Consider the following 72,089-nt stretch of genomic DNA (forward strand, 5'->3'; position numbering starts at 1 on the left):
ATAATTATTTTAAGTCTTAAGATGGGGAACAGTTAATAATAGGGGTCTTTTTTAAGTACTTAAGTCAGCATCGATTTTCTACATTGCAGCCAGTGAATCAAGCCTTATGTTAAACTTCTCCTCTAACTACAGGAGGTTTGAATAGAACCTAGTAATGGATAGAAGACACAAATTACCTTCAGCATTTTAGAGGCACAGTGGAGGTTTTAAGCACTGGGGGATGAATGACTAATACATCCTGAGAAATCCTGTCTCAAAAATGAGCACAGGTTTTCTGGTAAAATGTAATGCTAAACAATATTCTTAGAAGCATAATGACATGAGGCACTGCTTGTATATGTCACTCCTGAAAGAAAACAATCACATTTTATATAGACATTCCAAATCAGACATAAAAAGAAGAAAGAAGCATTTGCAAACAAAAAACAATTGAATTTATATGGCCCCTTCCTTCCCCATCCTACAACTGGTCTTTTCGTTAGTTCACTGAATAACCATTTGTCAAAGGCTTTACTGTACCATGAAGTTATGATTAATATTATGGCTTGAGTACAGAGGGTTGAAAGACCACATTCATTTTCAAAGTCACGTTGCATTGATTAGAATTCACTGCAGGTTATTCAAATAACGATCCTCTCTTTTCCCAGGAGAATCTCTGTCTGATTTTTCTTTATCCTCATTAAAGATCCCAGGTGCAGACAAAGCTTTACATACTTCTAATTTGCATTATCCTTGGAAAGGAGGTAATTCACATGCCTTCAGTATATAGCACTTGTTTTTGTAGTTTGCTCTTTCCTATCTGTCTATTTAAATAAATCAAGAAATTTAGCCTTTATAAACCCCAGACAATAGAAAATGCCAAATTTTATTATGCTTAGTAATGAGCACATGTATTCTGATATATCAGTTATAATTCAGATAAAGTGAAATGATTTTTTTCTTCAGCTTTTCACTGTTTTGCTTAAAATACAATATCAGCTCTCACTCCGGGGGGGGGAGATTAATTTTTTGAGCAAAATGATAGATGATCAAGAAACATCTCTCAGTAAACAGCCCACAATGAGCCAGCAGTCACTGGCAGGACTTTATATTCTGTTTGCTTGGTCTATATAGAACTCTGCAAAAGAGCATAAAAACCATAATCAACTGATGCAATATAATGGTATTACTAACCCCCCAAAATGCAGGGTTTGCATGGATTCGCATTTCTGAGGCATAATGTTTGTGGACCTATGAATTGTGACAAAATAGTCAGTCTTGGACTATTTTTATCTTGAGTTTTTGTGTAATGAGTTTAGCCTGAAGCAGACTGACAGCATTGTTGACATTTCATTGAGTTTCCGTTTCTCAAGAGAGAGGAAATTTTAGCTAATTAAATAATGTTATAGTGTCTTAGAAACTACAAAGGCAGTGGGAAACCACACAGCAGTCTTACTGTATTTGTTAAGATCACTTGTGTATTCCTGAGGTTTTATTATGCAGAAATCGTTCATCTACAAATCTTAAAAGCAAACCATATATTAGGTAAGCGTTTGGTAGCACAATCTTGATAAGTTGTTGAAAACAGGTTTATGTATATGTGAAATAAACCAAACAGGGAAAAAGCTATTGGAGAAATACTGAAGCAATCATTAGTTTTCTTCATTTCTCCATAAATGGCTAGCTTGTGCTACTCCTGCTTATGTGTGCACGTGGTAGGAGAGAGTGCAAGGAGCCTTCCTTCTTCCATCCTCTTGCAACCTTGTGCAGGGGCCAGTCATGCAGTATCTAAACAGCAGAGCTACTTCTCTCCCCTAGCCCCCCCAAAGGAATGGAAAGGAATAATGTGAGAATGGGGCCCTGTCTGGGTGCAGGGAGGAGCACTTACTGCACCCATTTTAAGGCTGGTAGGGCTTTGTGGGAGTTCTTAGAAGGAATTCCAGTGGAGAATCCTATGTCTCAGGGCAATGTGATTCCCTCTACAGCATCCCTCACCAAAACCTGGGTTGTACCTTTAAAACATAGTTTCACTGGTGAAAAGAGATGGGCCCCAGGGCCAACAGTATGCTGGTGAGACCAAGGTGTGTGTCTCATTTTCCACAAACACATCCAGTACCTAAAAGGAGCACAGCACCTGGATGGAGACCAACTGGCTCAAATTATACCTAAGCATAAAGTGATACTGGTCAGAAATGCTTCTAAGAACTAGCTAAGACAGTCCCCTCACCTTACGTAAAAGGCATTTATTCCATCCCTGGCCCTCCAACCCTTTTCCGTTACAATAGTTCAAAGCCACAGTGTTCTTCTGGACTCCTAGGTAAGGCCCTCATCTTGCAATTGATGGTGCATGGGCAGATTGCTGCACCAGCACAGATCCCCATATGAATTGCAGAGCCTGAATTGCATGCTACAGACAGGTGGCATGGTGAGGAAAAGGGCCTTCTTCCCATGCACAGCTTCCTGTTATCAGGAAAAGGAAAAGAGAAAAAGGGGAGAATCTCTATGCACCTTATTTGGAGATCCAATTTACCTGTGCCGTGCTTAGATACTATGATAAGCACTATAGAAAACTAATAAAATAGCCCAAAAGAGGCAGGAATGAGGGAGCAGTCTGGCTGACTGATTAATGCTCTATCTCGTGTGTGTATGGGACAACAGTCACAGGACTCCTGACTGTTTACGCTTGCTTTTTCCTTGGAAAAAAGTAGTTTTACTATTTGCTGTGCGCAATAGCACAATAAAGCGACTGCCTTGTTTTAAATAACTGCACTTCTCGGGTGTGGAGGCACCTAGCTTTCAGTCTCTTGTCTCTCTGAGCACCCAAGATATGTGATTATCTTGGTGGGTGTTGCATTGATGGGTGCTATAGAAGTGTGTATGTATAATAATGCTCTCAAACTGCATGCCCTGTCAAGAAGAAAACAATATATTCTATATTAATTATTTGATTTCTTTATTATGGTGTCAGTATTTCTCTGATAAGCTACTATTTATATATCTTGTTTCATGACTCTTTCAGTGTCTAATGACATTATGGACTACAGTATAATAGCTAGGAAATAATGTCTTCTAACAAATGGGTGTACTTTTGGTTTTATTTTGAGACACAGGCTGCTATTTGCCAGTGATTTAAACTCTGGTGGCCATTACAATTTGTCCTTCTGACTTTGGAGTTTATAATAATAATGAGATTTCCGTATATGCAGAACACCTTTCATCCCAGAGCCTCAAAGCACTTTAAAAATATTAATTTGGCGTCACTATCCCCCAGTGGTTGTGATTCACCCATCAAGCTCGCAGTGAAGAGTGAGTCTGAAATTGTCCCTCTGAATCGGATCCCAGCTGGTTGTTCAATACTCCAAACACAGGAGCTAGCAGCACTGCTGAGACTCATGGTAATCTTCAGAGTGAGACGATCACTGTGTCATTATCTCACTCTGAATGGACTTTGGATCTTTTTCTGTACAAGGATACAAGCTGAGGCTTCAGCTCTACTGAGACAGAGGGGCAAGCACTAGAGCATACCTCCCAAAATCTTTATTTTCCCATTAAGTCTCAGGAAGTCTGAGAGATTTTATTGACCTTAATTAAGCCTTCCCTAGAATCATGAGGTCGGTGGGCTTGGTGGGCTTTTGTTTTTTAAAAACCAAACTTGCTTGCCAGGCGAGTTTTCCCAAGCTCTCGTTTTATTTAGTTTCCAGCAGGGGATCTTGTTTCAAGGGATATGATCAAAGTAAAGGACATTTCTTCTGGGACTTATTTTACATAGATTAGATCTCATTATGCAACTTGCTTTTTAGTCTATATTCTTTTTATAAGCTTCTGGCTATATGAATGAATTTTACATAGTAAAGTGTGAATTTATTATAATGAATACACTTTCTGAGTGAAAGGGAGCCAAAATACAGCACAGTGTAATACTTTTAAGCTTCCTTATCAACAATAAATTTCAGCATTGCAGCTGTTTAATCTTATCTCAAACAAGGTTGCTGCACACTAATTTCCATGCAAATTTTTGCCAGTCTTTTATTTCAGTTTTAAATTTTAAACAACTTATTTGGTAGAAATGTTGTCATATTTTACATATCCTTCCTTTGTGTGTATTTTTCATCTTTATTTCAAAGAGATGTATGATTTATTTATTTTTTTAGACCTGTTCTCTAGTCAGTTACTATAAGTTAACACATCTAGATTCTCAGGAATAATGGAAATTCAGAATCATCTCCAGAAGTTTATGTTGAGGATGAGACTGGGTCTTAGTCTCTGGGTGTTGGACAATTTCTAATGGCATTATCAAATTGCAGTACTTATGAGTCAACACAGAACAGAAGCTCAGTGTACAATGAAATTTCTTTCCAATATTGCTGAGCTTTAGGGACAGTCAGAGGTGAGATTCATTATTAAAAGCTCACTTCTGTGAGCATAAAAATAAGCGCAAAATGTTGAAGTACATACTGCTGTACAGCTCAATTTTTAGATTAGTCTAAAATTCAACTTAAGCTAAAGTTGAATTTAAACATGAAAAGCAAATACACAGTCACCCAGTATTTATTTAAATAACTTGATTTCACTTACTGCTTTTTATTGAGTGCGCATGTGTACTTATTATTCAATAATGTCCATTGGGATTAGAATTCTAGAGAGTGGATGAAAAATTAATTTTAAACTGGAAGAGTTGTGTGGCTGCTGTAGTCAATAGAGTTTTAAGTTAAACTGCTTGACCGGGTTTCTTCCACTACTACAGAGGAAGGGGTGTTCTCAAGACTAAATTCTGCTCTCACTTCAGTTGCTCTGGATGGAATTATTTACACCAGTGTAATGAGTTTTGCTCTTCACTCTTCAGGTGAGACAGTGTTGGCTAACTTCTCCCCTCACTTACTCCCATGCAACCCACAGAAATTAGTGACTGAGATTGAAAAGGTGTTAATGATCTCAGACTATGACCCTGAAGATTTAGTGTTAAATTCGCTACCGCGCAAAGATTCACTCCATCTCCGCTGGAGGTCAGAGGACCATTGAGGGCACAGCAGAGCAGGCCAAGAAAGGAGCTAGGGGATCTGCACTTATACAGATCTAATAGTCAAGAACCTTTGCACTGAGGGGGTGGGATTCTCACAAGCACTCAGCACTGGCCTAACTCTGCCCCTACTGAAGTCAGTGGGAATTACGTCAATGAGTTCATTTGAAAATCCCAGGCAGAGTTTATATGGCCATGGCCACTATAGCAAGGACCTGCTCTGTAGATATGTGCCCTGCCTTTAGGTTAGGGGGCATCTGTTACTTATTCCCAAACCCTGTTTAATGCCTTTCATAAAGCCCACTTATTACGCTTGAGAGGGAAAGAGATGAACTTCATATTAATTTATAATCCTATTTACAGTCCAAAAGGTTGTTCTGCAGCCTTTTTATATTTTTTCCTAGTATGTGGTTCAGAAGTTTGTACATGTTTATCAAAAGATAAGGGGAATTCTTATGAAGGGAACATTTGTCAATTAAATGGTTAATCAAGACTTGGGGGTGGGGAATTCTCATCAATGCAAGTCAAATTTTCAGTGCAAGTAGTTGTATCGTCTTCAGAACTCTGATCGTAATTAAACCACAATGAGGCTGTTATGATTAAACATGGAAGCTGGAAATATGTGAACCATAACAAAGGATCTGAATTAACTTCAAGCTTTGCACAGAATGCAGTTTCAGATTTTTGATCTTTAGCGTAAAAAGCTTTTTCTTCTCTTTTGGAGAATTTCTCCCACATTCAGTTGAGTTTCTTTTAAAGCTTTGTTCATAACCAACATCATACACACAATTGTTAGCTGGCTTTCTTAATTTATATATATGTCATAGGTCCAGTTTCCAAATAATTTTCTTCTTTTTTAATAAGAATATATCATTTTAATGGAGATTTTAATAGTCTTCCACAGCTATCCTACTATATTTATAAGTAAATATTTCTCCAAATGACTTCCTGTCATCTGTATAATCCACAAACTGTGTTGATATAGTACAATAAATTTCTCAAATCTATATTCTTTATCGTGTTCTAATTACTTATTATGATAATAATTTCTGTTTCTGTCTTTCTAATTAGACTTTGTAGCTTTTAAAGAATACCACATCAGGATATATATTTTTTGGTTGGTGTAATTTAATCCTAAAATTTTTTACTTGAAACACACACATTCATACCAAGGGCTGAGTTCTGTCTTTATCTAGGCAAATTCCAATTTAAGACAATGGTAAAAATTGTAGGGTTGAATCCCAAATTGTATAAAAAAGCATTAGAAATAACATTTCTAAAGCACAAATGCTAGAGATGGTCCCAAAATAAATTCCTGGAACTCCTAAACTTTAGGGAAGATCAGGATTACGCCTGGATCTATATCAGAATTTTGTGGCTGTTTCTCCTTTCATGGGCAAAATCAAAGCCTCCCAACATCTCCAAATAATGAGAGAGATTAATCCAGATTGGGACTTTGATGTTCATGTCCACCTCTATTAACAACAATGCCATAGAAACCTTGGAAGCATCCTGTTATCTGAGAGCTATATGCTTAATGTCTTATGTCTTCAACTCTGCTTTGCACTTAAGGCTCCTCCTTCCAGCTAGAAATAGGATGCAGTGATTTTGACTGTAGTCTTATATTTAGGCTCTGAGTATCATCATTGGTTGAGGCCATGCCATTCAACCCTGGTAGCCTTTCATTGGGTTCAACCCTGCAGTACTTACTCAGGGAAAACTTCCACTGACTTTAATGGGAGTTTTGTCTGCAAGCTCCTAGAGGACACAGGAAATCATAGTCAAGAAACAAAAAACAAACAAAAAAATTTTCACTATGCTATACTGCAACAGAAAATGTAACAAGGGGTAAAATAATTGTAAGTAGTATTTATAGCTTTTCTGTTAAGTATGAAAGAAAAGGCAGCAGTTAATGATGAAGAGAATGACTTCATCAAAGAGATACAGTAGATGTTTGCTTTTTTCAAAAATTTAATGAATAAATGACATTCCCATTCATTAAAATTAAAATGTACATAAGTAGTATTTATCTGCAGATAATTACCTAGTATGCAATGTTTCCATCATATAGATCCTGAAACAATGATCCTGATTTGTAGCAGATCTTCAATCATTATCAGGGCTGCTTACCTTTTAACAAATGAGGACCAGATCCTGCTCCAATGAGGTCAGTTACAAAACTCCTATTGCTGTCTTTGGGAGCAGGATTGAGTCCTTAATCCATATCACAAATGTATATTCTCAGTTAGCAAATCTAGAGGTAACAGTGGTTGATGTCACATCAGATGCATGTGGTCAAGTTTCAGCTAGTAGCTAACCCCATATCTGGGGCTACATAAGCAAGTTTTTAGTTCAGTATGTATTGTTTTACAAATTCAAAACAGCTTCTTAGCCATTTAATTATTAGATATTACAGTGATCCTAATTTTGAACAGTATTGTGTGCTATCTATTTTGGTTTCTGCTGAAAAGCAGTTTCTCAATTTCAAAATCTTCAAATAAATCTCATTTACATTTTCTATGTTTTCAATTATTTTATTTTTTGTTTGGTTTTTTGACGAATGATTATACAATAGTCCATGTCACTTATGTATTTCACAGTGCTGGTTTAAGGAAAGTTTTCCTTTTAAATGCATACAACACATGAATGCAGAACTAGGGGCTTGATCCTGCCAACACTGACATATGAGTGGTCCTTACTCATGCAGTTGCCCAGTGAAGTCAATAAACTTCCTGAAGACAGGACTACTCGTGCAAGTAAGAATTTGTAGGACAGCACCCTTACAATGAACCATACTGACTAGATTTTTTTTCTCATGCCAGTTTTACAATGTAACTAACTTCAACAGAGTAACTCTTGATTTACCCCAGTGTAAGGAAATGGAGAATCAGGCTCCTTTTAGAAAAGGCTCGCCTTTAAAAATAATAACAATAATGGGCTCAGACTCCTTCAGTTACAATTCAAAATCCGTAAGAAGTTCAAATATATACTCATTTCTTTTGAGATTTTAAAATCAGCAATTGCATTTGTACAAGTACATATTAGAAGCTGATTCCTGATTGACTCCACATCAGGGGCCTGAGACTACCAATGGCTGAGACCATCCTTTGTGATGTGGAAGGCTCTTATTCCTATTGACTTTCCTGGTAGATAAAGATGCTCAAAGCCTCACAGGATAAGCCCAGAGAAACTTTAGGAAAGTGTTACTCCATCTTGGGTATGGAATAACTTGTGTGGGGAAAATAGGTTTCAGTTAGGTGATTTTCAGATGGCACAAAATCTTCTATCTTGTTCTGCAGACCCCCACTTATGGCCAAACCCATGCTCCCTTTGGGAGCTTCACCATCTGAAATAGAATACATGCAGAACTGATCCATAAACATATTTTTGGGACTGTGGAAGAATCATGAAGAACATCAATTTGATGTTCAGACCACAAGAGAGTTTACTCGCTCACTTTTGAGTGATAAACATATGTGTATCTAAGTACAGGATTTCACTCCAGCAGTGTATGTGGAAGAAAACTAGCATTTCCTAAAGAGCACATTGGGCTGATTATCATTGTAAAATTATTTATTTTAATAACATTTTGATTTTTTTTAATTGAACTTCATTTACTTGTTAAATTAAAAACACCCTGACTCTCCAACACTATTCTTTTGAAGAATCTACCCCTTCTAGTTCATTTAACATGAAATAAAAGATTTGTGTTGATGGTGCTTTTGTTCTTGATAGTGAGAGAACTTCTTACTGAAAAATTACCTACTCACCCTTAAGCAATCACTAACATTCCAGTTCCTGAATATAGAAAGGAAGAAAGAGCAGATGGAGGCAAAGAAAAATTGTATTAATAATACATAACAAAGTGCTGCCTACAAATGATATTTCAATAGAAAAAAAAATAGGAAAACTACAGTTTTCATTGGGGCTTAATGTATTTTATCCCTCTCTAATGCTTCCATCTTCAAGCCAGTTCTCTTTTATTGACATGACAACACAAATTGCAGAAGTAAATTGAATCACGGACTCGGAATGTAAAAATCAATGAGAAATAATTTTGTAGCACTAAAGTGAATAGTGTAATGCTAGGTATTCATTTAATTAACCATGAGCCTTTCCACATAATGCACAATCATTGCCAGCTTTTCAGCTCATAGTTATTCCAGGAATAATGAGTTTGGGATTCATCTTTAGAAAACCTGCATTAATATTTGAAAGCATTTAAATCCATTAGTGGGTCATCTGAACACTGCAGGTCACTTTTACATTGCTAATTGAAACAATAGTAATGGGTTATAATCTACTATCTAATAATGCCTGAAGTGTTTTACCGCTTTTATATCTGCAGATTCCAGGAAATATGTAAATTTGTTGCTGAACTGTTATAAAATATGGAAATTTAAACTGCAGTCATGAAACTATATTTTTTTAAAAAACATAGCATTAATAAACTGAAGAGTTACACTATATTTTGATGTCAGGATAAATTCCTTTCTATAGACCTTCTAGTGTTCATTGCTTCTGCGCTGCAGGCTCAACATCTGGCATTCACATTTTCCACATTGCCATTAGGAGAAAGTGAATATCATTATACCAGTGAGTAAACAATCATGTCATTGTTTCCATATGCAAGCTATACATTGACTCAGGCTGCTGCGTTCTGACAGCTTTTTTTTACTTCTTCTTCTTCCATGAATTTATGCAAGCATTTTGTTTTTCATGGATTTCCTTTAATACCTCAACATTTCTGCTGCATGTAAAAGCAACCGTGCCAAATGGAAATGTGAATTTAGTGTGCATGGGCTTGGTGATTATTTTTTTAATAAAAAGGTACTGAAAGGTAAAGTTGCTTTACAAATCTTGTTGATAATTGAAGAGAGCACAAATTGATACTGAAACCATCATTTTTGTTTTTAATTCAACATTCATCTCATGTATTTGCCTGCATCTTCATAGGCTTAATTACAGTCTGATTATTGCAAAAATCCAGAAATTATATATGGGTGAATTGTTTTGCCATATGTATTGCATGTATGCATGGGTATGCACATGCATTCTGTGTGCGAATTTGTGTAAATAATTTACAGTGTTGATAAAATATGGATAATACGTTTCAGAGAAAACTAGAGCTCAATGCACTCACCTACAGCCCCTCACAGATATGAAAATTAATTCATTATTTGGGTGATGGGAAAGAGTAGGAAAAAAATTCTTACACATTTGGGGGATCGTTCAAATACAAGCCACTTCCACATATTTGAACAAATTCTGCACTCTGATAGCTATACACACTTCCCACTAGCTAGTTGCATATGCACATCTGAAGACAGAAATGCAAACACTGGGGCAAAGGCTGTTGTAAGTATTCTTGAAAAACCTCATTCTCGGAGGAACAAAAAACAGTCTTTACTACTGATCTTATAGTGGTGTGAAATCTGATCTGATGACGATGCAAAGCATTCCAGAACATTTTGATTCATCTTCTACAGTGAAGTGCATAGAAAGTGTTGGGTAGATTCTAGTATAAATGACCAGTGGTGTCTCACAAAGGTTCTAATAATTTAATTTGTATGTTTTTTAAACAATAGATAAGTATCAGAATTTTCAGCTACTGTCACATGAATAGCCCCTCCTAGCTCAGTGCCTCCCTTGACAAGCTAGTAGAGAGGCAGAATGTATTTTTTATCTCCAACTGATTGATATGCCTGCAAACAGCTCTGGGAAAAGAGTGTTACCATACAGAATTAATGGGGACAGTGGAGCCTTTTGGACTGACGACTTCCCCAACTAGGGTGACCAGACAGCAAATGTGAAAAATCGGGACAGGGTGGGGGGGTTATAGGAGCCTATATAAGAAAAAGACCCAAAAATCGGGAATGTCCTATAAAATTGGGACATCTGGTCACCCTATCCCCAACCCAAATAAGTGATCGCCATGAAAGGGGCCAGTCAGGGATGTGGAGATAGACCCACAACTTGGGAGGTCTACTCTCTCCACAGTGGCAATATTGGTAGAGGCCTGGATCAGCAGTGGTCCACCATTTAGGGACTGTGTGAAACTGAGGTTGGCAGGTCAGTTGTAGAAAAGGCAGCACAAATGCAGTCACAATTTGGGTTGCAAATATATAACTATCAACAGTCCATGAGGGGTTCTAAATAAGAAACTCTTTGAGCAGCTTTGTAGATGCATGTTCAGTCCCAACTATGGCTTGCCATACTACAGAAAGGGGTGCTGCATGGCCAGGGTCTTTAAAGATGTAGCACAAGGACATAGAATCTAAGAGATCTGGATTTCTCCTCCCCTACACATTCAGATTAGATTGGTTTTGTTTGTTTATTTTCTTTAAATCCAGCCAGATATCCATCTGGCTCCCATTGGAACCTTGCAGTGGCGTTTCTGTAACTAGGTTTCAGAGTAGCAGCCGTGTTAGTCTGTATTTGCAAAAAGAAAAGGAGTACTTGTGGCACCTTAGAGACTAACAAATTTATTTGAGCATAAGCTTTCGTGAGCTACAGCTCACTTCATTGGATGCATTCAGTGTAACATACAGTGGGGAGATTTATATACAATGGTTTCATGTTCTCAGTATGTGTATATAAATCTTCCCACTGTATTTTCCACTGAATGCATCCGATGAAGTGAGCTGTAGCTCATGAAAGCTTATGCTCAAATAAATTTGTTAGTCTCTAAGGTGCCACAAGTACTCCGTTTCTGTAACTAGTTACTTGTAACAACCAACTCCCAGGAGGGGAAGCATTGGAGAGCAGAGGGAGGCTCCAGGAATAAGTCTGCTCAGGTGGTCAGGGATTTCCTTGACTTTCCTAGAGTTGCAACACATCCTCTGCTCCCCAGTATTGTTTTGGTCCTTGCAGACAGCCTCAACTTTTCTTCAGAATAGGTCAGTCCTATGCTCAGTCCACAAGCCGTCTATGCCATTCTAGGCCTAAGGTGCTGTATTGTCGTTTGTCTAAATAGGGTTCTTCCTTAACACTCCTCTGTGGGTCAGTCACCAGGACCCAGAGTCTGGAACATGGCAACTAGTAATAAATATATGTAGGTTTTCCAGTTTGTGGTATTTTGTTTTCTGATTTCCAGTATTTAGTTTGACAAATTATAGCTCATCTATATAAGTAAAAGCTGAGTGCTACTGGTGTTTTAAAAAAAGCTTTTCTTTGAAATATATAAAACATTGTCCCTGTCCAAAGCCCTGCCCTCTTGGGAAGGAGCTCCCAGTAAGAGGAGTATTTTCAGCCCCTTCTCAATTTTTTGCTTGTTTGGGGTTTTATTTAATGTTGGAAACCCTAAACAGATGACTGTTCTGGGTAATATGGTTTATGCTCTTGGCAAGCATGCAAAAGAGCACTTATTAAACAAACAGTTTTTATTGTTTTCAAAAAGCTTTAAGAAAGCCTTTTTTCCTCTTCTTTTTTCTTGGAAAGAATGAGATCTGTAATTTCATGGTGCAAAAATATTGCTTGAATTTAGCCAGAGTTTTTATATTTGAAAATGTGCAGCCTGGAGAGCTAAAGAGATTGGTAATGGGGTGGAGAACCTTTCCTCTCTAGGTCATAGGTTCAAATGCAGATCAGGTCAGTTACTGCCAACTGTTGGCTGTTTGGTCTTTATGAAATGATCTGATGGTCTTAGTGGACAGGTGTCCACATCAAAAAAGACAATCATTGGTGGTAGTCTCAGCAGAGTAGCAACAGTTTGGACATAGAGAACAGTCTCATCTCTCAGGCCTACAATGGTTTTCTGTATATCAGGATGGGGGAGGTTCTGTGGATAAATACTATGGCCAAATGCTGCAGTCCTTTCTCAGGCGAAATTCCTACTGGAGTGAGTTTTGTTTAGCGGTGGCAGTGTTTGTCCCATAATGAGGACTTTAATTTGCAGCAATGTCAATATGGCACCTTTTCAGAGTTATTACGAAAATCCCTATCTTGCATTGGATGGTTTTTTCTTGACTTGTAGGCTTGGAAGCTGACAGGATTCATGGAAAGCTCATGTGACACTGAAGTGATGCAAGAAGGATATGCCTTGCCAGATAGTAATCCACATGGGGAATTTGGGTATCTGTGACAGTCTCAGAGGAGATATATATCCTGCTCTTTGAGAACAAAATAGATAGCTGAGGCTAAATAGAACCACACTAGCAACCCACAGGGTAGCACTCTCCAGGGTAGCATATCCCTGCAGAGGCGTTTTCCCTTGGTAAAATTTCCAAGAGACTCTGTACTTCAGCTGTTCAATATACTGGCCAAAATCTCAGAAACCCTGGAACCAATTTATTCCATCTGGAAATTAGTTTCAGCTTTTGTTGCTTTCGAATTTTGTCCGAAGCAGATTCAAGTTCCAAAGGGAGGTCTCTAGTGCTGTGTCCTCCGGGATTTTCTGTATTTCCAGAATGTGTTCATTAAAGAGGTTTGACAATTTATATATATACACACAGAGAGAGATACTACATTCATATACATAAATACATATATATTATATATAATTATATATATTTAATTCTAAGGGAAAGGCTTTCTCTTCCCTTCTCCATTCATTTTCTGTACAATGGCTTTTTCCAGGGAAAAATCTTTTTAGGTACACATTAAATATCAGCACCTGATACGGAGCTAAACTCCTCCCTTACTTGGTTTGTATTTTTACCTGCTTTCTCTTGGTATCAGGCAGTTGTTTTGTTGAGGTGGCAGCTGAACAGCCTGTTTAACACTTTGTCATTTACAAATAGTCAGAAAAAAGAAGAGACGCTGATGGAGATATATCCAGCATATATGTTTAAAACAAGCTATGTATGTTGGTTGCCAAAGCAGTGAATATTCCTAAATAAGTTCTGAACAGCTGCTTCTGATTCAATGTTTTGATTTAAATTATTTTAAATATGTTTTACCTGAAAATGGTTTGCTTTAAAGGGTGAAGGCTGGTGGAGATTTTATCTGGAGAGTGACAGCACTTCATCAGCAGAGCAGCGCTGTGCTCTCAGGAAATCCACCATCTGCTTGCTTCTCCACTTTTAAGAAAGAGCAAATCTAAAATCAAACAGTAATGAGAGCAAACACACATGAACAATTCTAATGGCTTTCACATGCAATGTGTTTCTCCACACAATTCGCCAGTTTTCAGTGTAAGTCACACTGCCATCCTGGTAACCAAGGGGAATCTGCTAGTAGTTTTCCATCTTTTTCCAGCATAATGTGAAGTTTCTGAATTAAAATGAAAAATTCAGGGCAAGGAAACTGTGAATGAAGTCTGTCATTCTGGGCTGTGTTGCTCATTACTCAGGCATAACTATTAATCAGACTTATGCATGCATAGCGCATTGCACAATGTTGCAAACACTCACGTCCGTGCTTAAATGTATGTGTGTGGAAAGTCTGTTGACTTCAATGGAGCTATTCACAGGTATGAAGTGAAGCACACATGTAAGTGCTTGTACAATCTGACCTTTTGTTACTGTGTACCAGGGTAGCCTTAGTTCCTGATCCTGCAATAAACTCTGCATAGGCAGATCACCTGTGCCCGCACAGTCCTGTTGATTTCAGTGGGGCTTCACACTGGTACAGGGGGGCTGCCCATGTGTGACACCTTGCAGGATCAGAGCCTAAATTCCGTGTGGTCCCATCCACACTGCAACACCTGGCCACAGCAGAGCATGATATATTGTATTAGTGCTGTATATTACAGAGCTCCATGCAAACAGTTGAAGGAATTTGCACACGTAGCTGTGGGGATGAATTTCACCTGTATGCCTCCACCCCATACATTTTACTCTTGCTTTATGACAGTGAATTGACATTCATTCAAAGGACCTGCAAAATCCTACTATGACAAAATAGGCACAGACTAAAAAGGAAGGTCTCAACACACTTTTAACATGCCCTATTTAAATAAAAAACACAGCCAAACCAATTTCAGACACATTTAAAATGGGAAGAAAGAAAGGAAAATTGCTATTAGGCTGAGAACTTTCATGCCATATTCCAAAATTTTATGCATTTAATGAATTTATTAACTGAATTTTATGGCCCGATTAAAAAGGAGGCATATAATGGCAATACTACTACGAAAGGCCATTAGTAAAGATAGCCACTGCCAAAGCTTACATTCTGTTTGATACCTGTCTGCTAATGGACAAAACATTCATTAGCACACTTAGGCTCATACTGGCTCCTGCACAGTGGTGCACTGCTAGCTTTGTGTGTCTCCAGTTGTCTTTCCTCATGTTTTCTCCATCACTAAACTGCAAGCTATTCAATGATTTCTGGCATCTCCATTAAATTGTGGGAAACATGGAAATGATTAACTTTTGAACCACTAAACTAAAAACATTCTCTTGTACATTCTGAAAATGAAACGGGTCATGTACTAGCCAGGCTTCTCTGATGGAGTTCAGAAAAGGTGAGGGGCGGGGGGTAGAGAGGAGAAAAAGAGAGACTGGACTGATCGGCTGAGATTTGGGTTGTTGTCATTATATAGCAAAAGGATGTGATCATCCTTTCTGATTGCTCTTTTCCTAGTAAACAATCTCCAAGTGAATTCATTAAATATTAAAGGACCCTGATATCTATTAATGTTATCGGACACATGAAATATGCTTGATGGATTTATTCTCCTGTAAAGGAACCATAGCCTGGTGTCCCTCGTGGGCTTGTGCTCCAGCTGTTTAAACTATAATTCCATCACTTGCAGGAATGGTTGAGGCTGACCTCTATGAAATGTATTCGTTGCTGCTCAGCCTGTGAATTGTAAATGAAACCTTTTGTAATAATGTTAAAATATGCATGCAGAGGAATTAAAGCATCAGAGGTCAGCAGCAAAGGATCTCAGTGGGGTCGCTGTAGGCTCAGAGCAGCTGGCAGATGCACTCCAACAAAAATTATACTTAGAGATTGTTTATTGGATTCGGGACGTGCATGACTGGGCTTGATGGATCTCCCACTCTGTCTATATGAATCTTAATCAATTTCAGATTCTTGCTTTCATTCCAGTATTGGTGGTTTTGAGCTATTTGCTTTCCGGAAGAACTAAGTTTCTAGTTGCCTTGTCCTTGTTTAGTGCTAAGTCCCTTTACTGCCCTACATGGGATCATTAAAATATGGTCCCACATTTTATATCTTAACTCTCCCCATATTGATTTTTTTGTCTGTGTTTGCCCAAGTAATTTACCCAAGTGAACACTACACTCATGAAAATGGAGAAAGGGGGATGTACATGCTATATATGAGAGCAAGGGTTGTCCAAACTATGCAGGTGGCTCTTATATTATCCCTGATAGTTTGCTGCCATGACATCACTTTTTCTCACACCATATTTGACATGGTGGGAAAGTCCTTTTTATAAGCTTCACAAGAAATTTTAAATGCTCCTAATAGGTTTATCTTTTACAGATTTATGATAAAAGGTTCAGTATGGAAAGAACTAGGGTAGTTTCCCTACTGTGTTTTCTGCTGGTTAGTTGTCATCACTAACTTCAATATTATCAGATAATTGAATTTTCAATCCCATAAGTGAAGGGAATGGAGTAGACAGAGGCTTCACCAGGTTAGCATACGAGGAATCATACTAAAGAAATTGAACTACTCATTTTTAATAAGGCCTACTCAACATCAGTGGGATGGTTTTCATAAGGATGGACTTTGCAATGTGAGTAAGAATTTGCAAGATAGTGTCCTAATCGTTTGCTTTGGTGATCTAAATTTAAATTATGAAAATTAACTGGGCAATCTCATCCTAATCTCCAGGTCAGAAAACTCACTGCAGTACCTGGCACAATTAATGGCTTGCCTTTGGATATGTTAGGAATATCAAGAGTGAGGTACAGTGGCAGAATTGTGTGTCACATCTTGGACAACACCAGCCAGCCTGATATCTGGTTTACAGTTAAGTTCTTCATTTCCCCATAACTTTTAAAGAAAAAAGAAGGAATCCCATTGTCTAGCAGATTTTTATTAATAAGTAATTTTTAACAATGTTGCAGTCACCAATAAATGTAGAAAATGCTTTAGTTGCATCCTTTTCTACTCTCTTTAATGAGCCAAAACTCCTACTGACTTCAATGAACAAGGTGATGAATAAAGCTCTTTGACAGAAATAGAGTAGAGCTAAAAACGATAATATTCACATGAGCTCCACAGAGTTCTAATCGGATGCTGACCAGAACAGACATAGAAGAGAAAATGAACCCAGCAGCCTGTCTTTAAAATACCAGCTCCATTCTACATGGAGATGGTATTACTGTACAGTCTGTTTAACCCACAACCTTTGAGACTGATCTAAAATTTCCAACTTAAAAGGAATTTTCAAGGTAAAAAAAATACATAAATAAAATTCATTGCAGTGCATGAGAGCCCCGGAAGCAGACTGTGCACTGTGGGCCAAATTTTGTTGCCACTTCTACCAGCACTCCCCTAAATCGGTTCCCATTGATGACAATGTGACTTTTGCCATTGACATCAACAGGAATAGCAGATGGAACAGAGCAGAACTGCAGCCTATTTCTTTAAGACACTGCATCTAGAATTTTGTGGCAGAAACATTGTGCAGGTAGAGATGCTGCACCTTGACTTTTTAAATTAAAACATTTTAAGAATTTAAAAAAATGTTAAAGCAGTATTTTTATAATATATTTGTAGTGGTTATTAAGCATGCCACTTTCCAGGGACCCCTTCCACAGAGAATCCTAGAAGATAGTTCCAAGGTTTGGCCAGACCAAGATTCTTATAGATGGCATCCAAACCATACTTCACAGTTAATACTGATAGACAACTGATACACAACTATTGGGCCCAGTCCTGCTGGCACTGAGGGGGATTGCAAAACTCACCTTGATTAGAATTGAGTGCAAATTTGGTTGCAATTAAAAAGGAACTGGGAGCATAACATAAACTCTGTTTCTTTGTTAAGTAATTGGGTGTCATTTTCTTGCTGACTTAGGGCTGAACCCTGTACATAATTTCTTTTTGCCAAAAGGAACTTGGAAACCGTGTGCCTGATCCTGCAAATGATGACTTGTGTATACAATATTTACTAGCATGAGGAATGCCACTGAAGTTAATGATTTACTGATTTGAGTAAGGATTACTCACAGGAGGAAGAGTTTTCAGCACTGGCCCCAAGAGAGATGTGAATACTCCTTCATGGGACATAAGCTTCAGGGAACTCAAAATAGGTTAATTCCATGCCTGACTCATTCCATGGACCATTTAACGAGAGCCTCTGGAATTGTGCAGTCAGTAATGAACTGCCAAGAACTAAAAGTAATCTCTGCAGTAATTATTAAAATTTACACTTGTATTCTGATACCCTTGCTGAAGATATGAGTCTTGAGTTAAGTGGTCCAGAAATCTAAGGACTTCCCACAAACAGGTCAAAAGCCCTTTAAAAACCAAGATCCTTTTACTTGTTATTAATAAGCAAAGTTCCAAAACCCTCTGCTGCTCAAAATTGCTCTTATTTTGCTCTTATAGTTTATTATACATTTACTCAAGTGCATTTTTAAAAGAGGGTCCTGTAACATCCCTGTAGCATGTAGACCAAAAGGGAGGATGCAGTCATTAGGAGATCTTAATTTCTTTTCTACATTTGCAATAATTCTGTAACAGTAAATAAGATAAGTATTTTGTGTGGACATTAATTTCCTTTAAATATAAAGGGGCCAATCATTCCTCCTGGATCTGCATGCAGCCTTGCTTTTCCTGTAGCACAGTGTAACCGTCATTTGGCGTGTGTTATGTGTCCTTCTCGGTACATGATAGACAGAGGATCCGAGTCTTTTTGGGGATCCCTATATTCCCCCGTCCTTTGCCAATTTAGGGTATTTAATCCTGAAAAGTGCTGAACCCTCTGGTCCTGGTCCAACAAAGCACTTAAGCACATGCTTAACTTCAAGGGTATGAATAATCCCATTGATGATGTTGGGGCTTCTTGTATGCTTAAAGTTAAACATGTGTTTACAATCTTGGTTAGATTGGGCCAGGGCGAAGCATCAAGACTTCGGGTCTGAATCCAGCAAGGCACTTAACCATGCGAGTAGCCCCATTGACTTTAAAGGAATTGCTTACATGGTTGAAGTTAATTGGGTTTAAATACTTTGTTGGATTGGGAATTTGGGGCCAGATTTTTAAAGGTAGTTAGGTACCTGAAGATGTGGAGAGGTGCCTAGTGGGATTTTACAAAGCACATAAGTGCCTGTCTTTAGGTGCCTAAATACCTTTACAAATCTGGCTGTAGAGCATCATGGTCTTAGTTCTAGAGGTTTGGACCTCAATTCCTGGCTACAACCCAGAAGATGGTCATTACTTACTATAAGGGTGGACCTGGGAGCAGTCTCTTGCTGGGAAATGAAATTATGCTGCCACAGCATTGGGGATAGTAGCAGGGGGCCCTGAGTTTGATGGGGGGCTTCGAGTCAGACATTCCCCTCTTCCTCATCCTTCTTTATGGAAGTCTTTGGAGGAAACTGTGGTGAGAGCCTCATAGAATTTTCCTTTTCTCTGGCCCCCTTCCTAAGGTTAGTCCACAGGGATAGGTAATCAAGATCTGCTGTTGGGAGTATTCAAGGCATTTTAAATTGTTTCTCTATTTACTATTTGTTCAGACAGCACTTGGCAATTTTAAGCCTTATCCAGCGCATTAGGACTGAAAGTACAGAACAAGTGTGATTGAATATTTATAACTTGCTTTTGGTTGAAACTTCTATAATTGAACACTTTAAGTGGGAAGTATTTGTAATGAGGCATTCATAGGTCAGAAAATGAGATAAAATCTAGCTCGTGTACCACTTCGATTTACATGTTGGAAGAAATATGACTGGAGAACTCTGTAGAATAGCTTGACGAACAAAATGTAACAGTGATGCTAGCATAGGAAAAATAACTCTTTTTTTTCCAACTGTATTAGCACATTGCTGTTACTATTCCTCAGCCCAAAACAGTGGTTCTCAAACAATAGGACGGGCCTCCCAAGGAGGTGCGGGAATGTGTCAAGGGAAGTACAAACTCTGTTCTATTTTTTAAGAGCTCCGACTGTCAGTCCAAGGTAATTGGGGCTTGTGCAGAAGGGCCATGCACACCCAGGAGGCGGGGATAAAGGGCACAGGTGGAGCCCCACCACTTTGTCTGTCCTTCCCCCCACACCCTAATCCTGGAGGTGGTGGGGCTCTGGCTGTCAGCCCCAAGCTGTCTGCAGCAGTGCAGAAGTAAGAGTGGCAATGGGGCGTGAAGTCTGCTGTGAAAAGCAATATTGACAAATATCACTTTTCACATTGCTGCCCTTACTTCTGTGCTGCTGCTGGCACGGCACTGCCTTCAGAGCTGAGCACCCGCTCAGCAGTCGCTGCTCTCCCTCTGTCTTCAGAGCTGGGTGGCTGCATATGTACTTGGGGGGGGGGTGTAAATGACTACAGACACAAAGAAGGGGGACCGATCAAATAAATTTGAGAACCTCTGGCATAACCCAATGTGCATAAAGCAGCTTTTTAGACAAAATGAATATTATCATTAGTGCATTTGGCTTCATTCTGAAACGTGTTCAGTAAAACAAAAAAACAATCACTCCAATAGAGATGTTGCTGGTTGGTTCCCTTGGGAATATTTGGATATCTCTAAACGCAAGTCTGTTGATACCTGCACCTTTACTTGTCCGCAGAGGGAACTACCAGGATTCATGTGGTCATCCCCAATTTCATGAGGTGATGAAACAAATTCAGCAAATCTGAATAGGAATACAGAGCAGAATATAGAACAAAAGGTTCAGAAAGATTTTTGAGGCTATAGAAGTGACTCTCTTGGGAGAGAATAAGAATCTACATCTAGTTCTGAAGCCTTAAAATTCCACTTGTCCTGCAAGGGGATTTAGCCCTATGGGGGTGAATTCTATTGCATACACTGAGTTTGTATAAAGAAGCTACTCTTTTGTGGCAGAACAGATGGAAATTTAAGTCTCCCGGTATGTAAATTGGAACAGTACAGTAGGAATTAATGAATCAATATAATCCTAGTGGTAAAAGGCTGTGAATTCAATTGCCACACCTGGACAAGAGCTTATTCACCAGGCATTTCTAAAGGTGCCACACTTATGCCTGGGAATGAGGTATTAAACCAGTGTCTCCTCTGCCCCGGTCTGGTGGCTGCCAGCGTAAAGACCCAATGGGAGTTTTTGAAAACGGTTGGGGGTTACTTTTGTGTCCACTCATCCTTCACTTCCATCCCTTCCCCTCAATTATTTTTTTTATAGCCATGGCTGTACAGGCCTGATCCTAAGACCATAGAAGCAAATGGAAAGACTTCCATTGATTTGAATGGCTTTTGGATCAGACTTTGTGAGTAGTATAAGAGCCGCTATATTGGCATACCTAGGACCAAATTCTGTTCTGTTATGCTGGTGTATATCTGGGTAAAAGCATTACCCCAGTGTGACTTAGGGGAAAAGTTGCCTCAATTTACTCTGGTTAAAATTGCAGTTTTTTTCAGGTGGAGGGATTTGGCAGTTGTTTGTAGTCAGTGCTGTGTTCCCTGATCCCATGCATATTATATTCTATCTCTGTTCCTCTGTTTGTTTGTACATCGGAGCTTCTCAGTTGCCTGGAGTATAAGGGATGAAACAGGCCTCAAATTACTATGCTTGAAGATGGCAGTATCTTGTAGTATCTTTTGCAAAATCAAATAGTTGTTGCATCTGGGTTTTTTAAAGAATATGTTACGCCTTTTTATTATTATTATAAAACAGGAGATCTAAGAACCCGATGTTTTTATCATGTTGACCAATGTACATATATTTCAAGTTGTATTGAAGAGATTTATTGTGGGGGCTGCATACTACATAAGAAATAAGGTGCAACAGATGTGCATGTTTGGATTATGTCTCAGGCAGTGTTTTATTTCTAATGTAGATTGAAATATAGAACTGATATATATTGGGTATTACTAACAAGAAGGGGACAATATATACTGACAGCCACTAAAAAGTCTACTGAAACCATTTCATAATTATTCAATACATTTAAAAATCAAATTTAAAATTAATCTTACAAATGCCAGGTCATAATCTTGCTCACGGGATTAACCCCATAGACATCAATCGTGCTACTTGTGTCAGTGAGACAAGCTGGATTTGGCCTGTAAGATGTATATGTTGCAAAGAGGTGATTTCATTTCTCTTTATGTTTAATTGTTAGTCCATTAACTGAGGCTTAGGGAATGTTTGATTTTAATTTCTTGATATAATAATAATAATTGTACTAGCTGCAGTTAGCATCATCAGAACTAACTTGTGAAGAGACCAATGATATTAAAATGCCTGCTATCATGAAGAAGATGGCAGGAGGAGGATTAGGCTGCACTAGGACTAACGTAAATGAAATAGTGACTCTTTTGTTCTTTTGCACTGATTGGAGGAAGATGAAATGTGTATGATTTAAGCTTATGCTCTTGATTTGGAGAACAGAAATCCTAGATACTGCATTACAATTTGACTCCATAAATTATGTTCCACAGAAAAACCAGAGGGTTTTGGTTTTTTGTTTTGTTTTAATTTAAGGAGATGAATCATTATTAGAAAATGTTTCCAGGAAATTCAATTTGACTGTCTTTGTGAACTCTTCACTTCCACTTTGCATAAACATTCAAGCAGTCGAACTACTGCTAGTTAACGTGAATTATAAATGCAAATTCTAAGAGTTCATCAAGAATTAATTACAAATTGTATACTGGATTGTAATAGCCAGTATTTGAAATTCAGGATGTTGGATAGTTACACAAGTCATCCAATGTATAAATCACAAATATGAAAGTTCTTATACTGAATGTTCTCAATGAACAGTTTAAACTATTGATATAGAAGAAAAATTCATAAATGAATTCATGAATAATGTTAAATAATGAACGCATTTGAGAATTTTGCAAGTTGCTTACAAACATTTCATGTTCATTAAGGGAAGCAACATTTAGCTAATACATTGTTTGTTATGAATTATTTGCTCAACTGTAATGGTTACTCAGATCAAATAAGTATCTCACAGTCCATTGCCCTCTCTTCCCCCCTCCATTTTTGTTTGCTCTTATCATACTTAATCCTATACAAGTATAAAACTGTTGTAAGAATCATTGCTGGAACTAACTGATTTGCACATGCAGATCAGGTAGCTAACCATCCAACTCCTTATATTTGTACATGCAGATATTAAAAGCTTAAATTATAAGACAGGGTTATGTCACCTCTTGAAAGTCTGGACCAGAAAGTCTATAATCATGTACTCAGAGGACTGACACGACTGAACAATACTCTTGAAAGTTGATCTATCTGGGTACATACAAGACCCCCATTAACTTTCTGTCTGATCACCTTAAAAACCTACATTAATTTATCCTCACAATTACAGGGTATTATCCCTATTTTACAGCTACTGCAGGACTTTGAGTACTGAACAGTGATTTGCCCAAGGCCAAATTGTCAGTCCAATGAATGTTAGTGCCTATACATGCATATAGACCTTTTGGGTGCAGCAGGCACTCATGAGAGGACAATATCAGAAAAAGGGTCATAAACTAGATTTTTGTGGATGACTAGTCCCGAAAGAGAGACTTACAAAAATTAAAAAAAATCAGCCCCCAACCTTTCTGGTCATTTAAGAGTAGCTGCTGTAAACAATAACATCTACTGAAGATGAATAGAATAATACTTAATAAGATTCCATTTAAAACATTCATGATGTGATTCCCAGTTAAAATAACATGAATTATATGTCTTATTTCCTCAGGGGAAATGTTCTGTTAATATACCCTCTAACTAAAAACTTATAATGCAAAAGGACACTATCATATGTCTGCCTGTCATACACCTGTATTCCTTTCTACAACTCTGTGACCCATAGGCAAATTAGAATATTTGCCAGGTTTCCTGATGGGGTACCACAGGTAGAGATGCATTGAGATTTACGAACTTCAATTCAAGGTGAACCCTTTGGCTGCTAACTCCACTTCAGTTCATATATAATTTAGATCAAGTCCTCTGCCAAGCAAATGAATATCAATAACAATTCTCTATTTGAATGACTGTTGCACTTGTGTCATGTGATGTCAGAGTGCCAGATGATAACATAGCTGAAATTGTGGTTTGGACTATATGAAGTTTCAAATCATGTTTTTCTCTTTCTTCAAATTATTTTGGGAGGGATGGTGGAAGGAGAAGGAGAGCTTTGAATGAGCCCAGACAGACATGTAGGCTTTAAATTATGTTTTGTGAACTGAAGCAAGGCAGATGCTTCCAACAAGTGCACATTTTGCTACTGTTTGCAAAGCAGACACATGCTGGCACATTGTTGTAGGACATGAATTATACTTCTGTGCTCCTGATTTGTAACCACACCTGTATACCCTTAGAAATGCTAATAGAAAAATATGAATTTAGGCACAAAGGAGAATCTAATAAGAAGAACATTTGAATGGGTAGGAAAATGTCTTCCCCCCAACCCCCAGTCATTAGGACTGGAGGAACATGCTTATAGTAATTAGGTAAGATTGATTTAGAGGCCGAACACCACCCACAATTTGTGTAGTCTGGGGTCAGGCGGGCAGCTGCAGAAACCGCTCAGCTAATTATGAGAATTCACTGTTCGTTAATAGAATCTCTCTCCACAAACAGCAGCTGTGTGTTTGCTCACGCAGATTATTAATTCTGGCCTTGCCTCAGCTGCAAGTTTCTGCTGCGTCGAAAGGAATCCTCTGATAGAAGTGTCAGTTATCACCCAAGCGATGCCAAGGGGGTGAGGGGGAAGAAAAAAAGGAAAGAAGGAAAAATATCTTCTAATCACAGGTGTATGAAGATTTTTTGCATATCCCTCCCTTTTCTGCCTCTTACTCCCAAACAATTAAATGCCAATTTTGGAACTCATTAATCTGTAGGCAACCTAGCAAGATCTAATTTATACCTGTCAGGAGCAATGGGCAGCAGCTAATAGGAAAGTAATTGCAATAGAAGTCTGCTTTCCCACTTGATAGTATGCTTGTTTTTAATGACAAACCTTTGATAGTGCAACATCAGAACGCTATTAGCGATCATTTTGTGTGTTGGAACTAAATATATATGCTCTATTTGGGAGAACACAATAAGCACAAACATAGATCATGAAGAGACTCATGCTCATGTTTTGCTTTAAACAACTTTACATGAGAAATATAGCATATAACCATTTGTAGGAAGTGAAAATATTTTTCCTACAAGAAAAGAAATAGTTAGTTTTCTATATATTTTTCTTCCTGTAAAATAGAAGTGTACAGTGAAATCCTGTCTCTGTTGAAGACGGTGGCAAAACTCTCATTGACAGCAGTAGGGCCAGGATCTCACTCTTGTTTCTTAAATCTGATACCCATATAGAATATCATCACTTTGATTCCAATGAAACTCATGCCTAAGTTGGGTTAATGTGATAGGATGAAATATCTATTATTTACGCAGGACACCATCCATCAAAAGGCTAGCCATGGTGATTCAGAAATTTTCCCAGAAACACTGCAGTCTTGGTGAAAATAAAGTGCCCACATTATCCATTATGTAAAACGCCCACATTATGCATTCAGCTGGAGACAGGGTGGGCACTCAGGATACATGCATCTGCAAAAGTAAAGGGGGGGGGAAGAGCCATGTTTTTCCTATATGAGATGCTGAGTATAGCAGTAGCCATGGGAGTCAGTGGATACTAACATCTGCTTTGTGATAGAGCTACAGCCTTCTGTAACACTGACTCATGTAATGTGACTGGGGCCAAACCACTGTCTTACAAACACTCCTGTGTATCACACTCTTATTACATACTGGGTTAGAAAATACAGTGGGGGAAACAGATTTATGACAATAACTAGTCAGAAGTGTGTTCTTGTAATGAACACATGAGACTGATGACCATTGGAAAAACTAAACCATCAGGCTGATGATAATCAAGCCAGGCCTAACTAATCCCTGGTATGTTTCCACTGATTTCTATACTTCAGTGAAGTTGTAGCAAGCATGAACTTGACACATTACGTTTTGTCTACTCTAACCGAGAAAGGGATGGAATGGGTTAGTGGATTGATAGTGTGATTAAAAAAAACCTTTCATTAGAGCTAATTGAAAACTGGCTTTTTCACCAAAAAATATTTTTTTGCCAAAATAATCTTTTAACAGAATGTTTCATCAAAACGAAAAATGTTTTTTTTCATTTTTCATTTAAGAGAAAATAAAGCAAAATTCATTTTCACTTAATATTTTTGCAAGAAAAAAATATTTTCCTGATCAGTTCTCATTCTCACCTCTCTCAGGCTACTTAAAATAAAGCCTGAGTTGGTAATTGGTTTCACCCTAACCAGCCTGCTCTCACTCAGCTCCCTAATGGAGCTATTCGATTATAGGGCATAGCCAAGGCCTGTAGCCTTATGCAGGTTACTGCACAAGAAATCCCTAGAACTTTACATGAGATTTTGAGTATCATGCAAAACCAACACACAAAAGGTGGTCTGATATCTAATTCACACAAAAAAGGCATTATACCAGTCACCCAAACTACTTGGGCCAACTTCAATGCCTAAATTATTCTAACCTCATAAATGGGAATCTAACCCCATTGATGGGAATCTCTAACCCCTGCTGTCAAAACTAACTTCCCAAAGTTGCAATTCTATGAAAGAAAGAAGCCAAATGTATCTCTATCACACCTTCACATTTATGTGATTACTATTGGTAAATGTTAATTGTAATAGACATGAATATGTAGGCAGCGGCACAGACAGCTGCAGCGGCACAGGAGCTAGCAAACAGAGCTGTAAACAGGGGAGTTTGAGTGGGAGTTTGCAAGGAGAGTTTGTATTGTAGTGCTTGTGTGGGGTTTGCTTTTGCTGGGGAGGTGGTCTTTTTGGTGTGGCTTGTGTTTCCCAGATTAACAGGATTTAGGTGGGAAGGAGATGACAGATACAGAGGAAGCTGTGGGAGTGACTCCTGCAGTGAAAGACACATTGAGGATGACAGGATGTGGAAGCTGTGGTATGTACATGATCCTGGAGGGGGGAACCGGTAAGAGTTTTGTCTGCATGAAATGCCGTCTGATAGAGCTGATGGAGGAAAAGATCCGAGGTTTGGAGATGCAGGTGGAAAGTCTGGTTGAGTTTAGGAAGGGGTTTGAGCAGATGATGGAGCAAAGATATGAGGTATCTGAAGGGAAAAGCTCAGACTCGCAGATGGAAGCAGGGCTGGGGAACTTTGAGGGGAGACTGGATGAGGAAAGTGGTCAGTGGAAACATGTGACTCAAAGAACCAGGCAGAGAAAAAGACAGGCTAGTGCAGGAGAAATAGAGCTTAGGAACAGGTTTGCAGAGTTGGAAAATGAAGAAGGGGCTCAGCAGGTAGTCGCTGAAGGTGGAAGGGTAAGGAAGAAGAGAAGAGAGGCTAGCCCTATAGAAAAAGGGGAAGAGTCAAGGGAGACTACACCAAATATGAGCCCCAGGAGGATACAGGATGGGTTGAAGAGAATTGTAAGGGAAAATAGGAATGGAAAGAACTTGCAGCCAGAGGGAAGAGGGGAGAGACTGGAGAATAGCACTGTCACCAGGAAAAGGCAGGTCTATGTGATCGGGGACTCTTTATTGAGAAGAATAGACAGGCCTGTAACTAGAGCTGATCCTGAGAATAGAAGGGTGTGCTGTCTTCCGGGTGCTAAGATACAGGATGTAGACCTGAGGTTGAAAAGGACCCTAAAGGGAGCGGGAAAGAATCCCCTAATTATCCTTCATGTGGGAACAAATGATACGGCTAGATTCTCTCTGGAAAGTATTAAGGGAGACTATGCTAGGCTGGGAAAGACGCTTAAGGAAATTGAGGCTCAGGTGATCTTTAGTGGGATCCTTCCTGTTCCTAGAGAACGGCAACAAAGGTGTGACAAGATTATGACTGTCAACAGATGGCTTAGGCAGTGGTGCTATAAGGAGCTCTTTGGGATGTAAGGCCACTGGGAGGCATTCACAGACAGAGGACAGTTCTCTCGGGATGGACTTCATCTGAGTAGGGAAAGAAATAGACTTCTAGGATCAAGGCTGGCACAACTGATAAAGAGAGCTTTAAACTAAGAATTAGGGGGAGATGGTTGGGAGATGTCCAGGTAATCTCCATGCCAGATTTTAGCATTGAGAGGGAAGAAGACGAAGTAAGAAAGGATACAGCCGTGGGTAGGAGAATGTATATAAGGAGCGAGGGCGGTGTGGATACTAGTCTAATAGGTTATACTGGCTGTAGAATGACTGTGCCTAATAGGGTACAAAATGTGAGCGAGGCCAAACAGCAAAAATTAAGATGTTTGTACACCAATGCAAGGAGCCTAGGTAACAAAATGGAGGAAGTAGAACTACTGGTGCAGGAAGTGAAACCAGATATTATAGGAATAACAGAAACATGGTGGAATAGTAGTCATGACTGGACTACAGGTATTGAAGGGTATGTGCTGTTTAGGAAAAACAGAAACAAAGGTAAAGGTGGTGGAGTAGCATTGTATATCAATGATGAGGTAGAATGTAAAGAAATAAGAAGCGATGCAATGGATAAGACAGAGTCCGTGTGAGCAAAAATTACATTGGGGAAGAAAACTAGTAAAGCCTCTCCTACGATAGTGCTTGGGGTGTGCTATAGACCTCCGGGATCTCATTTGGATATGGATAGAGCCCTTTTTAATGTCTTTAATAAAGTAAATACTAATGGAAACTGCGTGATCATGGGAGACTTTAACTACCCAGATATAGACTGGAGGACCAGTGCTAGTAATAATAATAGGGCTCAGATTTTCCTAGATGCGATAGCTGATGGATTCCTTCATCAAGTAGTTGCTGAACCGACTAGAGGGGATGCCATTTTAGATTTAATTTTGGTGAGTAGCGAGGACCTCATAGAAGAAATGGCTGTAGGGGACAATCTTGGCTCAAGTGATCATGAGCTAATTCAGTTCAAACTAAATGGAAGGATTAACAAAAATAAATCTGCAACTAGGGTTTTTGATTTCAAAAGGGCTGACTTTCAAAAATTAAGGAAATTAGTTAGGGAAGTGGATTGGACTGAAGAACTTATGGATCTAAAGGTAGAGGAGGCCTGGGATTACTTTAAATCAAAGCTGCAGAAGCTATCGGAAGCCTGTATCCCAAGAAAGGGGAAAAAATTCATAGGAAGGAGTTGTAGACCAAGCTGGATGAGCAAGCATCTTAGAGAGGTGATTAAGAAGAAGCAGAAAGCATACAGGGAGTGGAAGATGGGAGGGATCAGCAAGGAAAGCTACCTAATTGAGGTCAGAACATGTAGGGATAAAGTGAGATGGGCTAAAAGTCGAGTAGAGTTGGACCTTGCAAAGAGAATTAAAACCAATAGTAAAAGGTTCTATAGCCATATAAATAAGAAGAAAACTAAGAAAGAAGAAGTGGGGCCGCTTAACACTGAGGATGGAGTGGAGATTAAAGATAATCTAGGCATGGCCCAATATCTAAACAAATACTTTGCCTCAGTCTTTAATAAGGCTAAAGAGGATCTTAGGGATAATGGTAGTATGACAAATGGGAATGAGGATATGGAGGGAGATATTACCATATCTGAGGTAGAAGCGAAACTGAAACAGCTTAATGGGACTAAATTGGGGGGCCCAGATAATCTTCATCCAAGAATATTAAAGGAATTGGCACCTGAAATTGCAAGCCCATTAGCAAGAATTTTTAATGAATCTGTAAACTCAGGAGTAGTACCGAATGATTGGAGAATTGCTAATATAGTTCCTATTTTTAAGAAAGGAAAAAAAAGTGATCCGGGTAACTACAGGCCAGTTAGTTTGACATCTGTAGTATGCAAGGTCCTGGAAAAAATTTTGAAGGAGAAATTAGTTAAGGACATTGAAGTCAATGGTAAATGGGACAAAATACAACATGGTTTTACAAAAGGTAGATTATGCCAAACCAACCTAATCTCCTTTTTTGAAAAAGTAACAGATTTTTTAGATAAAGGAAATGCAGTGGATCTAATTTACCTAGATTTCAGTAAGGCATTTGATACCGTGCCACATGGGGAATTATTAGTTAAATTGGAGAAGATGGGGATCAATATGAACATCAAAAGGTGGATAAGGAATTGGTTAAAGGGGAGACTGCAACAGGTCTTACTGAAAGGCGAACTGTCAGGTTGGAGGGAGGTTACCAGTGGAGTTCCTCAGGGATCGGTTTTGGGACCAATCTTATTTAATCTTTTTGTTACTGACCTTGGCACAAAAAGTGGGAGTGTGCTAATAAAGTTTGCAGATGATACAAAGCTGGGAGGTATTGCCTATTCAGAGAAGGATCGGGATATTATACAGGAAGATCTGGATGACCTTTTAAACTGGAGTAATAGTAATAGGATGAAATTTAATAGTGAGAAGTGTAAGGTTATGCATTTAGGGATTAATAACAAGAATTTTAGCTATAAGTTGGGGATGCATCAATTAGAAGTAACGGAAGAGGAGAAGGACCTTGGAGTATTGGTTGATCATAGGATGACTATGAGCTGCCAATGTGATATGGCTGTGAAAAAAGCTAATGCGGTTTTGGGATGCATCAGGAGAGGCATTTCCAGTAGGGATAAGGAGGTTTTAGTACCATTATACAAGGCACAGGTGAGACCTCACCTAGAATACTGTGTGCAGTTCTGGTCTCCCATATTTAAAAAGGATGAATTCAAACTGGAGCAGGTACAGAGAAGGGCTACTAGGATGATCCGAGGAATGGAAAACTTGTCTTATGAAAGGAGACTTAAGGAGCTTGGCTTGTTTAGCCTAACTAAAAGAAGGTTGAGGGGAGATATGATTGCTCTCTATAAATATATCAGAGGGATAAATACAGGAGAGGGAGAGGAATTACTTCAGCTCAGCACCAATGTGGACCCAAGAACAAATGGGTATAAACTGGCCACCAGGAAGTTTAGACTTGAAATCAGACGAAGGTTTTTAACCATCAGAGGAGCGAAGTTTTGGAATAGCCTTCCAAGGGAAGCAGTGGGGGCAAAAGATCTATCTGGTTTTAAGATTCTACTTGATAAGTTTATGGAGGAGATGGTATGATGGGATAATGGGATTTTGGTAAGTAATTGATCTTTAAATATTCAGGGTAAATAGGACTAATCCCCTGAGATGGGATATTAGATGGATGGGATCTGAGTTACCCAGGAAATAATTTTCTGTAGTATCTGGCTGGTGAATCTTGCCCATATGCTCAGGGTTTAGCTGATTGCCATATTTGGGGTCGGGAAGGAATTTTCCTCCAGGGCAGATTGGAGAGACCCTGGAGGTTTTTCTCCTTCCTCTGTAGCATGGGGCATGGTTGACTTGAGGGAGGCTTCTCTGCTCCTTGAAGTCTTTGAACCATGATCTAAGGACTTCAATAGCTCAGACATAGGTGAGGTTTTTCATAGGAGTGGGTGGGTGAGATTCTGTGGCCTGCGCTGTGCAGGAGTTTGGACTAGATGATCAGAATGGTCCCTTCTGACCTTAGTATCTATGAATCTATGAATATAATATATATGAATGGTGGAGTAACAGTAACAATACTGTACTTTCTGTATTGCTGAATGTAGGCATAGATAATTCATATTATAGAAAAGTTTGAGTTATGGTAATCATAAAAGCTAGGTGATGTAATATAAAATATGCTTGTTTTAAAGACAGCACAATAAAAATCCTGCATATTGTAAATAAGTTTCTGCATCTACAAGCCCATCACTATGGCATTGAGCAAGTAGGGGAATATAGTATTTAAAATATGGCATGTTAGTTTTAGGTAAATTGTCCATTGATTCTCATTTTGTAAAATTTTGTACAACTACTTAGTTTACTGGTTTCAGAGTAGCAGCCGTGTTAGTCTGTATTCGCAAAAAGAAAAGGAGTACTTGTGGCACCTTAGAGACTAACAAATTTATTAGAGCATAAGCTTTCGTGAGCTACAGCTCACTTCATCGGATGCATCCGTTGAAGTGAGCTGTAGCTCACGAAAGCTTATGCTCTAATAAATTTGTTAGTCTCTAAGGTGCCACAAGTACTCCTTTTCTTTTTACTTAGTTTACTGGAATACTATCTTTCTAGCTGGAAAAGGAAATTGACTTTTGTTACGTTTACTCTGCTGTCAATGAATAAGATTAGCATAGTTTAGTTGTTTAATTGGCATTTCTTCTTCTCTTGTTTTTAACTGTGATGAGAAACCAATTTAACCTTATTGTCTGATTGACCCTTTTACCTTGATTTTGAAAATAAAGATAGCGGGTAAAAAATGTTAAAGTAATGTAGGAATCTAAGTCCCTCTGACTTTCAATAGTACTTGAACTGCTGAAGTCACTTAAGCAATTCTGAACATTCTACCCAGTGTATTTTTTCATAATTTGTATTTGTTTGGATGGATTGCATAAATATACAGTGAGATTGCTTTATATCTTATATTAACAACTGAAGGTGCTATACATATTATTATATAAGATTTCAGATGAGGTTTATAAATATTCAAAAAGGTTGGGTTCGGTCTTGTTATAAATTAAAGCATACTGGAACATTTGTCCTATTGGATTCACCATGGGTGGCAATGGGTTACACTATAATTGTTTCACAGGTGTAATGAACTCATTATTTAGGTTTGTCAAAACATGCTAAGAGTATTCCCAGCAAAAGTAAAAGCGGAACTAAAACTAGAGTAAGTCAACTGCAAAATATCCAGTTACCTGAGCCTTCCTTGTATGTGAGATAAATTACTACCTCGGAGTTGGCTAGTAAATTGCTGTTTATTTTTTAAACAGTATTTAAAGAGTTTCATTTAACCATTGATTTCACTTATGCTTAGTTAAAGGAGTACATGCATTGCATAGCACAGCTTTTCATCTTCAGCTTTGAAGTCTGCTTAGAAGTCTGACCTTCTGATTATCATGATATATATCCTATAACGTCAATCTCGCTAGTAACAATCCATGCCACAAAGCTACTATATAAAGGACTCTGCTAAGTAGATGCCTGGGCTAAGTCACTGCAACATAGTGACTTAGTCACCTGTTCCTTGGACTGTTTTTTCCATATCTGCCATGCCAATCCCAAAGGAGAAATGGGGCTGCTGTTCCTTGTTTGTCTCTGCTCATGAAGAATATCAAACTTTTATGCTTTAACCAACTACATTTAACTTTAGTGACCAAATTTGTTCTTAATAAGTTGAATGTCAATTTTTATAGGGTTTTTTTCCTTTCAAACAATGGTATCATTTTGGCTTTTCACATTCCATTTTTCTCCATTGTCACTCAACTTGTGTTGAGGGCATATTAACAAAGTACCAGAGGAAAGCCTGAGTTAACCTGAAGTTACTTCTTCATAAGTAACTAAGACCATTATTCAACAGAAAAATCCTTAAAGAACTCAAAAGGCATATTAGCAAAACTATTTATTGTTTATATAGTATAGGGAGTTTGCATCAATCACAGATTCATTCACCAATTAAATGAGATTCAGTTCTCTGCTTTATTAGTTTAAAAAAGTATTCTTGAGCTACAGCCCATTACTTCAAACATAATCAGTTAAATCTACCTCTGTTTAAAATGTGCATGAATAAAACGTATTGTGTTTGGCAATAAATTTTGTTTTCCAAGTGCAGGAATTGCACTGCAGTCTTGCGTTCATGAACTTTTCAGAACTTGTGTGTAAAACCACATTCAGTTAAAATTAGTCAGAACGGTGTCAAATACACTAATCCGCTAAACAGAACAATTGATAGAACAATCTAGTAGCATAACCATAGAGTAATAAAGGATCTCAGACTTCCAGGTTACAGTCCACTTGACAGGATGAATCTACTAGGATTGGATCCATTGCTGATGTTGTTTATACATTGCTCTCTCTTTTCAGACTTCTCTCATTTTTCATACTGTACTTTTTTCCCTTTCTTTCTCTAAGGTCCTGACTGTGTCCTGTAAAAGCCTCTTCCATCTCACCTCTAGCTCCAGGTCTCCCTCATTGCTTTAGGCCACCCACCTCCCCCTCCTGTCCCCCCACATAGACATGCATACACCCCTTTTTGTTGCAAACCACAACATTTCTCTTTTTGTTTTCTTCTAGGTATCTTAACACTTATTCTTCTCTTAATGAACAGAGCTTTTTTATAATTCTTTTTTCTTGTTCCAGACTGTGGGTATTTTCATCATGTATAGGCCCCTAGCTCTTCTGTTTTTTAGATTGAGGCATGTCTCTTCTTTGACCCTGGCTATAATAATCTTTTATCCTCTTCATTCCTCTCTCTCCTCCATACCCTAATGCATTCTGCCACCCCCATACTCACACATCTTTTCATATTGGTCTATCTGTCAAGTTAGACCAATACCCATTATAATAATAATACCCATTGTCACAGTATTCTTCCTGTACCCAAAATTTTATCACACTTAGCTAGATGACTTCTTGACACATAGTTCTGACACATTTGGTTTCAGGTGTGCTGATGAATGGAAAGTCATTCACTTCTCTTTTCTACACTCAGTGCAAAAGACACAGATTAACAGCATTTAATAACATCTCATTTAAAACTTGACTAGAAAAAGTACTTAAGAATATACTATGAAAACAGTCCAGCATTGGCAGGGCAATGGAATAGATAGTCAATGGGTCTTTTCCATCTCCAATTTTATGACCCTGAAGAAAAAAAATCAAGAGTTCTGTTTCTGTTGGAAAATGTCATACCCATGATGCACAACTGGGTTTTATCATCTCCACATCTCCACTGCAATTAAATGATCAGCTACAATTATGATGACTTTAAGTTTTAATGTCATCCAAAAACATTGAGATTTTTTCATATGAAATGTCTAGTTGGACAGTAATTACTATATGTCATTCATATTTAAAGTCTCAAACACAGTACACAAACCATTTTTCCAGCTTGGAATAATTTTAGTAAGGCCAAATGCATATTATACCTTAATGTGTAATTGATAAAACAATATAAGGGGATTATATTCTATCATGTTCTTTATCATGTTGTACACAAAGGATTTTTACTACATGATCAAAAATTAAAATTAAAAACCCAGCAACCTTGTAAGTTTGGTTCAATTCCAATGTATTTTATTGCTATAGGAAAAGTATTGCTAACACAGAAACTGAATTTGTAGCAGTGCCTCCTGACTGGGTTCTAAATATGTTGCAATACTGTGAGAACTTTATTTTTGTGACCCCTTAAATAATTTCATTCCTGTCGACAAGTAGTTTTATTTAGTGTGGCTTTCTAATATTAACATTTGTTGTTTGTGCATCAGGTTGCTGAGCTTTTCATACAATGGGGATAATTTCAAGATTATACTGATATCCCCTTAAATAAATTATTTAATATATTTTTGAAAAAAGGAAGTAGAAGCTTCTTTGGGTAATCGATGTGCTGCAAGCTACAGCATCAGTTGTATATTCATTTTCTCCTATGTATGCAATTATCCACTCAGCCTGTACCCAATAATATTATTTTTCTTCCCAAGATGGAAGTACATAAAGCCATTAAAAATAATCCAAAGAATTCTATTTGCTGAATAAATTTTAATTTGCGTGGCATCAGGATTTTTTTATTAATGGGAAATAAATTATTGCAATCTTATGGAAGGCGACAAGTTAATAGCTTTGTGAAAAGTAATGGAAAGAAAACGATCTTGAAAAGGTCAGGTCTCCTGTCAGTGTCTTTATGCACAATTAAAACAAGTCAAGAAAGTGGCTATATAATCAGGACCATGAATATGTATTATATCCTAATGAGAGTGTGAAGATGGAGATGGGTTAGTGCTAAAGTCATGGTGGGGTGGTGACATAAAAATGGTAATTTGTGATGTAGTATTTAACTACGTGCTTCTGTTTCCTGTGTGGAGATTAACTCATTGCTATCTAGCTAATCATTATTGTATCATTAATACTATAGCAAGTCTACACAAAATAACTCTGTTTATAACATCATCCAAATTCATTCACGTATCAGATGCCACACCATAGTCATGGCTGAATGTAGTTAAATATCTCTGCTGTCTCTCTGTGATGTGGCGAAGCCTCAGAACCCCTAATACTGTACTGCTTGTTAATGGAATATGATCAAATACATTTTCAAGCCATTAGAAGATTTCATTTATTGCTTCCTATAAATAACTTGGCTGGGCCCTGGGGCTCCCCAGCAGGAGAACAGGTGCAGGAATCTTTCCCTTGCAGACTATGGCTTAGGAACACTGCTGGTCCTACAGCCAAAGAGATCGAGTAGACTCTGCAGGCCTCGCATCACCCCATTTGTGTATGGAGAGAAGGACTGGTAGACAGCAGCAGATACTCCACCACACATGCTTCTTTTCTCCTCACATTCAGAGAAGGGGCAGAATCTGGGTCATCATTTTGTTTTTGACTAAATCCCAGTTCCAGTTAGGAAACCCCATTGGAAATAGACATGAGCAGAAATAACCAACTACATCAAGAAGTTAACTTACATTCTTATGTGGTTGATTTCCCTGCTGGTAATATACTCTTTTAGTGGGTCCTGTTGCTGCTAATACATATTATTGAGTCATCTGTGACTACTCTACATTTTAATTGAAAAGCAGTGTGAGCATTCTGAGTCAGTGGTCAATTACTAAAAGATCATTATCACTGAACAATTATTCTGATTAGCTAAAATAATTTACAGGGTTAAAACACCTCTCACAATGCTGTTTATTTGGGAATGTCAGTTGAAGCCACTCACTGAGGGCTCGATTCTGCACTTTATTAGAAAATAAGAATACATAGAAAAAAGAAGGTGCAGTTGGAATCGTGCAATGTTTTGTTTGGGTGGCAGGGCTGTGTTCAGACCTGTCTGATTACATGTCCATAGTTGTGTTCAGTTAATAGCTCTTTCCATATACTGGCTCATGTACTCTACACTAGTTTGCCATTTGCCTCATTCTGCCCATCCTAGGACAGGTTTCTTAGTTATGGCCAAGACATCTACATCAAACCTAAAATATGGGAGATGCAGAACTAGATCTAATATCTAATCTAATATCATGTATCCATTCAGGGATAGATGTAAGAAAGGGTAATACTCGTGGATGGATTTCCCAATTGCAAGCAAAGTCCCTGTGTAAGCTGATTTAAGTCCTCATTACTACATCACTGGAGTTGCCCCTAATCATAGCATATGGTGACTTCAACATCCATATAGATGATGCATCAACTCAGGATAACCATGAGACTGCCTCAGGTCATTGTAAGCTCAAAACTCAGAGTAGATAGACATACTTTGCTTCTGATATTTGGGCTGGAATTAAAGTGTGATGGAATGGATATTGTACACATGGTGTGAGCTGGTCACTGCCTCCTGCGTTTTCAGCTTGGGGCAAAGAATCTATTTTGATTGTCCACCTTAGGAGACTGATTAAACTGAGGTGTTTGGACTTTGCGAGGTTAACATTATTTTTCTGACACTGCTCTATTAAGAGCTGGGTAAAACTTTATAATACTCTTTTGTTCTCCACCTTTGAGAGGGTGTGTGTCTTCTGGGTATCCTTGGCTGCTTCTTACTGATGAACCTGGGCAGATGAAGTGTGGGGGCAGTCTGCTGGAGCCCTGGTGGACCAAGTCTTAGACTGAAGATTTTGAAATAAATATTTTTTAAAGATTGTATACTATAGTTGCTACAACAGACAAAGAAAAGATTCTTTTCCTCCATCATAGCACCCGCAAAATTTTAAATAGATTTAGTCTATCAGATGGATTGTCGGATTAATACAGGTTTTCTTCTCTTGTGAGCCCTACTTTTGTGGCCTCCATTGTGAGAATTACTTATTATTATAGTTAGTTTAGTTTAGTTTCGTTTCATTGAACAAAGTAGAGTAGATTTGGACTTAGCTGCCTACATCCGTAATAGAAGAGCAGACATCACAGATCACACTGCCATCCACTAATAGTGGTGTGAACATTTTAGTGAGCTACTTAATCATTTATCTACTGTTTCTGATGATGTCCACAAATTGCCCACATCTAATGTGCTTGCCAGTCCACCCAGATGAGCTGAGGTGTTGACGGCTGTTCAAGTAATGGAAAACTACATTTCTCCTGGTCCCTGTCATTCCAGGTGAAGTTTTCAAACATGAAGGAAATCTTCTCATTAACAGGCTCTTTTAGTTTTTTTTATATGTCTATCTTCAAGAAATTGCACTGCACAACTGAAGAATGCCAACATTGTCACTATCTATAAGCATAAATTCTCAAAGAGCAAGTGAGGTAACTACCACAGCATCTCTTTGCTCTTCATGGCGGGCAAGATTCTTGCATAGAACTTTCTGAACAGACTCCTGACTCAAATCATTGACAGTGTTCTGTCTGATTCACAGGGTGACTTTCATGCTTAGTGGAGCACTGTTGACATGATTTTCATCATTCAACAATTACAGGGAAAAATGTCTGGAAGCAACATGGAATCTGTCCATGGACAATAATCAAAGTCTGTAATGCTGTTGCCCTCATGACACTGCACTGTGTTCAAAACATGGACCTATTATAACAGCACATTGAAAAGCTTGACAGTTTCCATTTGCAACACCTATGATGATTGCTGGATATCAAATAGCAGGACTGGGTATCCAACATGGAAATCCTGGTGAAAGCTGGTTCAGTTAGTGTTGAGGCTTATTTGATCTGCGCCCTGTTGATATGGACTGGCCGTGTAATTTGTATGCCTGAGACCCCATCTATCAAAAGAAGTCATATTCCAAATTACAATCTGGCAGTCATAAGTGTCAAGGGCAAATGAAATGCTTCAACATTTCTGACTCTATCTTTGAGCAATTGGTGATTGATTGTGTTGCATGGTGCTATTCCTAAAGGATGGGTAACTATGAGTTTTAAGATGAATCACATTGAGCAGCTGGAAGCACAGTGCCAGGTATTGAAACAACATACAGCTCAATCAACACAACTAGGCTAATGGCTAAAGGCTAATGTGCTTGTACAATAAACTTTGTTCTTCCCAAATTAGTATGGCGTCACGCAATGACCCATTAGTACAAACTAGGGTTGTCAACATTGTCCCAGAAATCAAGGGGAGTAGCATCATCATCAGTGCCTTTAAAATCTTAAACAGATTTAGTCCATCAGGTAGAAAACTGGATTAACACAGATTTTCTTTTCTTGGGAGCCCTACCTTTCTGGCATCCATTGTGAGAATCATTATTATTTGTTATTATTTTATTTTGTTATTTTGCAGTAAAATAGTGCAGTAAATTTGGACTGAGCTGCTTACCTTCATAACAGTAGAGCAGGATCATAAGGGGATGGAAATTCAAGTTTTTCTGCTTGAGTTTAGAGCAATGTTGCTCATCAAGATTATGGATGTGTTGGAAGGAATTTGTTCCCATAATATAAGAACTAGGGGTCACCAAATGAAATTAATGGGCAGCAGATTTAAAACAAATAAAAGAAAGCTCTTCTTCATACAGCGCACAGTCAACCTGTGGAACTCCTTGCCTAAGGAGGTTGTGAAGATTAGGACTATAACAGGGTTTAAAAGAGAACGGGATAAATTCATGGAGGTTAAGTCCATTAATGGCTATTAGCCAGGATGGGTAAGGAATGGTGTCCCTAGCCTCTGTTTGTCAGAGGATGGAGATGGATGGCAGGAGAGAGATCACTTGATCATTACCTGTTAGGTTCACTCCCTCTGGGACACCTAGCTTTGGCCACTGTTGGTAGACAGGATACTGGGCTGGATGGACCTTTGGTCTGACCCAGTATGGCCGTTCTTATGTTCTTAACTTGTGCATTGGATCCATGTCCTTCCTGGCTGGTGAAGATTATTTGGAAAGTGCTGGATCCTTTGCTAATGGGTAGTGTCAACCCCTTCTTTAAGGAGGTCAGACTGCTAGGCACCCGTAAGGTACTATGCACACAATCTCTGTTCAAAATAAAGCCAGAATACTTAACTTGTGATGGATATATTTTAAGGGGGTTGGAGTGGCTACCCAGATAAAGGACTGAAATTTGTTTTGAGATCATTTCAGACTACAAGAGAGAAGATTCAGTTGCATTTCTCCTCTTCAGTGAACCTTGTGAGTTCGGTCCCTGTTCTGTAGGAACATATTTCCACCTGGATGCAACAAAGCTACCTCCTCTTTTTGCCTTGGGGAAACAGAACTCTTGCAGATTAATGCACATTCAAAGAAATAATTTGAAATACTCATGCACACTGCTGGTTTTGAAATTAACTGTAATCACTCAGGGAAAATGTCTAAGTGTTTATGTGGACAGCTCAAGGAAAACCTCCACTCAATGTACAGCCATGGTCAAAAAAGCAAGCAACACGTTTAAATGCATGAGGAGTGGGATAATTGAAATATTATGTCACAGTTATAATGGTTTGTCCTTACATTAAATAGTGTGTTAGGTTATAGTTATCTCATCTAAAAAAGATATAGTGGAAGCAGAAAGGGTCCAGTGGTGGGCAATGCATATGATTACTGGTATGGAAAGATTTCTATATGAGGAGAGATTGAAAAGATTGGGACTGTTTAGTTTGGAGCAGAGATGCATAAGAAGGGACATGATGAGAGTAGATAAAATTATTTAGGCACAGCCATGTGTAGTGAAGAGCCACACTACACCAGTGGGAGCTCAGGAAATTATTGTGATTCAACCAGAATTCTTCATATGGGTTCTGCTACATGGCAACTTCTCTGTATCTCACTCTAGCAGCTCTCTATCACAAAGGCAGAATTTTGCCCTTAGTAAGCTATTAATTTAACAAAAGATAAGGCATAAGGTTGTTCTGAACTAATGTATACATTTTATTTGATGCTTGAGACAAATACCAGATTTGTTGAACTACTCAAATACCATTCCAATGACCACCATGAAAATGGTACATAGTACACACACTCTGAAAAAGTACTATAGAATCTCGAGTTCTTATCCCTTTGACAGGAACTGATTTGATCTCTTAGACAAAACCCTTGAAATCTGAAAACATTTTTTTATGCTCAGAGCAGCAAAGAGGAGGGCATTAAATATGATATATTAGCATTTTATGGACAAAAAAAATCTCAATTCTCTGGAGACAATAGAGACAAAAATACAGTATGCATGAAAATTAACAGCCAGCAGTCCCTGTACCTAAGGAAATATCCGCAGGATATTTTAAATCATGTAGAATTTGGGTATACTCATTAACCCCTGGGAGTTAACCATCTGGCATGTCGAATAGTGGTGGTGGTGTTGTTTTCTTTAAAATCAGGCCATAAACCAATATGAAACTCATGTGATATGCAATACAATCGTTAACATCTTATGCTCTTCAGTCATTCTGTGTTGCTGGATTGCAATACAGAAAAATAATATCTAGGGCAAAGAAGGAAATCATCCTTAAAACATTGTTAGAGTGCCAATGACACTGATAGAAGATTACACAATAACCTTTTGCTTTAACACACTCCTGCAAAGAGAGAGATTTCCCCTTTTTTAAACAGTTATGACAGTATTCACCTGCATACTTACACAGACTCTGTCCTTATATAATCAAACACCACAAATATAGAATAAATGCAAATGGAAACACTCCAATAACATGATCCCTATATTTTGATTGAAAATTCATTATGTAGTAAACATAATTAATACAATAAACTAACAGAACTAATGTAACTGTAAAGTTATTATGGGAACACAACTATAGAATTGCTTCTTTATTAAATTACATTATAATTGGATTCAAATACTGTGTTTTATTTATTAAATTACTGTCATTGTAGCATTGGTACATTGACCAATTTCCATTTATGTACTTGACACATTAAACCGCATGCTTAAGCAAAGTTTTCTGAGGATTGTGGGGTGCTGTGAATTAAACCAGAGCATGCATGGTTAAAAATTTTCAGTTGAATAGTAAATTGACCCAAAAAATACACTTTGGGAGTACCCAAAACTATTTTCAAATTGGGGCTGAATTTGGTGAATAGTTTCAGTGAAATAAAATATGGGGAAAAAATTCAAAAAAGGAAACGGTTCAGTTCAACATTTTCAAAACAAACCATTTTGAGATTTTGTTTCAAAATAAATCATTAAATTTCTAAATGTTTTGAAACAAGTTCAGCTTGAACAAACATTTTTGGTTTTTGTTGTTTCAGCTAGAAAAAATTAAAATATTCAATTTGAGTTTGAAATGAACCAATTTTTCATCCACCAAACTGAAAAATCAACCATTTTCTCAGCTCTGCTCACTACAAGAACAAAAGGAGCCCATCAAGTATTCAGGCAGCTACACTATAAACTTTGGTCGGCACAAGTTATCTCAGCATAGAGCCGCTGCAGCTAGCATATCACTTGTGCATGTGCCTACTTGGCTTCTTGCATCAGCACTGCATGTACTCGCCAGGAGTGCTTGTGTCAATGCAGAGTGTGGTGCACCATCGGTAAGTATCCCAGTGTGCAACCTGCCATTGTCCAGTGTGCTGTCTTTTGGGGAAGTGTTGGCAATGCCTGGTGAGGTAGAAACAACTCACGCAGGAGTGACTGGGAGCAAGGGGGCAACTTCCCAGTGATCAGCCTTTTCCATCACATAATGTCAACTATATCTCAAATGTTTGTGCTTTTTTTAAAAATCTCACAAACGCACATCGCCCTCCTCACTGACCACTGTCTCTGCTGGAAGCATGGAGCCTCTACAGCTCTGTACTATTGTCATGAGTGTTGCAAGCACAGGACACATGATCCTCCAGTATTTTCAGAGATGTAAAAAAAACTGAATCAGTGGGGAACATGATTTTTTGGAGTCCAGTTTGCTGTGGGATATAGCAAGAACAAATTCAGCACTGTTAGTGGTGTTCACGGAGCAGCTACAGATGGTGGAGCACCACTTCTGGGCCCAAAAAAACAAGCACTGACAGTTGGGATCTCATCATAATACAGGCTTGTGATCACAAGCCGTGGCTCCAGAATGTCCGGCTGCACAAGCCCCTATTCCTGGATCTGTGTGCCGAGCTCGCCCCAGCCCTCCCGTGCAGGGGGACAGCTGCACTGTGTCACGGGAGCACTGGCTCAGTGCTCTGGAACCACTCTGGATAAAGTTCAGACAGGATCTGACCTCGGAGTGTTCAGCACCCCTGTTCAAAGCGTGAGCGCTTCACAGTGAGTCCACCTGATAGGACACCTGGGGAAGCCTTACACTGTCAGCAGTGAGTCTCAGCCAGCGAGGTAAAAGAGAAGGGTGTATTAGTCAACTGGAACCCAGTGTAGAACAGATCTTGTTCGCACAGAAAGCAGGAACATTCAGCAAAGTCCATCTTGTGGGATCCAGAGACTGCAGAACCCTGGGCTGTCCCCCCTTAGTCCCAAAAGGAGATTGACTTTCTTCATGCCCAGTTGCCTCTCCTCCATCCTTTAGTCTCTTTCCCAGGCAAACAGGTCACCTGGCCTCCGCCTCTTGCTTTGTTCTCCAAAACCTTCCGCTGGCTCTTGCATAGGATGGGCCTTGGCCATCAGTTGCTAGGTTACAGAATGTTGGACATTGTCTGTGCTCAGGCAGGCAAATGGCAGTCACACCTGCCCATTAGGGGTCTTTGCAATAATCACATACCCTTGTCCCACCTCCTAGATAATTGAGTAACACATACGGGAAACTGAGGCACATACACTGTATAAAAACAAAACATTAAGAACATTCCCACTTTGTCATGCACCGACAGTGGAGAAGTGAGTGATGATACTCTGGAAGCTTGCAGCACTAAATTGCTACTGGTCAGTAGGAAATCATTTCGGAGTTGGAAAATCCATCGTAGGGGCAGTTGCCATGCAAGTGTGCAGGGCCATTAGTCTCCTGCTACACAGGACTCTGACTCTTGGCAATGGCAGGACATAGTGAACAGATTTGCAGTAATGGGGTTTCTGAACTGAGATGGAGCAATAGATGGCACACACATTCGTATTTTGGTACTACACCATGTTGCCACAGAGCACAGGGATACTCCACTGACATCAGTGTTTGTCTGGTCAGGGAAGATGCATGGCCCTTGCATCTTTGAAAACAAAGGACTGTTCAGAAAGCTACAAGTAGGGACTTTTTTCCCAACCTGAAGGGGGGTTCCAAAGAGGATGGAGGCTGTTCCAAAGAGGCTGTTCTCAGTGGTGGCAGATGACAAAACAAGGAGCAATGGTCTCAAATTGCAGTGTGGGAGGTCTAGGTTGGATATTAGGAAACACTATTTCACTAGGAGAGTGGTGAAGCACTCGAATGGGTTACCTAGGGAGGTGGTGGAATCTCCGTCCTTTGAGGTTTTTAAGGTCAGGCTTGACAAAGCCATGGCTGGGATGATTTAGTTGGGGATTGGTCCTGCTTTGAGCAGGGGGTTGGACTAGATGACCTCCTGAGGTCTCTTCTAACCTTAATCTTCCATGATTCTATAATTCTAAGTCTGTGACTGTTGATTCTGTAGGTCCACAAGAGTCTGCAGCATCTGTGCTTGCTGCTGGAGAAGCCCCATTATGCGGTGGAGCTTTTCCCTCTCCTTTTCCTGCTGGGGTTCCTGGGCCTTTTTGCCTGTCTGCTCTTTCCTTCTCCCTACATGCCCTTTACTCAGGGTCTGATGCAGCACGGGCTTGCAGGATCTCATTGATCATGTCATCCCAAGTCCTTTTCTTTTTCCTTATCTGGATTCAGGAATTCTTCAGATGTGGTGGAGGGAACCCCTCAAGGCTGCAGTGGCAGCAGCTGCAGACAAAACACACAGTGTCAGTATAGTCACAACTGAAAATGAAAATTAAGATTCAGAACTCCCTTTTCTTGCTCCCCTAAAGTTTTAAACAGGAAATGTTTCTTGACATTTCTGCTTCATAGTTTTTGTGTGCGGTGCCACTCACAGCACCAGCCATGGTGAGTGTGGCCCATCATGGGTGAGGGAAATGAGGAGGGAATTGCTTGGTTATATGAAACTATGAATATAGGACAGTGGCACTGAATGCTGGCACCGGTTTCCGTAGACAGTGTGATTTTAACTGATATCTCACTCCTGAAGGTAACACAGGCACAGTGAGCACAGCTGCTGCTGACATCCCAGAGCCGTCTGAGCCTGTATGCTGCTAGCCTGTGTACTGCAATTGTGCCTCCCAAAGTTATCCCACTGGTATGGGAAAGTGTCCTACTGCAGAAAAAGAAATAAGGCTGCCATCACTAGAAACCTTCAGGAGAAGATGCAGTATACCTCCACGGAAGTTTCATTGAGGGCTCTCAGGAGGATTCCAGGGACATCCCTGTGTACATAATAAACTTCTCCCCGTGGCCCACCCTCAATCTACAAGGGAATGAAAAGCAGACAATGCTAGCTCTCTTTGTTGTCCCGCTATCTCTTCTAGTCTGAGTAAATTAATGCAAAGTTGATTGCTGTGTTTGGGGGCGCAGTCAGTACACGATTGTAATGGGACATACAATTACACACTTACCCGGGATTCGTTCCCCTGCATCAGACTCGCCCATGCTCCATAGCCGGGACTGACTGGACTGCAGTGGAGTCTCAAACAGGTCCTGGCTCACGGCATAGCTGGACCTCCCTCCCCAGTCACATGTGCTCCATCCTCCTTATCTTCCTCTTCTGCCTCCTCCTTGCTGCTCTTGCCCAGGCCTGTGACTTGGGCTCATTGGATATATCCATGATGGTCTGTAAGTGATAATGGGGTCTCCACCAAGCATGTCATGCAGCTCTGTGTAAAAGTAGCCAGAAGGCCCGCCGACAGCAATTTGGGACCCCAGGGCAGAACAGTCAATGGATGCCCACTGGTGCCCAGCGAGCTGCCGGCTGCACTGCTGGGCACGCTTCTCCGGCATGGCCAGGGCTGCCCCATTCCCTCCCGGCTGCCTTCTCTGCCGTCAGTATCACCCCGTGTGCGCCTAGGAGCATAGACACCGACTTCCAGATGTACCGGGGGGTGTTCAACCCCCCCGCTCCATCCTAGGCTCCTTCCCTCAATGCCCCACCGCACCTCTTCCACTCCCTTCCCCCAAGAGCGCCCCATATACAACTGGTGCCTCCCCATAGTGGGGAGGGGCACGATCTAAAGGGCAGGTCACATGTCCCCCATCCAGCCCAGCCCAGGGCCACCACAGTCTCCCTACCCTATGTTACTTGCAAGGGGGGCACTTTGTCCTCCCGCAGCACCTGCCCATCCCCCCCAGCATGTTCCGCCACTCTCCCTGTTGGGCAGGAGCCCAGGCGGGGAGCAGGTTGGAGCCGCTTTTAACGCCAGTCCATCCCGATCACTGCTCTGCAGCCCTGCCCAGCAGCTGCCTGAGAGAGCCTGGCTGGGGAGGATCCTGGCACCCAAGCCTGGGCAGGCAGCGGAAGTCACCTCCCAAGCCAGGCTGTCTCAGGTAGCCACCACACAGGGCTACAGAGCAGTGTCGCAGCGGCTGGACAGGGCTGGTCCCACCCCTTCCACTCCCAGCGTCTGGGCCATGCATTACCCCGCCCCACCTCTTCCCACTCCCCTCAGCACCTCCAGCATGCTACCAAACAGCTGACAGTGGCAGGCGGGAAGCACTGGGTGGGGGATGAGGACGAGCTGATCAATGGGGCCCGCTGCTGGCAGGAGGTGCTGGGGGGAGGGAGGAGCCTGCCTAGGAATCCTGAAGCCCACCTGGACAATTTAAAAGGGCCCGGCTGAGGTTCCCAGCCACCGCTACCATGCCAGCAATGGCAACCAGGGGCCCCAGGCCTTTTTAAATCGCTCAGGCCCCTGGGCAATTGCCCCCTTTGCTCCCCATTGTCAGCGGGCTCAGCACTGTATTGACTATTCGCCTCCCTAGCCTTCTGATATTCCTGATGCAGTTCCTTCATTTTAATGCAGTACTGCTGCTGGTCCCTGTTCCCCTTCTCTTACAACCCCGTGCAATCTGTTCGTAGATATCCACATTTCTACATCTTGTCCATAGCTGTGTGTGTACAGCCTCGTCTCACCGGCCCAGCAGACCTAATATCTCCTGTCTACTCCAAGCAGAAGCATATCTGGAGCATGTAGCTGGCATGGTCATCTGGGCATTTGCACATGCTAGGTGTGCTCGCTAAGCTAGACAATCAGAAACAGGAGTTTCAAGAATTCGAGGAGCTTTACAGGGAAGGGAGGCTTTCTGGTCTTCGTGACACCTGGCCAGTGGAGTTCACAATTGTGTCCAAAGTTGTCAGTATTTGGCATTGTGGGACAGCTGCTAGAGGACATGTAGGGTCAACATAAGTAACTCAGTGTCTATACTTGTGCTGCATCGACCTCAGTACATCAATCATGGCTTAATGCCGCTCGGTGAGGTGGTGTTACTGCATCTCTGTAATGCGGCGCTTACATATGTGGGAGACAAATTTAGACACATGCACAACGAGGTCAACACAAGGCTGCTTACGTCGACCTAACTTTGTAGTGATTCCAGACTTTAGGGGCAAACTAAGGTGATGCTTGTCCATAGGTATGAAACCTATTCCCAGACAAATACCAGGTTAAACTGGAATTAAGATTGAGAGTACATACTTTTACTTAAGGATAAAATTACATTACAGATATGTTATAATTATGCCAAAACCAAGCCCAGGAAATTCAGAGTTGTTGTTGATATTATTATTTATTACTTGTCTTGTGGACAAATAATGCAAGCCCATATCAAGTAATATGCTATTGACATGTTCCCACATGACATTCTCATAAGCAAACTAGGGAAAAGTGGTCTAGATGAAATTTCTATAATGTTGGTGCACAACTGCTTGAAAGATCATATTTCAAGGGTAGTTAGCAATGGTTCACTGTCAGACTGGGAGGACGTATCTTGTGGGTCCCACAGAGGTCAGTACTGGGTCCAGTACTATTAAATATTTTCGTTAATTACTTGGATAATGGAATGGAGAGTATGCTTATACATTTGAAAATGACACAAGGTAAGGAGGGGTTTCAGGCACTTCTGAGGACAGAATTAAAATTCTAAATAATGTTCACAAATTGGAGAACTGGTCTGAAATTAACAAGATGAAATTCAATAAAGACAAGTGCAAGATACTTCACTTAGGAAGGAAAAATCAAATGTACAACTGCAAAATAACGGGGTAGGCTGTAGTACTGCTGAATAGGATCTGGGGGTTATAGTGGATCACAAATTGAATATGAGTCAACAATGTCATGCAATTGTGAAAACAGCTACTATAATTCTGGGGTGTATTAACAGGAGTGTCATATGTAAGGCACGGGAGGTAATTGTCCCACTCTACTCAGCACTGGTGAGGCCTCAGCTTGAGTACTGTGAACAGTTTTGGGCACTACACTTTAGGAAAGATGTGGATAAACTGGAGAGAGTCTAGAGGAGCGCAACAAAAATGATAAAAGTTTAGAAAATTGGACCTCTGAGGAAAGGTTAAAAAACTGCATTTAGTCACGAGAATAGAAGACTGAGAAGGGACCTGATAACAATCTTCAGGTATGTTAAGGGTTGTTATAAAGAGGTTTGTGATCAATTTTTCTCCGTGTCCACTGAATGTAGGACAAGAAGTAATGTAATGTATGTATGTAATGAATGTAATGGACTTAATCTGCAGCAAGAGAGATTTAGGTTAGATATTAGGAAAATCTTTCTAACTATAAGGGCAGTTAAATTCTGGGTGATGGGGGAAGTAGTGGAATCTCCATCAGTGAACATTTTTAAGACCAGTTTGAACAAACAGCTGTCAGGGATAGTCTAGGTTTACTGAGTCATGCCTCAGCACAGTGGGCTGGACTTGATGGTGTCTCAAGGTCCCTTCCGCTCCTACATTTTTCTGATCATATGGACCAAGACCCCATGTCAGTATTGAGGAGATAATGCCTCAAACTGCAATTTTTCTACAGAAAGAAATGGATTTGAGCTGCTGAAAAGCTGTGTGCAAAACTGTATGTTACATTTATCTTGCAAACTAAGAAGGCAATGCATGCCAAAGCTACTATAACAAACACATTAATCAGGTGTACCAATTTCCTCATAACTTTTAGTTGCAAAATTGTCAGGGCTAACTTTTGTAGGATTTTGATATACTCCGGAATCAGTAACATGAGTTTACTTGAGATACCTTTTTTTCTGTAATCTGTGCAATTAAGTGTATTCACCAGGAGTGGCAGAAATGAATCCGTCTGAGTCTCTCCAGGGATACAGCATGTCAAGTAAATGAACAAAGAAGGCCTAGCAAAAGGTTTTATAGAAATCTACTTTAAACCCACCAGGACCAAAAGGTTCCCTTTGGGGAAGATTTTTAATTAGTTCATTCTTTTTTCTGACTGCAGGGAGAATCAAAAAATCCCCCTCCTCCATTCAGATAACTGAGACAACTTGAGAGTATAGAGAAATGCCTGTTCATGATGCCTTGTTCTAATTTTCTATATAACTGCCCATAGCATTTCTGAACTATTAAGCTTAATAAGGTCTCATGGGTGTGTGGGTGTGAATGTTTTAGCCCACAGAGGTCTTTTAACTGCTGTTATGGCTGTAGGCTTATTGGCAGACCTTGGCAGTCAAACAAGTAATCTTCCCATCTTATACCCCCACTGGTATGGGCACTAGCTAGTAAAAGTAATGGATATCTATGCTTTATGGGTTATGAGTGAGTTTCAACAGGCTGCACAAGGGGCAACTCAAAGCAAAGAGGGGGGCACGCCTAAATCTGTTACTGGCTTTTCTAATCTTCTAACTCTGCTCTCAAGATCAATCTGTTTGCTGTAGCCCTTATACTTTATAAGGATGGCATAATGATGGCACCTGATAAGGCTGATAAAAGCCTTATCAGATGCCTCTAGAAGAGAGCTGAGAGGAGAGAGTTCAGGATATACATTCATTTCCATACATAATAGAATATGAAATGCAACATACTGGACAATTTTTGGTACCAACTTAGGGTATCTTTAAATATTATAGAAAAGCAAAGAACCTGTTCATTTTGCCCTGGTAATTTACCCGGCAGTGATGAGCATTTGAAAATAAAATATAAATAAAAGCCACTCAGCAGGATAGTTGGTAGAGTTGGTCATGAATTTTTTGTCAAAATATTTTTGATGAAAAGTGTACTTATCGCAAAATCAATTTATCTGTAGAAAAATTTTGATTTTGTTGAAATTTTTGGTTCAGAAACTCAAAGCAAAATATTTCATTTCAGGTCATATCAATCTGAATAGAAATATCTCTGTCACAGTAAATCAAAATATTTCACTTTGGGTCAGATCAACAATAATCTGTGTCTACCAAAGCTGCCATGGTGCCTTATCTGAGTTGTAGTTCAAGTTCCTTATGTCGCTATTCACCTTAATGGGCTGGCTTCCTGGCTGAATTACATTTCCCATGATGCATCGTCCCCTTTCTCCACTTTGGCTGAACCATTGTGGTACATCATAGGAGTCACATGACCAGGATTCATCATGGGACATGTTCTCCAGTCAGAGATCTGGTCCCCATTTTTATTATTATTGACTGTATTATTTTATTAAATTATACCTTTTAGTGAATTCCCTAGATTACAAAATGGGAATTTAGCCTTCACAGATTTTTTTCTGTTTTGAAAGTTGTTTAGAAATCATTATGATCAATGTGATAACTTTAGTAAAATGGCTGTAATAATCATGCACTGAGTTCTTGTCTTCATCTCTAAGACTCTTCATGATTTAGCCCCACCCTGCCCATTGACCCTGACCTTCATTCTGCTTCAGGTCTTCCTTGATCATCTGATATTCTTGCTTCTTCCCCATCACCTTCATTGCTTTCTTCCATGCCCAGGAAAATCTTTGTCAAAGCCTATAAAGACACCACCTTTTAATCCTTCAAATCCCACCTTAATTCTTACCTTTATCATGCTGCCTACAAAACACACACAGCTAGTAATACTAGGTATGTGGTGAGCGGAGACTACTGCCTTCTCTACAAAATGATGTGCTTGTTTCTGCTATTACCTTATCTTCTCTCTCACACACTGTATATTTGTTTCATCCAACTGTTGTGACTTGTCATAAACCTACATACACACTCTCTGGAGCATGGACTGCCTTCTTGTTACTTATTACTAGCATCACAATGGGGCATTGCTCCTTGAATGGGACTCCTGGGCATTACTGTAATATAGATAATAAAGCCTACTTCATAGGGAGTTTGAATATTTAGTAAAGTGCTTTGAGATCCTTAGATAAGAGTGTTAAGTGAGACCCAACCATTTTTAATTATCTCCATAATTTCAGTCACAAATCTTCTGTTTTCCTTATTAGCAGAGTAACTATGTCCTCCTTTTGTCTCCACTTCTGGTGCCTAAAATATCTCCCTCCTCACCATTACCGCCCTTTTGGGTTTGTTTAAGGCAAGTTCCTAATTTCAAAATCCCAGTATTCGTCCAAACACATCTCAAGTTGCCACAACTACTAAGAGATCTTTGTTGTTGCTGCTCTTAAAGTGATTAAAATATTGTTTACATTATAGCCACTGTCCTGCTCAGACGCAGATTAAGATATATGGGGCCCTGGGCACAAAGAACATTTGGGCCCCCATATTTCCCCCTTGCCATGAGGCCACACCCTTGCTCCTCCCCTCTCCTGCAGAAGCCAGGCTATGGTAAGACCTGCCCAGGGAGCCGGGCATTGTAGAGAGCCAAGGACCTTCTACCTGCCCTGGGTGGCATGCCTGGGGGGCAGGGACATGGGCCAGAGGCTGCTCTTGGGCACTCTGGCCCCCTGCCCAAAGCATGTGCATGGTCCAGGGCTCCCCACGACTTCCCGGGCTCCCTGGGAGGCTCTTACCATAGCAGAGGGCAATGGTTCCCAAGCTGTGGGGCATTCCCCCATAAGGGAGCACACAGGAACATTCGGGGGGGAGGCTTGGTGAGGCCCACCACAGCCCCCAACTCCACTCTAGCCCCACCCCCATTTTTGCCGCTAGCCCCAGTTGTGGCTCTCGCCCCCCTCCCCAACCCCCACTCACAGCCCCCGACTGTGGGCCCTGGCCCCACTCCTGGCCCTGCTCCTGGGGAGGTGGGGGACGGACCAAGTAACAGAGGGCATGTTTGGGGGAACAGTTTGGAGACTCCTGGCTTAAGGTGACCATACGTCCCATTTTTGCCCCAGATGTCCTGATTTTTTGTCAAAACTGATCAGTTGGCAGGAGCGAATGGGACAAATGCCCATTTCACCAAAAAGGAGCTGAGGGGAGTGAGCAGTGGGGCTCAGGCCAACTCTGCATGGAGGTAGTGGGGGCAGGGGCATTGGCAAGTGGCTCAGGCAAACCCTGCATGGGGGAGGGGAGCAGGTCAGCTCCAGGCGCAGAGAGGGGAGAGGAGAGGGGCTCAGGCCAGTGCCAGGGGGAGGGTCTCGGGTGAGCTTGGCAGCAGGGAGGGGGAAAGAGAGAAGGACTCTGGTGAGCTCCATGCCATGCAGCAGGGGAGAGGGAGAGAGACTCAAGCAAGCCAGCTCCACGTGTGGGGAGGGGGAGAGGGCCTTGGGCGAACAAGATCCGTGCTGTGGGGCATGGGGGGAAGGGAGGAGAGCTCAGTCCAGCCCCATGCCGGGGAGGGAGGCAGGCTTGGGCCAGCTCAGTGTGGGGCTTGGGTGAGCAGCTCTGCCTGGGGACAGGGGGAATATGCACTGCTCACCCTCCCATAGACTTCCAGCTGGGCTGGAGGCGGAGCCTCAGGGGGAAGAGGGTGGGGGGAGAGTAGGAGCAGGGGGCGGGGTCAGAGTTCAGGCTGCTCCTGTGGGGCCCCCAAATTGGCCTGTGCAGGAATCTGCCACTGGTCCTGCTTCAGTGGCCTACATACAAAAAACATATGGCCACAGAACAGGTTGAAATTGTGTGTGTGTGTGTGCACGCGCGCTTTTGGAACATCTGAAAAACAAAATAGCAGTTGTTTTAATACGACCCAATATGAAGCCAATAAATACTCAATATTTCCCTGCAAATAGGATGTTGGCACTACTTGTAATTACTCTGTTTGACTTAACTAACTGAAAAAAATGTAAAATATTACTATATATGATGGGTTTTCTGATGAAACCTGTAATGATCCAAGGATGTAATGATCCACCATGGATTTTATTTTTGTATCAAAATCTAATTGTAAATTTCTTTAACTAGCCCCAGCAAAATGACTTATTTTGCTGCTAATCCCACCAACCTTTTACAGTAAAGACAAAAAATACCAGCTGGAAGAAAGGGTCTCAGGTGCAGTTTGGAATATACTTTATTGATTTACCTCTTCCATGTAGCTAACAAATATGTTGCCAGCTTCCTTCAAAGCAGCTTGATCAAATCAGGAGAGCATTTTTTCCACTGTCAAATGATTGAAAATGGTAGACTGCCTCTGTGCCTGTTTACAGAGGAGTTACATGCAACCTTTTGAATGAGGTTTAACTTATGCATCTCAAAGCCACTGGTACTATTTGAAAAATCCAAAATATAAAATGTTTTGGACTTTCTCCTTTTACTGGTGAACACCACTTCACATCTATATGTTAATGAGAGTTGACCCTAAACAAAAAATCCCTGAGTGTTTAAGGTGTTCAAAAAATGAACAGTTTCCATTTTTACAAATGGCCCGTGTCTTTATAATGAGCCAAAATAAATCTCTGGCTCCAAATTACATCCCTCCCCACCACTTAACTGGGTGGTCTTCAGAGTCCGGATAAAAATGGGGCCAATTCCTGGTCTGGTATAATTTCATTAGTCCTCTTTCACACCACTTAAAACATATATATTTTTGTCAATTTTTCACAACCCCAGTAAGTAGTTGAACTGGAGCTTCCTACATTCAGACAGGGAGGGTGTTAAAGCCAGGATAGTCCTGACTTAGTTCTCCCTCTGCAGTGTAAATCAGGAGTAACTCCCCAGAAGGCAATAGTTGTGCCACTGTAAAGCAAGTGAAAGTGAGATCAGAATGTTTGGTTATTTATCACACAAGGCATAATATAGCTAAAGCTAAACCAAAACTATTACCCAGTAATCACAACATGGATTTGTCCTGTTATTATTCCATTCCACTGCTATTTGAGAGGAAGAGAAAAAAAATCCACAAACACATACAAAGGGAAAAGAAAAGGAGTACTTGTGGCACCTTAGAGACTAACAAATTTATTAGAGCATAAGCTTTCGTGAGCTACAGCTCACTTCATCGGATGCATTTGGTGGAAAAAACAGAGGAGAGATTTATATACACACACACAGAGAACATGAAACAATGGGTTTATCATACACACTGTAAGGAGAGTGATCACTTAAGATAAGCCATCACCCACAGCGGGGGGGGGGGAGGAGGAAAAACTTCCATGGTGACAAGCAGGTAGGCTAATTCCAGCAGTTAACAAGAATATCAGAGGAACAGTGGGGGGTGGGGTGGGGGGGAGAAATACCATGGGGAAATAGTTTTACTTTGTGTAATGACTCATCCATTCCCAGTCTCTATTCAAGCCTAAGTTAATTGTATCCAGTTTGCAAATTAATTCCAATTCAGCAGTCTCTCGTTGGAGTCTGTTTTTGAAGCTTTTTTGTTGAAGGATAGCCACTCTTAGGTCTGTGATCGAGTGACCAGAGAGATTGAAGTGTTCTCCAACTGGTTTTTGAATGTTATAATTCTTGACGTCTGATTTGTGTCCATTCATTCTTTTACGTAGAGACTGTCCAGTTTGGCCAATGTACATGGCAGAGGGGCATTGCTGGCACATGATGGCATATATCACATTGGTAGATGTGCAGGTGAACGAGCCTCTGATAGTGTGGCTGATGTGATTAGGCCCTATGATGGTATCCCCTGAATAGATATGTGGACAGAGTTGGCAACGGGCTTTGTTGCAAGGATAGGTTCCTGGGTTAGTGGTTCTGTTGTGTGGTGTGTGGTTGCTGGTAAGTATTTGCTTCAGATTGGGGGGCTGTCTGTAAGCAAGGACTGGTCTGTCTCCCAAGATCTGAGAGAGCGATGGGTCGTCCTTCAGGATAGGTTGTAGATCCTTGATGATGCGTTGGAGAGGTTTTAGTTGGGGGCTGAAGGTGATGGCTAGTGGCGTTCTGTTGTTTTCTTTGTTGGGCCTGTCCTGTAGTAGGTGACTTCTGGGTACTCTTCTGGCTCTGTCAATCTGTTTCTTCACTTCAGCAGGTGGGTATTGTAGTTGTAGGAATGCATGATAGAGATCTTGTAGGTGTTTGTCTCTGTCTGAGGGGTTGGAGCAAATGCGGTTATATCGTAGCGCTTGGCTGTAGACAATGGATCGAGTGGTATGATCTGGATGAAAGCTAGAGGCATGTAGGTAGGAATAGCGGTCAGTAGGTTTCCGATATAGGGTGGTGTTTATGTGACCATCGCTTATTAGCACCGTAGTGTCCAGGAAGTGGATCTCTTGTGTGGACTGGTCCAGGCTGAGGTTGATGGTGGGATGAAAATTGTTGAAATCATGGTGGAATTCCTCAAGAGCTTCTTTTCCATGGGTCCAGATGATGAAGATGTCATCAATGTAGCGCAAGTAGAGTAGGGGCATTAGGGGACAAGAGCTGAGGAAGCGTTGTTCTAAGTCAGCCATAAAAATGTTGGCATACTGTGGGGCCATGCGGGTACCCATCGCAGTGCCGCTGATTTGAAGGTATACATTGTCACCAAATGTGAAATAGTTATGGGTCAGGACAAAGTCACAAAGTTCTGCCACCAGGTTAGCCGTGACAGTATCGGGGATACTGTTCCTGACGGCTTGTAGTCCATCTTTGTGTGGAATGTTGGTGTAGAGGGCTTCTACATCCATAGTGGCTAGGATGGTGTTTTTAGGAAGATCACCAATGGACTGTAGTTTCCTCAGGAAATCGGTGGTGTCTCGAAGATAGCTGGGAGTGCTGGTAACGAAGGGCCTGAGGAGGGAGTCTACATAGCCAGACAATCCTGCTGTCAGGGTGCCAATGCCTGAGATGATGGGGCGTCCAGGATTTCCAGGTTTATGGATCTTGGGTAGCAGATAGAATACCCCAGGTCCTGGCTCCAGGGGTGTGTCTGTGCGGATTTGTTCTTGTGCTTTTTCAGGGAGTTTCTTGAGCAAATGCTGTAGTTTCTTTTGGTAACTCTCAGTGGGATCAGAGGGTAATGGCTTGTAGAAAGTGGTGTTGGAGAGCTGCCTAGTAGCCTCTTGTTCATACTCCGACCTATTCATGATGACGACAGCACCTCCTTTGTCAGCCTTTTTGATTATGATGTCAGAGTTGTTTCTGAGGCTGTGGATGGCACTGTGTTCTGCATGGCTGAGGTTATGGGGTAAGCGATGCTGCTTTTCCAGACAGATTCCAGTCAGCTATTTAGAGGGGATGTTTCTTGCCCTCCTTGTACTGAGGCACGGGGCTGGCCAAAATCCTGTTGGCAAGCACAGTCCCTGTGCCCTGTCACTGCTGTGGGTGCTCGATGTCTGAAAGGCCAGGTGGGTAGGGTCAATGCCACTTGTGTCCATCTGGCTCATAACATCTCCAAAGTTGGCTACTGTTTTCTCTAACAACTCCAGCATGCATGCCCCAGGAGCCTGCAGAAGGAATTCTGTCTGACTCAGAAAGATTCTTCCTGGGTATCTGGCTGCAACATGATGCCTCCACACCCATTTCAGCATGCCTGAGGGAGAGCAAGACAGAATCTGGTCCAAAGACAGCAGCAAGAAGAAAGGCTTCTTAACAGTGCTAAGGTCCTGCTAAGAGCTTTCCCTCTGATCCCCTTGCTAAGTCAAGCAACTGCCGTGTGCTATGTTCTGCAGATGGCTCAGCACTGCAGTTGCACAAGTACAGCTGCTTGCTATAGGGTGGAATGAAGCACATTTTTTGTATCTGGCCCACATATCTGGCACCCACTACTTCAGCTGGTATCTGTTACACTAGCAGATTTTTAGTAAGAGGGGGGAACTGCCCATCAATATTTTAAAGTGAGAGATGCCCATGTCCCTTGGCTCCAAAAGCAAGATGATAATCCTCCTCTATAACAGATTTCAATGCCAATAGAGCCAAAGACTCTATTTCCCTTTTTCTCTCCTGACTCTGTCACTAACAGACTCCACAATTGGGTGTCAGCTTGTTTAGTCTAGAATTAGAAAAGCACAAGCGGTGCCACTTCATTTCCTATTGGCTATAGAACAGCTCTTGGTCTGGCTTTTTTAAAAAAAAATTAAACCATTCTCTGAGACAAAATGGGATAGACAGTGTGTAGTCAGGACCTAAAGACAAAAATAACTCACAATAGGCTTTATTAGCCAGCGGGCCTCTTCAGATATGCTTTCAACCAAGGTAGCTGGCTCATCTGGGGCTGTAGAGTCAGGCTGGTCACCTACCTGTTTTGCAGTTAGGATGCAGGCTAAATCACTCGAGGTCTGATAGTCCTCCAATGCCTTCCCACAATTCCCACCATGTGCCCAAAAGGACAGAGAATTTCTACTACAATTCACTGATAAAGAATCATGGAGTGGCTCAGCTCACTGTGGCACAAAGAGCCATGGGATATGCCCTAGAAGTCAAAGCAACACACCCAGGTGAGTGCAGCATCTGTAACTCGGGTATAGCTTTGCAGTGTAGCTGCTTAGACTAAGCCAGGTGCTCTGACCCCAGTGCTGATCACCCAAATTAATTCTGCAGTGAAGACATAACTTCAGAGAAGATTTTGTCACTTGGAGAATCTTGAACTCCTTCACTGCTAGCTCCACTGCACTATGGTAGGAAAACACCACAGCCTCCTTTAGAGAGCATAGACAAATTATTGGATTATAGCGTTATAATTATGACAGACTTGAGGTAGAGAGTAGGATTGTGGAGTTGTGGTTTTCCCGTCACCTGTATGTTAGAGTTTGTCTAAACTAGACTTTTTAACATTGAGTTATCCAGTTGCTGATTAACTCGAGGTAGTTAACATGTTTGTAAGGCCTACACGTTTATTAAACAAGGTCTTTATTCTAGTAACAAACATTTGTAGCCTGGAACAAATGCTTGTCCACACTAGCCTTGACAAAGGTGATAACTGCCTCAAGTTAATTGGCAATCAGTTTGAGATAAAAAGATCTAGCATGGGCAAATCTTTAGGTAACGCTGAAGCCGTTAAATCAAGCTCATATGTGGCCAAGATTTCAGCAATACTTCTCACTTCATCGGATGCATCTGATGAAGTGAGCTGTAACTCACGAAAGCTTATGCTCTAATAAATTTGTTAGTCTCTAAGGTGCCACAAGTACTCCTTTTCTTTTTGCGAATACAGACTAACACGGCTGCTACTCTGAAACCTAGCAATACTTCTGTACTTTAGGACAGCATTCCAAAACCTAGATGCAAAACAACTAAATAATCCTATCCGCAGGGCTGAACATCAATGAGCAGAATTAGAGAGAAGGTTGGCATCTACAGAATATAAAACAAAACTAGGTACATAAGCTGAAAGAGGTGGTCCTCAGAAGGCAAACACTATCAGACTTTTAAAGTTGATGATTTAAATATTCAACTCAGTTCTCTGTGCAATAGCAAGCCTGTGTGTTCTATTTATGTGATAGTATATGCAATATTACAGTCCTAATTTGTTCAATTCCTGCTGCTTTGTTATTATATGTTAATGTATTTGTAGTTTTGCATTAAAATAATGCAAATGTCCTTTAATTTTTTTTAAATGTATGCATTAGGTAGTTTACAGACAAGTAAAACAGGTCTAATAATGTGGGGAAAATGGTCAAAATGGCAAAATAATTCACAAACAATTACCTGATCCAAAAAATTCCCAAAGTCACAATGAATTATTCATCAGTTCTACAGATAGCAATAATGGCATGGGGCCTGATTCTCCATTGCCCTACACCTTGTATAGTCATTTACTTGCATACACAATGAGTATATACCACTACCATTCTGAATTTAGTAGTATTTTACACATATTCTACTTAGGCATATTGACTACAAGAGCTTGCAGTCTAAACAGATAGCTAGAATTGCAGGAAGGGTTATGAGATGAAAAGCAAAGCCCTGTCATAACAGTAACACTAAAACAATAAAAGGATGTTTTTATATCAAGATGGCCAGTTCTCAGTGCAATTAGGTGTGTGCACGCTGCGTGCACAGTTCACGGAAGGATTTTCCCCTAACAGCACCCATAGGGTTGGCTCTGGAGCCCCCTGGAGTTGCGCCTTCATGGCGCTGCATATAGAGCCCTGTGTCCAGTTCCTTCTTACATTCGGTGGCAGTCATCGGAACGTTTTGTCTCTCATCTTCAACAAGTGACCCTCTAGTGTATTTTCTGTAAATAGTTAAAGATAGTTTAAAAATTGTTGTAGTTAGTTAGTTAGACATCTGGACTTGGGGTACTGGGAGGGTGTTTCCCTCCCCTGCTTTCCCGTCCCTCTCCCAGGCCCAGGACATGCCTCGGACCCTGGGGTTTAAGCTGTGCGGGGTTTGCCAGAAGCCTATTTCAAAGGGCGACCCACACTTGTCTTGTCTAAAGTGCCTGGGGGAGTCCCATCAAGCAGAAAGGTGCAAGTTCTGTACAAGCTTTTGCCCCTGCATGAAGAAGGAGACAGATCACAGACTAAAGTTGCTGCTAATGGAAGCAGCTCTCCGCCCTCAGTCTGAGTTGAGCCCCATGGACGCAGCACCGGGCTCCTCAGTGTCGCTGCGCAGTGCGCCAACTTTGGTCTGTGAGGTGCTGAGGAAGGACTCTGGTCAAAGACCCTCGGCACCAGCATTCCCCAGCACCGAGCATGGCATGGGATCAATCTCAGTACCTCTCACAGTCTCCTGTCCTGAAGAAGCACAGGAAGAAGCACAGGAAGACTGATAGAGAGCATTCCCCTTTCCGTGCATGGGAACATGAACCCAGGGGAGAGAGACAGGTGCAAGACCGAACCTCCCCTCTAGCTCAACAGCCGGCACCGTTGACTCCGGGCCCATGGGACGGACTGTTGAGTCCAGTGCCACCGGAGGAGACCCAGGTGGAGGACTTGGACCTGCCTTCCATACTCAAGACTTATGAGGCGGCGCGGGACCTGATAACATTGACAGGCCCGCACTCCCTCAACCACGGTGTCACGGCACCAGTCCCAAGTCCCCAAACGACTCAGAGGTCACCGGTGAAGTCCAGGGGCAAGCTGGCTATGATTCGGCAACGATCTATGTTGCCCCAGCACCTATGGGCACGGCGCTTCCATGTTCTCCGTGCGCGGACTCATCGAAGTCCGCATCGGACACTGACTCGTATGTGTCCCAGAGAAGCCAACACCACAGCAGCCGGCACTCCCAGTCAGCAGGGATGACCCAAACCTTTCCCCCGGTCCCCACAATGGCAGGTACTGGCTCAGATGCTGACGCAGTGGCCCTTCTGGACCCTGTGGGCTTACCACCAGTCCCAGGCATCCTCCACGGTATGCTCCTTTTCTGTTGCATCCAAAAGAAGGACTGTGTCTGGGCCAGAGATTTCTCCTGGGCATCAGCCACCGCTACCACCACCAGTGCCATGATTGGTACCACACCCGGCACTGATAACAGACCTGGTGCCATACCCAGCACCATACCTGGCCTCGTACCCGGCACTGTGGCTACACTTAGGGCAGCCTGCCTGCTGTACCCCAAACTCCTCATTCCCAGCCCAGCTCCATGCCACACAACAACTCCTGCACCCCAATCCTCTGTCCCAGCCCAGAGCCCACACCCAGCACCCAACCCCCCCTTCCCAGAGTCCGCACCCGTCCTGCACTCAAACTCCCTCCCAGAGCCTGCACCCCACACCCCCTCCTGCACCCCAATGCCCTGCCCCAGCCCAGAGCCTGCATCCAGCACCCAAACTCCATCCCAGAGCCTGAACCCCAAAGCCCCTTCCGTACCCAAACTCCCTCCCAGAGCCTTAGACAGGTTGGGGGGTGGGATTTAGACCCATTCTGGGCACCTCCAAAAATTATACAAACCTGCTGCCCCTGCTAACAGACAATTCTGGACCTACCATTCCAAGGGGCCACATTATTTTTGGAGAAATCAGACTTGAGACTCCACAGTCTGAAAGACTTCTGAGCCACTTTAAGATCACTGGGTCTTCACACCCCGGCCACTCAGTGTAGACAATTAAGGCCTCAACCCACAACTTGACCATACTAGGGGCAGTTTAGGTAGGACCAGAACCGTAGGCATCCCAGAAACCAGAACTGCTGTCATCAACCCCAACCCCCGAATAACAGGAGGTCTGGGTTGTCCAGGCAGCCTCCAAGCCCATGGCAGACATTTTGAGGATGCACCCAAGGGCATATACCAACCTCTCAACTGGATCCTCCTTTCCCATTTTTGGAACGTCTATCCCATTTATACCGAGCATGGTCCCAAATCTCCTCAGACCGTTGGGTCCTCCACGAGATAGAGATGGGATATTCTCTCCCATTTTCCTCACCCCCCCTTCCCACTCCCTTCCCTATCTCTCTTCAGGGAACACTCTCATGAGCAACTTCTCATCCAGGAGCTACAAACTTTCCTGTCGGTGGGAGCTGTAGAAGAGTTTCCTCTGGAGCTCAGGGGAAAGGGGTTTTACTCTCGGCATTTCCTAATACCGAAAGCAAAAGGGGGCCTCAGAACCGTCTTGGAACTGCACAATCTTAACAGGTTCATGAAGAAACTAAAGTTTCGAATGGTCTCTTTGGCCACTATCATCCTGTCCCTGTATCCTGGAGATTGGTATGCCACACTCGACTTGAAGGACGCATACTTCCACATTTCCACAATCCCGCCCCATAGGAACTTCTTAAGGTTTACAATCGGGAGTTCCCACTACCAATTCACAGTACTACCGTTCGGCCTATCATCTGCATCTCAGGTGTTTACCAAATGTATGTCAGTCATGGCCGTTTTTCTGTGGAAAAGGCAGGTTCAGGTATTTCCTAACCTAGACGACTGGATAGTCAAGGACGGGTCTAGAACACAAGTGGATCAACATGTCTCCCTCATAAGATCCACCTTTAATGCACTGGGCCTCCTCTTAAACACTCAAAAGTCAACACTCACCCCTACTCAGAGAATAGAGTTCATAGGGGCAGTGTTAGAATCAGTTCCTGCCCCAGTCCTGCTTCCAAGCCATTCACGACCTCAAACAATTTTCTGTAACCACAGAAAGGAGTTGCTTAAAACTCCTAGGTCACATGGCATCTTGCATGTATGTAATGCAACATGTGAGGCTCAGACTCAGACCTCTCCAAGCTTGGCTGGCATTGGTGTATCGACAAGCAGGCACAGTCTAGTCCTGGTGGTGACCCTTCCTCCAGATGTTCTCAAGTCTCTTCACTGGTGGCTCAACCCACACTTGGTGTGTGCAGGGGATGCATTTTCCAAACCCCGTCCATCCCTATGTCTGATTACTAACGCCTCAGCCATGGGGTGGGGGGCGTACCTTGGGGAGCACAGAACTCAGGGCCTCTGGCTCAGGAGGAACTGATGCTTCACATCAACCTAAAGGAGCCCAGGGTGGTCTGGATGGCATGTCAGGCTTTTCGGCCTCTCCTAGAGGGCAAGTTCATATTGGTACTGACAGACAATATTAGTCCTGACAGCATGCTCCTCTCCCCTGTGTCAAGAAGCCCTCAAGCTCTGGGAGTTCTGCATAGCACACTCCATATTTTTGGAAGCGTCCTATCTTCCAGGGTCACAGAACAAACTAGCAGAGCGTGGAGCAGGTCTTTCCACAACCATGAGTAGTCTATCCTCCCAGATGTGATAAACAATATCTTCCAGTGATGGAGGGTTCCCTAGATTGATCTGTTCGCCACAAGGGCCAACAGGAAGTGCTTACAATTCTGCTCCTTCCTAAACCACAGCCCAGATGCGTGGCAGACGCATTTCTTCTTCCATGGAAGGATTGCCTGTTCTACGAATTCCCTCCCAAACTACCGATTCACAAGGTCCTCCTCAAAATCCAGAGCAACGGAACCTCCATGATCCTGGTAGCACTGGCCTGGCCATGTCAGCATTGGTACACCATACTACTAGAGCTATCGGTGGACACTCCAATCACTCTACCGCTAGTTCCGGACCTCGTCACTCAACATCACTGAAGTCTCTCCACCTCACAGGTTGGAAGCTGAGTGGTTGAACCCACTAGAGCTTACATGCTCAAACCCTGTTAGGGAGGTTCTTCTGGCTAGCAGAAAGCCTTCAACCAGAGCGATTTACCTAGCCAAGTGGAAGAGATTTGCGATTTGGTGCTCATGGAGTCATAACCCTCCAGCACAATCATTGGTCCCCTTTATCTTGGACTACCTCCTAAAGCTGGAACAGCAGGGCTTGTCTCACTCCTTGATAAAGGTTCACCTGGCTGCCATCTCATCTTTTCACCCAGAAAAGCATGGAAGCATCATCTTCATTAACAAAATGGTGCAGCACTACCTCAAGGGGTTAGACAGATTATATCCTCATATTCGCTGGCTCACCCCTGCTTGGGACCTTAACTTGGTATTCTCAACGCTGATGGGGCCCCCGTTTGATCCCTTAGCTATGTGCTTACTCCTCTACTTTTCAAGGTGGCCTTTTTGATTGCAATAACATCAGCCAGAAGGGTGTCCGAGCTCAAGGCTCTCACATCCAACCCCCCATATACTATTTCTTACAAAGATAAGGTACAACTGCAACCCCACCTGGCATTGCTCCCAAAGGTGGTCTCGAGTTTCCACACCAATGAAGACATATTCCTTCCAGTCTTTTTTTCAAAACCCCATCCGAATAGCCACGAGCAGAGGCTCCATTCCCTGGATGTGCAGCATGCACTGGCTTTTTATATTGAATGAACTAAGCCGTTCCGTAAGTTGAACCAGCTGTTTGTTGCTGTGGTGGACAGGATGAAAGGCATCCCAATGTCCATGAAAAGGTTATCATCATGTATCACATCCTGTATCTGGGTTTGTTATGACCTCACTAAGGTCCCTGCCCTATCTCTGACTGTACACTCCACCAGAGCTCAGGCATCTTCGGCAGCCTTCCTGGCCCAGGTACCAATCCAGGAGATATGCAGAGAGGCTACATGGTCTGCGGTTCACACCTTCATTTCTCATTATGCCATCACCCAGCATGCCAGGGATGATGCAGTGTTTGGAAGGGCTGTGTTTCAATCAGCGATTCCATAAACTCTGATCCCATCTCCTAGGTAAGGCTTGGGAGTCACCTAATTGGAATCAATATGACCAAGCACTTGAAGAAGAAAAAACAGTTACTCACCTTCTCGTAACTGTTGCTCTTCAAGATGTGTTGCTTATGTCCATTCCAAACCCACCCACCTTCCCTTCTGTCAGAGTAGCCATCAAGAAGGAACTGGAGAGGCGGCAGGTCGGCAGGGCCCTATATGCGGCGCTATGTGCAATTCCAGAGAGCTCCAGAGCCAACCCAATGGGTGCTGCTAGGGGAAAAACCTTCCAGCGAACTGTGCACTTGGTGCACACAAACCTAACTGGAATAGATGTGAGCAACACATTTTGAAGAACAACAGTTATGAGAAGGTGAGTAACCGGTTTTTTTTTCACCTTCAGCTAGTCAAGGTGTCCATCAGGTGAGAGATAAGTGGTTGACTTCAACTAATTACATCAAGATAAAAACTACAGTGCCTTATCTCCACTAGGATTTGCTTTGTGTTGGAGATGTTTGGTCACCTAACTAGTTAAAACTTCCCTGAGGGGTATCTAAGGGTTAATCTAAAGGATTCTCTTTTCTGTATGTGAAAAAGAAGTATTAAATGTCTGTGGAATACATAAGGAGCTGTAACTAAAGCCTGAGATTTTTTTTAAGAAGGCTACAGAGGACAAAATTTCAATAATCCTTGAAGAAATAAAGGAAAAATGTATATTGGTGTCTGCAGCTGTAGCAACGTGACTGGGTGATATGTCAAAGGTGGAAACATTATATGCTATCCTAGAAGCTGAGCCCGTATGAGGATCAAAACTCAGTTCTGAATCAATAAACCTGACAGGGCACTTCACACTATGAGTGAGCTCAAGATGACACCTCTCCAATATAAAATGAGTAAGAGACAGTTGTTTTAGCTGACAGGAAGCCCAATTAGAATAGCCTCTGTCTTTCCAGTGAACTGCAGGAAGTCATTAGTCTTCCTACATTTTAGAACTGACAGTCTCAGATAGCACCAGTATTACTAAGGGGCCAGTAGTATAAATTTAACTGAGAAATACAGTGCACTTGCGTACACCATTGTCGCTCGTGTGAAAACCAACAGGAAGTCTACAAATCACAGCTACCACCAGCAGCATCCAGATCAGAAACAGTATCAGACAAGCAAAGATCTCCCACTACACCCCAAAATGGCTCTATAGAACACTGATTGGCAGCTGTTTGCTGCTACCCACTAACCTTACTGATGGTATGCACCTTCAAATACCATCTGGAAACGTGAGGTTGCTACCACCTTACCCAATAGTATTTCATGATGAACAGTGTCAAATTGCCATGGTTACCAACCAGATCTGTACTGGGACCTATACTGCTCCACATATTCATAAATGATCTGGAAAAAGGGGTAAACAGTGAGGTGGAAAAATCTGCAGATGATATAAAACTACTCAAGATAATTAAGCCCAAAGGAGACTATGAGGAATCTCACAAAACTGGGTGACTGGGCAATAAAATGGTATATGAAATTCAATGTTGATAAATGCAAAGTAATGCATATAGGAAAACATAATCCCAACTATACATACAAAATGATGGGGTCTCAATTAGCTCTTACCACTCAAGAGAGAGATCTTGATGTCATTGTGGATAGTTCTCTGAAAACATCAACTCAGTGTGCAGCGGTAGCCAATAAAGCTAACAGAATGTTGAAATCATTAGGAAAGGGATAGATAATAAGACAGAAAATATCATATTGCCTCCATATAAATCCATGGTACACTCACATCTTGAATACTGCTTGCAGATCCAGTCACCCCATCTCAAAAAAGACATATTGGAATTGGAAAAGGTACATAAAAGGGCAACAAAAATGATTAGGAGTATGGAATAGCTTCCATATGAGGAGAGATTAATAAGATTGGGACTTTTCAGCTTAGAAAAGATGACTAAGGGGGGATATGATAGAGATCTATACAAACATGACTGGTGTGGAGAAAGTAAATAAGTAAGTGTTATTTACTCCTTCTCATAATACAAGAAGTAGAGGTCATCAAATGAAATTAATAGGCAGCAGATTAAAAACAAACAAAAGGAAATATTTCTTCACACAATGCACAGTCAACCTGTGGAACTCCTTACCAGAGGATGTTGTGAAGGCAAAGACTGCAATAGGGTTCAAAAAAGACCCAGATAAGTTCCTGGAGGATAGGTCCATGAATAGCTATTAGCCAGGATGGGCAGGGATACAAAACCATGCTCTGAAGTGTCCCTAGCCTCTGTTTGTCAGAAGCTGGGAATGGGCTACAGGGGATGGATCACTTGATGATTACCTGTTCTGTTCATTCCCTCTGAAGCACATGGCATTGGCCACTGTCGGAAGACAGGATACTGGGCTAGATGGACCATTGGACTGGTCGGTCTGAACCAGTATGGCCATTCTTATGTTCCTATGTTCTAAGATTAATAGTGAAGGAACACCTGCCCCACAGCTGAAAGAATGTCATTTATGTATTTATGAAGAAGGGTTTCTTCAGGTATGCTAGCAACAAGAAGAAATTCAAGGAAAGTGTGGGCCCCTTACTGAATGAGGGAGGCAACCTAGTGACAGAGGATGTGGAAAAAGCTAATGTACTGAATGTTTTTTTTGCCTCTGTCTTCACAAACAAGGTCAGCTCCCAGTCTACTGCACTGGGCAGCACAGTATGGGGAGGAGGTGACCAGCCCTCTGTGGAAAAAGAAGTGGTTCAGGACTATTTAGAAAATCTGAATGAGCAGAAGTCCATGAGGCTGGATGCGTTGCAGCTGAGAGTGCTAAAGAAGTTGGCAGATGTGATTGCAGAGCCATTGGCCATTATCTTTGAAAACTTATGGTGATTGGGGGAAGTCCTCGACGACTGGAAAAAGGCTAATGTAGTGCCCATCTTTAAAAAAGGGAAGAAGGAGGATCCTGGGAACTATAGGCCAGTCAGCCTCACCTCAGTCTCTGGAAAAATCATGGAGCAGGTCCTCAAGGAATCAATTCTGAAGCACTTAGACGAGAGGAAAGTGATCAGGAACAGTCAGCATGGATTCACCAAGGGCAAGTCATGCCTGACTAATCTAATTGCCTTCTACGATGAGATAACTGGCTCTGTGGATGAGGGGAAAGCAGTGGACGTGTTGTTCCTTGACTTTAGCAAAGCTTTTCATATGGTCTCCCACAGTATTCTTGCCAGCAAGTTAAAGACGTATGGGCTGGATGAATGGAGGATAAGGTGGATAGAAAACTGGCTAGATTGTCAGGCTCATCGGGTAGTGATCAATGGCTCCATGTCTAGTTGGCAGCCGGTATCAAGTGGAGTGCCCAAGGGTCAGTCCTCGGGCTAGTTTTGTTCAATATCTTCATAAAAGATCTGGAGGATGGCGTGGATTGCACCCTCAGCAAGTTTGCAGATGACACTAAACTGGGAGGAGAGGTAGATATGCTGGAGGGTAAGGATAGGATACAGAGGACCCTAGACAAATTAGAGGATTGGGCCAAAAGAAATCTGATGAGGTTCAACAAGGACAAGTGCAGAGTCCTGCACTTAGGATAGAAGAATCCCATGCACGGCTACAGACTAGGGACCGAATCGCTAGGCAGCAATTCTGCAGAAAACGACCTAGGGGTTACAGTGGACGAGAAGCTGGATATGAGTCAACAGTGTGCTGTTGTTACCAAGAAGGCCAATGGCATTTTGGGATGTATAAGTAGAGGCATTGCCAGCAGATTGAGGGACGTGATTGTTCCCTTCTATTTGACATTGGTGAGGTCTCATCTGGAGTACTGTGTCCAGTTTTGGGCCCCACACTACCAGAAGGATGTGGAAAAACTGGAAAGAGTCCAGCGGAGGGCAACAAAAATGATTAGGAGACTGGAACACATGTCTTATGAGGAGAGGCTGAGGGAACTGGGATTGTTTAGTCTGCAGAAGAGAAGAATGAGGGGGGATTTGATAGCTGCTTTCAAATACCTGAAAGGGGGTTCCAAAGAGAATGGATCTAGACTGTTCTCAGTGGTAGCAGGTGACAGAACGAGGAGTAATGGTCTCAAATTGCAGTGGGGGAGGTTTAGGTTGGATATTAGGAACAACTTTTTCATTAGGAGGGTGGTGAAACACTGGAATGCGTTACTTAGGAGGTGGTGAAATCTCCTTCCTTAGAAGTTTTTAAGGTCAGGCTTGACAAAGCCATGGCTGGGATGATTTAGTTGGGGATTGGTCCTGCTTTGAGCAGGGGGTTGGACTAGATGACCTCCTGAGGTCCCTTCCAACCCTGATATTCTATGATTCTATGACCTGAGCCAAGGACATTTCAGTGTTGCTGGAATGCTGACTAGAATTTCTCTTGCACCTGGACAACTTCAAACTATTAGTAGTGATACAGTACACTGTTCTATTCTAATTAAGGTTCTTAAACCAAGTTCACCATAGCATCTAAACATTTTGTGGTGCCCTGTACAGGAGTACATTTGAAAAGATGAAGAAGTAAAATGGGAATCAATGAGGGTATCTTAGTAGCATAAGAAACCAGGAGTCAACTCAGTTTTGTAGAAATTGTGTACCCTAGAACAGAAAGGACCCAAGAGTAATTTTGCCAACTTTCTGGGAGCCCCAAAATTATACCTCATTTGCATAAAATGGAGTAAATTGCAGTTAGTTATATTCAATTTGGAGATGTGGCCCAGAGAAGAAATCCCAGAATGCAGTGCTCCATCATGATCCAAAAAAAGTGAATTAATGGGCCACACCCTGTGTTACAAAAAGAAAAGGAGTACTTGTGGCACCTTAGAGACTAACAAATTTATTTGAACATAAGCTTTCGTGAACTACAGCTCACTTCATCGGGTGAGCTGTAGCTCACGAAAGCTTATGCTCAAATAAATTTGATAGTCTCTAAGGTGCCACAAGTACTCCTTTTCTTTTTGCGAATACAGACTAACACAGCTGCTACTCTGAAACCTATCACCCTGTGTTACAGATGATGACAGCCATAGGTCTCACTTTGCAATTCAGTGGGCCATTTTGAGACAAGACAGAGAGGAGAAGAAACAAATTTCTTTCTCTGCCTGGAAGCTTTAACAATTACTCATGCAATTTCTTTATGCCATGCTTAAAGAGTAGCCTATGCATCCATGGAATGTTTAGAAGTATCTCTGATTAGGTATCATTTATTTTCTGTATGTCTTATCCATGATAAGTTTCTGAAGATATTTTGCACAGAAATTTATTCTTTGTTTAAGGCTTTATCTGCTCTTGTAGTTTATTCCCCATTTGAAGTCATAATCTTTCTTCTTTTTTTTTAACAATAGCCTCTCTGTGACATAACCGTTAGCTGTTGTGGAAATAAATGGAGGAATATGAAGTTAAGTGGGAATTAAGCAGCAGGAATTTACAGTTAAGATATGGTTTCCATGCCAATATCCTTTCTAATTAAAAACTGTGATAAGAGAAATAAAGAAAATATATCTCAAATTATTAACATTGTGTCTAAATCAAATATTGCTTTTTTCGGTTTCCATGTAGAATAAGTGTTTTTTAAAGAACATCTCATCTTTATATAAGATGAAATCATCCCATTTCAGGTGGCGTACATGAAACTTAAACACAGTCTTGAAGGCTTAATAGGTGAATAGGGTTTGCATGACCCCTCTACACTGGGGTGAATTTCACCCATAGAGATTCTCCTTGTAATGATGCCAAAGTCATAGAATAGAATATATTCTATGACTCTGAAAAAAATATATATATATTGTGACGGGGCAAGGCCAGATGGTGATGGAAGAGTAGTGGGAGATAGATATATTAGCTCCAGGCTAAACAAATCCCTGGTACCAGGATAAGTGAAATGGCAGCTGCTCCAGGTCAATTAAGACACCTGGGGCCAATTAAGAACTTTCTAGAAGGCAGGGAGAAGGCTAGGTTGATTGGGACACCTGAAGCCAATCAGGGGCTGGCTGAGACTAGTTAAAAGCCTCCCAGTTAGTCAGGTGGGTGTGCATGTCAGGAGCTGTGGGAAGATGTTGCGCTGTCACACTTTCCTTCTCTGTAAAATACTTTTACCTACTTCATAGGCCTGCTGTAGAGGTTAAGCTCTCTTTTTATTTGCATCTGGAGCCTACACTATTGGAAGCATTAAAATGGAATGGAGAGAAAGACAGTGAGACAGATACCAAACAAATTCACCTGAAGCATAAATGAACCTGGGATCGGTTAAAAGTTGCCCGTGTGTTGGTGGTGATGATTGAGTGTCTGATTGGCTGCTAGCCTGCAGGGGGCGGGCATTAGGGTGTCTGTGTGTTTGCGTCAGGGAAGCCTGGCTGTTTAAAAATAGCCAGAGCCTCGCGAACCAGCTGAGCAGCGGGGACAGCAGAGCAGCTCACAGCAGGAGTTTGCCTGGGAGTTCGCCTGGAGTGAGCCCAGTGAGGCTTACATCTTGCCAACGTCTCTGAGGAAGCTCATAGTAGGTAGGTGATATGGAAGGGGGGGGTTCAGCTGTTGTGACCTGCACTGGATGTGCCATGTTTGTCTTTCTTCCACAGGACAGAAGCGACTTTGTCTGTACAAAGTGCAAGCTGGTCTCCATATTGGAAGAGAAGATTGAAGGTCTGGAGCAACAGGTAACGACCCTGCGTTGTATACAAGAGACTGAGGATTTTCTGGACCAAACTCAGGATAGGCTTCTAGGGGCACAAAGCTCCAAAGATATAGAGCAGGTTGCACAGAGGGGCCAAGAGGCCAGTGAAGAAGCTTGGCAACATGTGACCTCCAGAAGAGGTAAGCGGAATGTCCGGGTTCCAGTAACACAGACACAGGTAACTAACCGCTTTCATGTTCTCTCCACAGGTACCATTGCGGAGAGTGGACCAGATGATATGTCTGGGGGGAGAAAGCAGAAGGAGATTCCGCTGGTTGGGAGGCATGAGATGCGATGTCCTGAGGTTGGGGGTTCCACGACCACCACTCCCAAGAGGAGAAGGCGGGTGGTGGTGGTCGGGGACTCTCTCCTCCGGGGGACTGAGTCATCTATCTGCCGCCCTGACCGGGAAAACCGAGAAGTCTGCTGCTTGCCAGGGGCTAAGATTCGTGATGTGACGGAGAGACTGCCGAGACTCATCAAGCCCTCGGATCGCTACCCCTTCCTGCTTCTCCACGTGGGCACCAATGATACTGCCAAGAATGACCTTGAGCGGATCACTGCGGACTACGTGGCTCTGGGAAGAAGGATAAAGGAGTTGGAGGCGCAAGTGGTGTTCTCGTCCATCCTCCCCGTGGAAGGAAAAGGCCTGGGTAGGGACCGTCGAATCGTGGAGGTCAACGAATGGCTACGCAGGTGGTGTCGGAGAGAAGGCTTTGGATTCTTTGACCATGGGATGGTGTTCCATGAAGGAGGAGTGCTGGGCAGAGACGGGCTCCATCTTACGAAGAGAGGGAAGAACATCTTTGCCAGCAGGCTGGCTAACCTAGTGAGGAGGGCTTTAAACTAGGTTCACCGGGGGAAGGAGACCAAAGCCCTGAGGTAAGTGGGAAAGCGGGATACCGGGAGGAAGCACAGGCAGGAATGTCTGTGAGGGGAGGGCTCCTGCCTCATACCGGGAATGAGGGGCGATCAACAGGTTATCTCAAGTGCTTATATACAAATGCACAAAGCCTTGGAAACAAGCAGGGAGAACTGGAGGTCCTGGTGATGTCAAGGAATTATGACGTGATTGGAATAACAGAGACTTGGTGGGATAACTCACATGACTGGAGTACAGTCATGGATGGTTATAAACTGTTCAGGAAGGACAGGCAGGGCAGAAAAGGTGGGGGAGTAGCACTGTATGTAAGGGAGCAGTATGACTGCTCAGAGCTCCGGTACGAAACTGTGGAAAAACCTGAGTGTCTCTGGATTAAGTTTAGAAGTGTGTGCAACAAGAGTGATGTCATGGTGGGAGTCTGCTATAGACCACCGGACCAGGGGGATG

Source organism: Dermochelys coriacea, chromosome 2 (assembly GCF_009764565.3).
Source record: "Dermochelys coriacea isolate rDerCor1 chromosome 2, rDerCor1.pri.v4, whole genome shotgun sequence".
Lineage (NCBI taxonomy): Eukaryota > Metazoa > Chordata > Testudines > Dermochelyidae > Dermochelys > Dermochelys coriacea.